Here is a 67253-nt window from a genome sequence, read left to right as displayed (position 1 = left end):
ACAGAACTGTCAGGGTTGGAAGGGAGCTCAAGGCTCAGCCAGTTCCAACCCCCCCTCCCCCCAGCATCCCTGTGCACCTCCAGGTCCCTCATCCCAAGCACCATCCCTGCATGGCTCTGGGACCCCCATCCTGAACATCTCTGTGCAGCTCTGAGCTCTCCCTTCTCCCCAGCATCCCTGCACAGCTCCCAGCCTCCCACCCTCAGCATCCCTGCAGGCTGCTGGGATCCCCCATCCTCAGCCTCCCCACATGGCTTTGGGATCCCTCATCCCCAGCATCCCTGCACAGTTCCAGGCATGAGCTCATCCTGAGCATCCCTGAGTGGTGCTGGGATCCTCCATCCTGAGCATCCCCACACAGAGGGTCAGAACTGGCAGGGCTGGAAGGGAGCTCCAGGCTCAGCCAGCTCCAAGCCCCTGCCATGGGCAGGGACACCTCACACCACAGCAGGTTGCTCACAGCCACCTCCAGCCTGGCTGCAAACACCTCCAGGCAGGAGGCTTCCACCACCTCCCTGGGCAGCCTGTGCCAGGCTCTCACCACCCTCCTGGCCAACAACTTCTTCCTCACAGCCAATCTCCAGCTCCCCACTTCTAGCTCTGCTCCATCCCCCCCAGTCCTATCCCTCCCTGACCCCCTCCAAAGTCCCTCCTCAGCTTTCCTGCAGCCCCCTGCAGCTCCTGGGAGGCCACAATGAGGTCTCCTGGGAGCCTTCTCCTCTGCAGCCTGCACAACCCCAACTCTCTCAGGCTGTCTGCAGAGCAGAGCAGCTCCAGCCCTCTGCTCCTCCTCCTGGCCCTGCTCTGGACACCTTCCAGCCCCTCCAGAGCCTTCCTGGCACAGAGGCTCCAGAGCTGGCCCCAGAGCTGCAGCTGTGGGCTCAGCAGAGTGGAGCAGAGGGGCAGAATCCCCTCCCTGGCCCTGCTGGCTCCAAGTTGAGGCAGGATCCAGCACCTCTGGTCCCATCCCCTGGGCTTCCCTCAGTTCCAGCTCCTCCTAGGCTCCACCTGGGCTTCATCCCAGCTCCACCTCCTCCTAGGCTCCATTTGTCTGCTCCCTTAGGAGCTGCCCTGCTGTGGCCCTTCTCTGCACACATTTCCTCCCTGTTCTTGCAGCATGCAGAAGAGGAGGGTGGTGATGATGATGAGGAGGAGGAGGATGAGGATGAGGATGATTCACAGATTCAGGGATTCACAGAATGAGTTTGGGTTGGAAGGGACCTTAAAGCTCATCCAGTTCCAACCCCCTGCCACGGGCAGGGTCACCTCCTGCCAGCCCAGCTTGCTCAAGGCCACATCCAGCCTGGCAGGGGGGGCACCCACAGCCTCCTTGGGCACCCCTGGAGGTGTTTAAGAGAGGCAGGGACGTGGTGCTGAGGGCCAAGGTTCAGCCCCAGCCTCGGCAGGGTCAGGGAATGGTTGGACCTGGACAGCCTGAAAGCTCTTTCCCGACCAAAATCCTCTGGGGGGTTCTGAAGGGACCTGAGCTCTGTGCCTGTGGCAGCAGCAGCTGGGAGCAGCTGGAGCCTTGGGGTGGAAGGCATCAAGCTCCCAAACCCCTCCTGGCTCCCAGGGCCTCCCTTCACTCCCAATTTCCTGCAGGGGCTGCTGATAAGAGGCTGAGCCTCAGCCCTGGATGCTCGATGCCCTCAGGTCAGGGAAGGAAGGTCCTGGGGGAGAGGGGAAAGGCAGCTGAGACTGAGCAGAGCCTGCTGCTGCCTCTGCCTGCCCCAGGAGCAATCCCACTGCAGCCTGGCTCAGGTCCCAGTGGCACCCACTGGCACTGGGCCTGCACTGCACCCTCCAGCTGCTCCAGGGGCATTAACTCAGCCCCAGTGATGCCAGTCAGGCACTGGGTGCTCCAGGGGCATTAACTCACCCCTACTGGTGCCAGTCAGGCACTGGGTGCTGCAGGGGCACTAACTCACCCCCAGTGATGCCAGTCAGGCACTGGGTGCTCCAGGGGCATTAACTCAGCCCCACTGGTGCCAGTCAGGCACTGGGTGCTGCAGGGGCATTAACTCACCCCCAGTGATGCCAGTCAGGCGCTGGGTGCTCCAGGGGCACTAACTCACCCCCAGTGATGCCAGTCAGGCACTGGGTGCTCCAGGGGCACCAACTCACCCCCAGTGATGCCAGTCAGGCACTGGGTGCTCCAGGGGCATTAACTCAGCCCCACTGGTGCCAGTCAGGCACTGGGTGCTCCAGGGGCATTAACTCACCCCCAGTGATGCCAGTCAGGCGCTGGGTGCTCCAGGGGCATTAACTCACCCCCAGAGATGCCAGTCAGGCACTGGGTGCTCCAGGGGCACTAACTCACCCCCAGTGATGCCAGTCAGGCACTGGGTGCTCCAGGGGCACTAACTCACCCCCAGTGATGCCAGTCAGGCGCTGGGTGCTCCAGGGGCACTAACTCACCCCCAGTGATGCCAGTCAGGCACTGGGTGCTCCAGGGGCACCAACTCACCCCCAGTGATGCCAGTCAGGCACTGGGTGCTCCAGGGGCATTAACTCAGCCCCACTGGTGCCAGTCAGGCACTGGGTGCTCCAGGGGCATTAACTCACCCCCAGCGATGCCAGTCAGGCGCTGGGTGCTCCAGGGGCATTAACTCACCCCCAGTGATGCCAGTCAGGCACTGGGTGCTCCAGGGGCACTAACTCACCCCCAGCGATGCCAGTCAGGCACTGGGTGCTCCAGGGGCACTAACTTACCCCCAGTGATGCCAGTCAGGCACTGGGTGCTCCAGGGGCACTAACTCACCCCCAGTGATGCCAGTCAGGCACTGGGTGCTCCAGGGGCACTAACTCACCCCCAGTGATGCCAGTCAGGCACTGGGTGCTCCAGGGGCATTAACTCAGCCCCAGTGATGCCAGTCAGGCACTGGGTGCTCCAGGGGCACCAACTCACCCCCAGTGATGCCAGTCAGGCACTGGGTGCTCCAGGGGCACTAACTCAGCCCCAGCGATGCCAGTCAGGCACTGGGTGCTCCAGGGGCACTAACTCAGCCCCAGCGATGCCAGTCAGGCACTGGGTGCTCCAGGGGCACCAACTCACCCCCAGCGATGCCCCTGGGATCCAGCCTGGGATCCCTTTGGCCCCGCGCTGGGCTGGGCCGGCTCCGGGCATCGCTGCCGGGGCTGCCGGGAGGGACGGGAGCGGCTTGCGGGGGGGCTCTGCCGAGGCTCCCCGAGCCTCACGGAGATGCTCCAGTGCCATCTAGTGACAAGGGGACACGGCGACACCGGCCACGGACGAGCCCTGCGGGTCCCCTCCGCTCCGTGCTCCTCGGGGCGGGGGTTTGGGGGGCAGCTTCCGCGGGGTCTGGAGCGGGGTTTGAACCTCCTGCCTCCCTCCCCCCGGAGCAGGGTTCTCCGTCGTGGCTGTTGTCTGCCCTGTGCCAGCCTCGGGGGGCAGCTGCCGGGCTCAGCCTGGCATCGGCGGAGGGGGAATGGCTGCTCCCAGCCCCCAGCCCCGGAACGCGGGGCCGGGGCGCTGCACGTCTCGGGGGCACCAGGGTGGCATAGGTGGGCTTAGGGCAGCAGGCAAAGCCACTCTGCAGGGGAGGGCACCCCCAGGTGAAGGGGTTTGGGGCCCTTTGGGGGGGCCTGGGGACACCTTCCCCCTCAGAGGTCATCCTGTAAATCACTGCTGCCCTCTAAGCCAATGGGCAGCTGGCTCTTTGCATACGTAATGAAGGGCTACTTAACAGCTGGGACCCTAAGCCCTCAAATGGGGGCCAAAAAGGGCTGGGCTGGGGGGCACAGGGACTTCTTCTTCTTGATCTTTGTGTCCTGGTAGGGCTGAGCCCCAGCCCTGCTGAGCTGCAGCTCCCAAAGGCCACCCAGAGCCTGGCAGGGGCCTGGCAGTGCCTTGGCCCCAGCAGCATGGTGCTGGTCCAGCCAGAGAGATTCCATGCTGGGAAGGGCCTGGGGGAGCCCAAAACCCATAGGAGCAGAGGAGAGGTCCTCCTCTGGTGCAGCCTTGCCCTGCCTGCTCCTGCCAGCTGGCACCAGGGTGGCATAGGTGGGCTTAGGGCAGCAGGCAAAGCCACTCTGCAGGGGTGGGGAGCCCCCAGAAGAAGGGGTTTGGAGGTGGAGGAAGGCAGGAGGGCAGCGATGGGAAGGAGGAGAGAGGTGCTGGGAGGTGCAGAAGGAGCTGCTGGGGGGAGATGGGAGAGGGGGATGTGGATAATTATAGCCTGGAGCAGAGCTTGGCAGCCCCAGGTGCAAGTCCCCAGCCCCAGCTCTTGAACAGAGGCTTCCCCAAGGAGCTGCTCCAGGGCTGGGCCTCATCCTGCCCCAGGTGCACATCCCCAGCCCCAGCTCTTGAACAGAGGCTTCCCCAAGGAGCTGCTCCAGGGCTGGGCCTCATCCTGCCCCAGGTGCACATCCCCAGCCCCAGCTCTAAGGATCTCCCCAAGGAGCTGCTCTAGGGCTGGGCCTCATCCTGCCCCAGGTGCACATCCCCAGCCCCAGCTCTAAGGATCTCCCCCAGGAGCTGCTCCAGGGCTGGGCCTCATCCTGCCCCAGGTGCACATCCCCAGCCCCAGCTCTAAGGATCTCCCCCAGGAGCTGCTCCAGGGCTGGGCCTCATCCTGCCCCAGGTGCACATCCCCAGCCCCAGCTCTAAGGATCTCCCCCAGGAGCTGCTCCAGGGCTGGGTCTCAGCTGCCTGCCTGTGGGAAGCATCTGTGGTTGTTCCCAGAGGCTTTTCCCTCTCCTGCTCCAGCCTGGCTCTGCTGGAGCTGCCTGCCAGGGGTCCCTGGTGCCAGTGGGTGCTGGTGAGGGAGCCCTGGCAGGTCCCATCCTTGGCACAGAAGCTGCTTTGCCCAGCTCAGCTCAGCCAGGCTCAGCTCAGCCAGGCCCAGCTCCTTCTTTTCCCCACGCTGCAGCAGGGCTGCTCCGGGGCTGGGTCTCATCCTGCCCCATCCCTGAGTGTCTTCTCCTGGTGCTGGGGCCCAGCTCTCCCCTCCCTGGCAGCTCTTGCAGCCAAGCTGAGCTGAAATGAGCCCAGGCAATCCAAAGCACTGGCAGCAGATGGTCTCTGCAGTCTGTCCCCCTGCCTCCTCCACCTCCTCCTCCTCGCTCTTCCCTTTCCTCATCCTCTCTCCTGACTCCTCTCCTCCTTCTTGCTGCCAACTCAGCCCTCATCCAGGACTTCCCAACCCTTCCCCTGCACTCCCAGCCCCTCTTTCCCACCCCAAGTGCAGGTGCAAAGCCAAAGCCTCATCTGCTGAGCTCTGGTGTCGAGGTGAGGACAGGAGTGTGGGGAGCCTGAGGCACAGTGGGGGCTGGGACCTGCTGGTGGTGAATGGTGCCACAGCCAGCTGGCAGCCAGGCACCAGTGGTGCTCCCCCAGGGAGCAGTGCTGGGCCCCAGCCTGATCAATACCTTCATTGATGATCTGGAGGAGGGGATGGAGTCCAGCAGCAGGGAATGTGCAGAGGACACCAAGCTGGGGGCAGGAGCTGAGCTGTCAGAGGCCAGGAGAGCTCTGCAGAGGGACCTGGACAGGCTGGGCAGAGGGGCAGAGGCCAAGGGCAGGAGATTGAACACAGCCAAGTGCCAGGGGCTGCACTTTGGCCACAGCAACCCCAGGCAGGGCCACAGGCTGGGGGCAGAGTGGCTGAGAGCAGCCAGGCAGAGAGGGACCTGGGGGGAGTGGGGGAGAGCAGCTGAACAGGAGGCAGCAGTGTGCCCAGGGGGCCAAGAAGGCCAAGGGCAGCCTGGCCTGCAGCAGGCAGTGTGGCCAGCAGCAGCAGGGAGCTCATCCTGCCCTGTGCTCAGCACTGCTGAGGCCACAGCTGGAGTCCTGTGGCCAGCTCTGGGCTCCTCAGCTCAGGAAAGAGGTTGAGCTGCTGGAAGGTGTCCAGAGAAGGGCAACAAAGCTGGGGAGGGGTCTGGGGCACAGCCCTGGGAGGAGAGGCTGAGGGAGCTGGGGTTGCTTAGCCTGCAGGAGAGGAGGCTCAGGGGAGACCTTCTTGCTCTCTGCAACTGCCTGCAGGGAGGTTGGAGCCAGGTGGGGGTTGGGCTCTTCTCCCAGGCACCCAGCACCAGAACAAGAGGACACAGTCTCAAGCTGTGCCAGGGGAGGTTCAGGCTGGAGGGGAGGAGAAAGTTCTTCCCAGAGAGAGTTGTTAGCCCTGGGGATGTGCTGCCCAGGGAGGTGGTGGAGTCCCCATCCCTGGAGGTGTTCAGGAGGGGCTTGGATGTGGCCCTTGGAGCCATGGTTTGGTTGTCAGGAGGTGCTGGGGGTCAGCTTGGACTTGCTGAGCTCTGAGGTCTTCTCCAACCTGCCTGAGTCTATGATCCCCAAAGCAGGACCCAGAGGTTCAGCTCCCAGCCGCCGCAGCCGAGACCGGAGCCTCCGGAGCTTGCCTCTGCCCTGCTCGGGGGGGTGGAGGTGGAGGGAGGGGAGGGAAAGCTCTGGCTTGGCAAAGCAGAAGCTCTGCAATCCCTGCTGCCAAACACGAACAGCCCCTCTGTGTGTGTGTGTGTGTGTGTGTGTGTGTGTCCCCCTTCCACCCCTGGGGACCCCTCGGTGGTCACATTCCTTGGCGGTCCCTCTCTCAGCGGCGGTGGAGCCGAGGTCGAGCCCTGCAGCGGGGAAGCGCTGGGCTGCAGCCCAGCCTCGAGCAGACACATTGTCTGTTTCAGCTTGGGGGGGTGGTGGTGGTGATTTCTCTGTCTGTTTGTCTCTCCACCCCCTCCAGGGTCTCTTTGGTGGTGCCACTTTTGTTTGGTGGCCAAAGCTCCTCGGGGGGGGTGGCAGCAGCGGTCGGAGCCTGACCCACACAATGGAGCTCGCTGCTGTCTTGGCTGCAGCTCTGGGTGCTGACAGCCAGGGTAAAGGGGGGGTGGGATGCTGGGAGAGGGGGGTGGATGGGATTGGGAACCCACAGGAGGTTGGTGTCTGGATGGTTTCCCACGGAGAAGCTGAGCTGGCTGGGGGGTGGGGGGCGGGGATGCCACTGGAAGGTGCCCCAGGAGCTCCCTGCACGGCTGGGTCCCAGGTGCTGGGGTGGGGATGTCCCCTGGGAGTGGGGTGGGGGAGGTCCCAGCTGGGATCCCACTGGGCTGTGGCTGAGCCCTGAGCACTGTTGGGTAGGGAAAGCTCTGTCTGGTGAGTAAAGCCTTCCCTGAGCCCAGCAGGTGGGGACTGAGCTCAGGCAGGTTGGAAGTTTAGGCTGGAGGTGAGGAGAAAGTTCCTCCCAGGGAGAGTTGTTGGCCCTTGGGATGTGCTGCCCAGGGAGGTGGTGGAGTCCCCATCCCTGGAGGTGTTCCAGAGGGGGATGGAGGTGGCACTTGGAGCCATGCTCTAGCCATGAGGTCTGTGGTGACAGCTTGGACTTGATGAGCTTTGAGGTCTCTTCCAACCTTGGTGGTTCTGTGACCTACCTGGCTCAGCCCAGGCAGAACTGCTTCCCAAAGCCTTCCCAAGCCCAGTTCCTCCTCCTGGCCCCAGTGCAGCTGAGCTCCCTCTGTGCTGATGGATGGGAGAAGAGAAGAGTCAGACCCAGAGGTTTAAGAGAGGCTTGAGATGCCTTCACTGGTGCCAGCTGCAGCAGGGCAGCCTGGCTCTTCCCAGGCCAAGGCTGAGCTGGATGTGTGTTTCCCCTGGCAGATGCCTGAGGGGGTCCCTGCAGGGCCACTTTTGAGGCCCCTTTGCTGGGGGGTAGGCCCTGCAGGCTGCCAGCTGGGATCCCACTGGGCTGTGGCTGAGCCCTGAGCACTGTTGGATAGGGAAAGCTCTGTCTGGTGAGTAAAGCCTTCCCTGAGCCCAGCAGGTGAGATCTGAGCTCAGGCAGGTTGGACCTACCTGGCTCAGCCCAGGCAGAGCTGCTTCCCAAAGCCTTCCCAAGCCCAGGTCCTCCTCCTGGCCCCAGTGCAGCTGAGCTCCCTCTGTGCTGCTGGATGGGAGAAGAGAAGAGTCAGACCCAGAGGTTTAAGAGGGGCTTGAGATGCCTTCACTGGTGCCAGCTGCAGCAGGGCAGCCTGGCTCTTCCCAGGCCAAGGCTGAGCTGGATGTGTGTTTCCCCTGGCAGATGCCTGAGGGGGTCCCTGCAGGGCCACTTTTGAGGCCCCTTTGCTGGGGGGTGGCCCCAGCAGGCTGCCAGCTGGGATCCCACTGGGCTGTGGCTGAGCTCTGAGCGCTGCTGAAGAGGGAAAGTGAGTCCTGTTTGCTGGGGAAAGCCTTCCCTGAGCCCAGCAAAGTGGGGCTGGATCTCAGCACCACCTCCAGCTTGGCTCCCAGTGCGCTCCAGCCTCGCTCCAGGTGGTGCTGGAGCCTCAGGGGAAGGGGTGGGGGCCATGGCTGGGGAACCCCCACCCCAGAGGCAGACACTTGGGAGGACTCAGCAGCTACAAAGCCAGACCCTGACCCGTGGCCAGCCCTGCTCCAGCTGGCACCACCCATGCCACTGCAGGGCTGGCACAGCCACCTCCTGCTGCCATCCCTGCCCAGGTAAGGAGAGGTGGGGAGGAAGCTCTTCCCCTCTCCCAGCAGCCTGCAGAGCTGCAGCAAACCCTGGCAGGGCTGAGAAGCCTTCTCCCAGCAGCCTGCAGCAAGCTCTGCCTCAGCTCAGGCTGCTCCAGGCCTGCTCCCTGATGGTGCTGGGGGCAGGAGGGGGGCAGCAGGGCCGTGCTGGACCCCCAGGGCTCAGCCCAGGAGGTGCTGCCCAGGCTGCAAGGCTCCTCAAAGCCTTCCCCAGCCCAGTTCCTCCTCCTGACTCCCTTGCAGCTTGGCTGGCTCAGTGCTGCTGGATGGGAGAGGAGAAGAATCAGCCCCAGGGATCTGAAGGGGGGGGTGGGGGTTGAGATGCCTTCGTTGGTGCCAGCTAGAACGGGGCAGCCTGGCTCTTCCTGATGGGAGAGGGCTGCCCAGCAGCCCCATGGGCTGGGTGGGTGGCAGCTCAGCAGGGAGGAGCAGGGCTGGCGTCCAGGCTCTCCTCTCCAGCAGCGTTTCCCATACCTTGGGGCTTGCTCTGTCCTTAAAGCACAGCGAAACTCCCTCTCGTGGCGAGCTTGGAGGGCTGGGGGGGTGGGGGTGGCGTGAGGGAGGGGAGGGGGGCTGCTCCCAGCCCTCTTGTCTTCATGGGGGTGATGGTTTCCAGCTGAACTTGCTGGGATGAGATATTTACTGGGCTTGGGGTTTTTTATCAGCTGCTTCAGTCCTTCGAAGTGCCCTCTCCCGGCACCAAGAGCCTCCTTGCATCATCCTCCCCCATCAGGGTGGCTCCAGCTGAGGCTGAGCCACAGCCAGAGGCATCCCACCGGCAGGGGAGGTGCAGGGGAGTCCAGGGCAAGGCCTGGCTTCACCTGAGCCTCACTTCAGCTCCCCTCAAGCTTCCTGGGCTGCCCCATGAGCGATGGAGAGCAGCAGAGGGCAAAGATCTGTGGCCTGGGCTTCTCCTCTGTGTCCTTCCTCAAAGCTCCTCAAGGCAGGCTGCCCATGGAGATGCACCTGGAGGCTGCTTCCTCACCCTGGGCACAGCTGAGCTGTTCTCCTTTGGCCACCCAGCCAGGCCTTTCCCTGGCTTGCTCAGGCCAGGGGGGCTCAGGAGACATTGAGGGGTGGGGGTTGTGCCATGCCTGGGGCACTGAGTATCCCAGCAGCATCTCCATGGGCAGCCTGGCCTGGGGAGCTTTGAGGAAGGACACCTGGGGCACTGAGCATCCCAGAAGCAGCTCCATGGGCAGCCTGGCCTGGGGAGCCTTGAGGAAGGACACCTGGGGCACTGATCTCCATGGGCAGCCTGCCTTGAGGAGCTTTGAGGAAGGACACCTGAGGCACTGAACATCCCAGCAGCATCTCCATGGGCAGCCTGGCCTGGGGAGCCTTGAGGAAGGACACAGAGGCACTGAGCATCCCAGCAGCAGCTCCATGGGCAGCCTGGCCTGGGGAGCCTTGAGGAAGGTCACCTGGGGCACTGATCTCCATGGGCAGCCTGGCCTGGGGAGCTTTGAGGAAGGTCACCTGGGGCACTGAGTATCCCAGCAGCAGCTCCATGGGCAGCCTGGCCTGGGGAGCTTTGAGGAAGGACACCTGGGGCACTGAGCATCCCAGCAGCATCTCCATGGGCAGCCTGGCCTGGGGAGCCTTGAGGAAGGACACCTGGGGCACTGAGCATCCCAGCAGCATCTCCATGGGCAGCCTGGCCTGGGGAGCCTTGAGGAAGGACACCTGGGGCACTGAGCATCCCAGCAGCATCTCCATGGGCAGCCTGGCCTGGGGAGCCTTGAGGAAGGACACAGAGGCACAGGCTGCAGAGAGAGCCCCCTGGGAGGGGGAGAAGCCCAGGCCACAGATCTTTGCCCTCTGCTGCTCTCCATTGCTCATGGGGCAGCCCAGGAAGCTTGAGGGGAGCTGAAGTGAGGCTCAGGTGAAGCTCTGTGGGACAGAATGCATAGGGGGGTGAAGAGCTCAGGATGTGGTTGTGCTGCAGACCCTTCCCCAGCTGCTGGAGCACTCACAGTGGGCAAGCTGCCCTGGCCATGCCCATGTCCTGCTCCCCAGGCATGGCCCCATCCTGCCCCTGGGGGTGCTCAAGCTTGGGAGGTGAGGGATTGGGAGCTCCTGGTCCAGGGCAGGATGCAGCAATTCATTTGGGGCTGGGATTAATCCAGGAGAGCAGATGGGATGGAGGGGATGGGATGGAGGGGATGGGATGGGGTCTGGCTCCCAGTCTGATCCAGACCCCTTCAGCCTTGGTGGGGTCTGGCTCCCAGTTTGATCCAGACCCAGATGGGGTCTCCCAGTTTGATCCAGAGCCACTGAGCCTTGATGGGGTCTGGCTCCCAGTTTGATCCAGACCCAGATGGGGTCTCCCACTTTGATCCAGAGCCACTCAGCCTTGATGGGGTCTGGCTCCCAGTTTGATCCAGACCCGGATGGGGTCTTCCAGTTTGATCCAGAGCCACTGAGCCTTGATGGGGTCTGCTTCCCAGTTTGATCCAGACCCACTGAGCCCTGATGGGGTCTGGCAGGGGTCTGGGGCATGGGAAGGACTTTTCACCTGCACCCAGCTCTCAGAGGAGGGAAGGAGCAGGCTGTCCCCAGCCCCCCTGTGTGAATCCAGCTCCCGATGCTGCCCCACAGCCGCCCTCTGGATGGAGCACTGCTGCCCCCGGGCTGGCTGCTGGCTGAAGGTCACCTCACAGCCTGGGGCTGGGAGGTGGGGGGGGGGGGGGCGGGGGCTTCCCACCTTTTCCTTGCTCCTCCAAAGGAGATGATTCAACATCAGCTCCCTCTCTCCCAGCTCCCTTCATCTCCTGGGGGCTGCCCCAGCTTGGGAAGAGATTGGGGGGGGGGGGGGGGGGGAGGTGAGACCAGAAGGAGCTGCGGGGTTGGGGAGGGGGGGAGGGGGGAAGCTGAAGGGACAATTTGGGGACCGTTTCGCCTGCAGACGTAGAGCAAGCAGCAGCATCCTGGGGAGGAAGGCGTGACGTCAAAGGCGGCTTAAAAATACACCCAGGGCAGGCTGGGCTGGCAGCTGGTGGAACGGCAGCCGCCGGGCTGCGGGCACCGAGTCCCGCGGGAGCTCCGAGGATCCGCCGGGAAGCATCCTCCCTCTCCCCACCTCCATCCCCCACTCCCCAACCCCTCCCCCAGCTGCAACCCAGCGGCTTTGCTTTCTTCCCCCCTTTCTTCCACCCCTTCCTGGCCCTCGCCGTGACCCTGGGGCTGCCTCGCCGGGCTGGGGCCAGCCGGGAGGGTTTGGGGCTGGTGGCCGCAGGTGGTCGGCTGGCTCCCATCTGCTCCTCGCTCAGCCTGGCTGCCTGCCTGCCTGCCTGGCCCCGGAGGGGGTGGTGGTGGTGGTTTCTGGGTGCCTTCTGTTGAAAGCAGCTACTGGTGGGGACAGGCTGGATGCCTGGTTGGATGCTTCTCATTAAGCTGGGGAGAGAAGGGAGCCCGGTGCCAAGTCGCCCCCGGGGCGAGGGGATGCTGAGCGGCTTGGAGGGGTTGGCTCGAGAGCCCAGGACATGCCTTTGGGTTTTTTTTCCCTCCCCGGGGAATGCTGCTTGGGGTTAAAAATCCTCCGTGTTCGGCGCTTGGAGCCACTGCTGAGTCTGCCGAGGTCGGGCCGAGCGTTGGCCGCCGGCCTGCGATGGTTCGGGCGGCAGCAGGCAGAGCCGGAGCGAGGTCCCTCCCCGCTGGGCTGCGTCCTCCCTCGGGAAGATGCTGGCCCAAAGGCAGGCTGAGATCTCCCTTTACTCGTCCAGGAGCAAACGGTGCGGCCGGCAGCTGTGTGAGGAGCCCAGAGCCTGAGCAGCCCTTCCGAGGGGTTTTGCTTCCATTCCCAAGGACAAGAAGTCCAAGGACCCTGCAAGCAGCCCGGAGCAGGTCCAGGAGCTGAGGCTGCCTCAGATCCCTGACTCAGGGCTCTGTGCTGGGCAGGGAGGGCTGGGATCCAGCTGTGAGAGTGGGATTTGGGGGGTCTGTCCCAAAGGGAGAGGGAGTCTGCTCGGTTTGGGGGTGAACCATCCCAAAGGGATGTGGAGGTGGCTCAGTTTTGGGGGGGTCTATCCCAAAGGGAGATGGAGGTGGCTCAGTTTGGGGGTGAACCATCCCAAAGGGAGATGGAGTCTGATCAGTTTTGGGGTGAACCATCCCAAAGGGAGATGGAGGTGGCTCAGTTTTGGGGGTCTATCCCAAAGGGAGATGGAGTCTGCTCAGTTTTGGGGGTTTATCCCAAAGGGAGATGGAGGTGGCTCAGTTTGGGGGTGAACCATCCCAAAGGGAGATGGAGTCTGATCAGTTTTGGGGTGAACCATCCCAAAGGGAGATGGAGGTGGCTCAGTTTGGGGGGGTCTTTCCCAAAGGGAGATGGAGTCTGATCAGTTTTGGGGTGAACCATCCCAAAGGGAGATGGAGGTGGCTCAGTTTTGGGGGTCTATCCCAAAGGGAGATGGAGTCTGCTCAGTTTTGGGGTGAACCATCCCAAAGGGAGATGGAGGTGGCTCAGTTTTGGGGGTCTATCCCAAAGGGAGATGGAGTCTGATCAGTTTTGGGGTGAACCATCCCAAAGGGAGATGGAGGTGGCTCAGTTTTGGGGGTCTATCCCAAAGGGAGATGGAGTCTGCTCAGTTTTGGGGTGAACCATCCCAAAGGGAGATGGAGGTGGCTCAGTTTGGGGGGTCTATCCCAAAGGGAGATGGAGTCTGCTCAGTTTTAGGGTGAACTACCCCAAAGGGAGATGGAGGTGGCTCAGTTTGGGGGTGAACCACCTCAAAGGGAGATGGAGATGGCTCAGTTTGGGGGTTTAACCCAAAGCGAGATAGAGGTGGCTCAGTTTTGGGGGGTTTATCCCAGAGGGAGATGGAGATGGCTCAGTTTTGGGGGGTTTATCCCAGAGGGAGATGGAGGTGGCTCAGTTTGGGGGGTTTATCCCAGAGGGAGATGGAGATGGCTCAGTTTTGGGGGGTTTATCCCAGAGGGAGATGGAGGTGGCTCAGTTTTGGGGGGTTTATCCCAGAGAGAGATGGAGATGGCTCAGTTTTGGGGGGTTTATCCCAGAGGGAGATGGAGATGGCTCAGTTTTGGGGGGTTTATCCCAGAGGGAGATGGAGGTGGCTCAGTTTTGGGGGGTTTATCCCAGAGGGAGATGGAGATGGCTCAGTTTTGGGGGGTTTATCCCAGAGGGAGATGGAGGTGGCTCAGTTTTGGGGGTCTATCCCAAAGGGAGATGGAGTCTGCTCAGTTTTGGGGTGAACCACCTCAAAGGGAGATGGAGATGGCTCAGTTTGGGGGTTTAACCCAAAGGGAGATAGAGGTGGCTCAGTTTTGGGGTGAACCACCCCAAAGGGAGATGGAGGTGGCTCAGTATGGGGGGTTTATCCCAGAGGGAGATGGAGATGGCTCAGTTTTGGGGGGTTTATCCCAGAGGGAGATGGAGATGGCTCAGTTTTGGGGGGTTTATCCCAGAGGGAGATGGAGATGGCTCAGTTTTGGGGGGTTTATCCCAGAGGGAGATGGAGATGGCTCAGTTTTGGGGTCATCCATCCCAAGGGGACACGGAGGTGCCTCAGGCAGGCAGCGCAGGCAGCGAGGGACAGGACTGGAGCTCTGGGGAGGAGGTAAATCAACATCAACCAAAGTGCAGACATAAAGCCCACCCCAACCTCTCTGAAACCATTCAAAGCCTCTCTTAAAAGACTCTGCCAGGCCACCCAACCCACCTGGAAAGGGAGCCTGCTCCAGCCTGGCAGCCCAGAGGCAGCCTGCTGCTCTCTGGAATTCTCTGGGTTGCACAACGCTGAGGCTGGGCTCAGCTCCCTGGCAGCTCAGCTTGTGAAGCAAATGAAGAGCAGAGCTCAGGAGCAAGCAAGCTCTTTAAAGCCCCTCTTGGCCTGCTGCTGGGAGCCCTTGCCTGGAGGGGGCTGTGATGGGACATGGTTCTCATTCCTCTGCCTGGGCTGGGGTTTATTATTTCTCCTTCCATTGTGCAGAGTCCTCTTTATTCCCTGCATGCCTGTGGCCCCCCTGGGGGGTGCTGAGCAGAGCAGGGTGGGTTTTTTTTTCTCCTTGAGCTCAGGCACAGCTTCTTGCCTCTTCCCAAGCACCCTTTTTCTTGGGGGGAGGGGGGGAAGGTTTCTTGACATGATCTCCAGGCCCAAAATAGATGATCCCTGCTCCTTGAAGGCCTGGGGAGGAAAAGCAGCCAACAGGTGAGTGCACACAGGGGCACCAGCCTGGCCTCACAAAGGTCACTAATAAAGGGTAGATGTTGCCTCCCAAGGGTCAGTTCTGCCTCTTGGCTCTGCCCTGCTGAGAACCCCCAGCTCCAATCCTGCCTCCAGTGCTGCTGTCCCCATCATGAGAAGGACAAAGAGATGTTGGAGTGAGGCCAGAGGAGGCCACAAAGGTGATCCCAGGGCTGGAGCAGCTCTGCTGTGAGCACAGGGCTGAAGGAGCTGGGGCTGTGCAGCCTGCAGAGGAGAAGGCTCCAGGGGGACCTCAGAGCTGCCTGCCAGGACCTGAAGGGATCCTGCAGGAAGGCTGCAGAGAGACTTTTGCTGAGGGGGTCTGGACCCAGGCCAAGGGGGAAGGGTTTGAAGCTGAGGCAGAGCAGGGTTAGAGTGGAGCTGAGGAAGAAGTTCAATATCCAGGGTGGGGAGATCCTGGCACAGGTTGCCCAGGGAGGCTGTGGCTGCCTCCTGCCTGGAGGTGGTCGAGGCCAGGCTGGATGAGGCTTTGAGCAACCTGGGCCAGCTGAGAGGTGTCCCTGCCCATGGCAAGGGCTTGGAGTAGATGATCTGTGAAGATGATCCAGTACAGAGCAGCTCAGATTATATGTCCCTGCTCTGGCAGGGGGGGGGGTGTTGGACTCCATGAACATGAGCCAACAGTGTGCCCAGGTGGCCAAGAAGGCCAAGGGCAGCCTGGCCTGCAGCAGGCAGAGTGTGGCCAGCAGCAGCAGGGAGCTCATCCTGCCCTGTGCTCAGCACTGCTGAGGCCACAGCTGGAGTCCTGTGGCCAGCTCTGGGCTCCTCAGGTCAGGAAAGAGGTTGAGCTGCTGGAAGGTGTCCAGAGAAGGGCAACAAAGCTGGGGAGGGGTCTGGGGCACAGCCCTGGGAGGAGAGGCTGAGGGAGCTGGGGTTGCTTAGCCTGCAGGAGAGGAGGCTCAGGGGAGACCTTCTTGCTCTCTGCAACTCCCCGAAGGGAGGTTGTAGCCAGGTGGGGGTTGGGCTCTTCTGCCAGGCAAGCAGCAGCAGAACAAGAGGACAGAGTCTCAAGCTGTGCCAGGGGAGGTTCAGGCTCAGGGGAGGAGAAAGTTCTTCCCAGCCAGAGAGATTTGCCCTTGGGATGTGCTGCCCAGGGAGGTGGTGGAGTCCCCATCCCTGGAGGTGTTCAGGAGGGGCTTGGATGTGCCCCTTGGAGCCATGGTTTAGTTGTCAGGAGGTGCTGGGGGACAGCTTGGACTTGCTGATCCCTGAGGTCTTTTCCAACCTGCTTGTTTCTATGACTCTATGATTCCATGGTTCTATGACTCTGTGACTCTGTCACTCTATGATTCTATGATCCTCTGATCCTCTGATGCTATGATCCTCTGATCCTCTGATCTTTGGAGGTCCCTTCCAGCCTCTGCCACCCCGCGGCTCGGAGCCTGTGCAACCCAAGGGCTCTGTACTTTTCCAGCGCCAGGCTGAGCAGCAGGAAGAGCCTGGGCTTAACGCAGAGCATGAGTAATGTCTCTCCTGGAAGAACAGTGCCCCGGAGAGCTGGGGAAGGGCTGATTCCAGGCTGGGAGACAGCCGCATTTCCATACGGGCAGGAGGGAGCGGCGGCAGCCTATAAATAGCCGGCTGAATTTACCGCTGCTCTCATGTGACCCTGATCCCCGCATCTTCGCCGCTGCCATCTGTCACCATGGCAATGGCATCGCAGGGCCATCAGCCCCTTCATTCATAGAGCCGGGCCAGGGGAAGGCGGGGGGGGGTGGGGAGCCCGGCACCGAGGGGGGAAGCATCGCTCAGGTTGTGGTTGGTTTGGGTTTGGGTTTGAGGTGGTTTTTTTTTTCCCCCCTCCCCAGGATGAAAGCTGCGATTTCAAGGAGGAAATAAAATATACAGCAGGGGGAGGGAGTTAGAGAGGGAGTTGGAGGGGGAAGGAGTTAGAGGGAGAGGGAGTTAGAGGGGGAGAGAGAGAGAGAGAGTTGGAGGGAGAAGGAGTTGGAGGGAGAAGGAGTTGGAGGGAGAAGGAGTTGGAGGGAGAAGGAGTTAGAGGGAGAGGGAGTTAGAGGGGGAGAGAGAGAGAGAGGGAGAAGGAGTTGGGGGGGAAGGAGTTAGAGGGAGAGGGAGTTGGAGGGGGAAGGAGTTGGAGGGAGAGGGAGTTGGAGGGAGAAGGAGTTGGAGAAGGAGTTGGAGGGAGAGGGAGTTGGAGGGAGAAGGAGTTGGAGGGGGAAGGAGTTGGAGAGGGAGTTGGAGGGAGAAGGAGTTAGAGGGGGAAGGAGTTGGAGGGAGAAGGAGAGAGAGAAGGAGTTGGAGGGAGAAGGAGAGGGAGAAGGAGTTGGAGGGAGAGGGAGTTGGAGGGAGAAGGAGTTAGAGGGAGAGAGAGAGTTAGAGGGAGAGGGAGTTGGAGGGGGAAGGAGTTGGAGGGGGAAAGTGTTGGAGGGGGAAGGAGTTGGAGGGGGAAGGAGAGGGAGAAGGAGTTGGAGGGAGAAGGAGTTGGAGGGAAGAGGGTGAGGAGACCTTCAAGACCAAACTGGATGTGGCCCTGGGGGAGCCTGATCCGGTCGGAAGTGTCCCTGCTGCCTGCGGGGGGGTGGGGGTGGGTTGGACGAAGATGACCTCCGAGGGTCCCTCCCGGCCCGGTGCGATCCGTGGAATGGTTTCTTCCCAGGCAGGGATGCGGCAGAGGCTGAGCTGCCGAACCTGCTGCCGCCGGGCTGAGCTGCGGGAGGGGAAGGGCAAACAGACGATCCCGAGCGGCTAGACGGCAAGGATGGACGGATGGACAGCAGCAGGGAGCCCAGAGGTGAAGGAATCTCCTCCCTGCTCCGGCCCCAGCGCTGTGGAGCATCGGCAGGGCGCTAGGTGACTTCCCCCTCCCCATCCCCTCCGGCTCCAGGGATCACCCTGGTGCCACCTTAATCCTTCAGCTCCTCTGCAGGTGAAACGCTGCCTAAATGCTGCTTCCCTCCCTCCCCTCCCCAAGCAGGGTGTGAAGAGGGAGGGATTAGCAGGGCAGCGAGCAGGGGGCTGCCGGGGAGCTCTGGAGACGATTTTCCACCTAAGCTGTCAAGCCGACCTACATTCCGGGGGACAATAATTGAAGGGGATAATGCCCTCTGCTTTCTAAACATGCATTTGCCCTCGAAGCCAGGGGGGCTGTCGTGGCTCAGCCAGAGCCTGGGCACTGCTAGCACGGAGGGGAAGGAGCAGAGCCTAGGGCAGGAGAGCCCTGGGAAGGAGAAGACCCCGGCCCTGAGCGAGCGCAGCTGGGTCGAGGCAACCCCAGGCACAAATCCAGGCTGGGCTTGGCTGGAAAGCAGCCCTGAGGAGAGAGGCTTGAGGGTGCTGGGGGGAGGAGAAGCTCACCAGGAGCTCTCAGTGTGCACTTGCAGCCCAGAGAGCCAAGCAGAGCCTGGACTGCAGCAAGAGAAGTGTGGCCAGCAGGGCAAGGGAGGGGATTCTCCCCCTCTGCTCAGCTCTGCTGAGACCCCACCTGGAGTACTGCCTCCAGTTGTGGAGCCCCGATTGCAAGAGGGATCTGGAGGTGCTGGAAGGTGTCCAGAGAAGGGCCAGGAGGATGATAGAATAGAATTGGAATGGAATGGAATAGGATAGGATAGGATAGGATAGGATAGGATAGGATAGGATAGGATAGGATAGGATAGGATAGGATAGGATAGGATAGGATAGGATAGGATGGAATGGAATGGAACGGAACGGAATGGAATGGAATAGACCAGCTTGGAAGAGACCTTGGAGATCATCAAGTCCAACCTATCACCCAGCAGCACCTAATCAACACAACCATGGCACCAAGCACCCCATCCAGCCTCCTCCTAAACACCTCCAGGGATGGGGACTCCACCATCTCCCTGGGCAGCACATCCCCAGGGCCAATCTCTCTCTCTCTGTAGAATTTCTTCCTCCCCTCCAGCCTAAACCTCCCCTGGCACAGCTTGAGACTGTGTCCTCTTGTTCTGGTGCTGGGTGCCTGGGAGAAGAGCCCAACCCCCACCTGGCTACAGCCTCTACAGGCTTTGACCCACTTCTCTTCCAGGCTGGTTTGCATCAGCCACAAAGTCAACTCATCCCTGCCTGAGGGGCATCAGCCCCCATGAGAGGATAGAATCCCAGAGGGCTTTGGGTGGGAAAGGACCTTCAGAGCTCCTCCACTCCAACCCCTCTGCAGTCCCCAGGGCCATCCCCAGCCCCAGCAGGCTGCTCCCAGCCCCAACCAACCTGCCCTGCGCTGGTGCCAGGCCTGGGGTAGCTCCCAGCAGAGGTTCTGAGCCCTGAAGCCCAGAGGCTGAGTGGCTGACAGCAGAGGGTTAAGCCTGGAGCAGAGGCAGCCTCAGGTCCAGAGATCCCCTTTGGGGTTTGGGGAGGTTAATTGCCCTGGAGAAGGTTCTAAGGGGAGCTGGGTTGGCTCTGAGCTGCTGTCCCAACCACAGCAGGCTGCTCCCAGCCCCAACCAACCTGCCTTGCACTGGTGCCAGCCCTGGGGCAGCTCCCAGCTCTCTGGGCAGCCTGGCACAGGCTCTCCCCACCCTCAGGGTCAAACATTTCTCCCTTCTCTGCCTCTTTCAGCTCCAAACCATCTCCCCTTGTCTTGTCCTGCTCAAAACTCTGTTCCCAGCTTTCTCCCAGGCTCCTTGAAGCGCTGCAAGGCCACCAGGAGCTCTCCCTGGAGCCTTCTCCTCTCCAGGCTGCACAACCCCAACCCTCTCAGCCTGGGCTCCCAGCAGAGCCCTTCCAGCACTGCTGTGGCCTCCTCTGACCCTGCTCCACCAGGTCCCTGTCTGTGCTGAGGGCTCCAGAGCTGCCCCAGCACTGCAGGGGGAGGTCTGAGCAGAGCAGAGCTGTGGTGGAACCACCTGAACCAGCTGAGCAGACACCATGAGGCTTTTGCAGGGCAGTCACTGTTGAGGCTCTGCCCCTGCTAGTACCATGTGGAGCTGCCTGAGCCCTGCCTGGGATGGGGAAGAGCTGGAGGTTTAATGGAGTGTGGCCTCACTCCTCCCCAGGGGACAGGAGGCAGAGTTATGACTGTGGCTGCTGGGCTCTGGATCTCGGTGCAGGCTCTGGCTCAGCTCCCAAGGACCTGGGAGAGTTGATCATTTTGTGCCTAATAGGCTGGAAAGGGAACTGCTCCAAAGGCCAGGAATGTGCACAAACATTGGGATCCAGGAGGTAAGAGGAGGAGGAGGGTGGTTTGGAGCTGCAGGGTCAGAATCCTTTGGGCATTTCTCTCTTCCAAATGTGCTTTTGCCTCCTCTCAGGGTTTGTCACAGGCCCAGGAGCTGGATACTGCTGCCAGCAGCCCCAGCCCCAGGAACACACTGGTTAGAGAAACTCAGCCAGGCTCCACTGCTGGGCTTTGGATGGCCTGAATTTGGGTTTTCAGGACCCAGAGGCCTTAATCATTTCCAGCAGGTGCTGAAACCAGCAACCAACTCCTTTGAAAGCTCCTTGTCCCCACCAGTAAGCCAACCCAACAGCCCCTGGCTTGGCCAATTAGATGTCTGCTGAGGGCAGTAGTGGATGAAAGGAGTGGATGAAACTCTGCACCTGAAGGATGGCCAAGGGCTCAGGCCCAGCCAGCATGGATTTAGGAAGGGCAGCTCCTGGCTCTCCAACCTGATCTCCTTCCATGCCCAGGGGACTGCCTGGTGGCTGTGGGGCAGGCTGTGGATGTGGACTGCCTGGACTGCAGCAAGGCCTTGGCCACCATCCCCCACAGCCAACTCCTGGCCAAGCTGTCAGCCCCTGGCTGGGGCAGCAGCTCTCTGAGCTGGGTGAGGAACTGGCTGGAGGCTGAGCCCAGATAGTGGTGGTGAATGGTGCCACAGCCAGCTGGCAGCCAGGCACCAGTGGGGTGCCCCAGGGAGCAGTGCTGGGCCCCAGCCTGATCAATATCTTCACTGATGATCTGGAGGAGGGGATGGAGTCAGTCAGCAGCAAATGTGCAGATGACAGCAAGCTGGGAGCAGAGGTTGGTCAGTCAGAGGGCAGAAGGGCTCTGCAGAGGGACCTTGACTGACTGGGCAGATGGGCAGAGGCCAACAGGATGGCATTCAAGAAGTGCCAGGGGCTGCACTTTGGCCACAGCAACCCCAGGCAGTGCCACAGGCTGGGGGCAGAGTGGCTGAGAGCAGCCAGGCAGAGAGGGACCTGGGGGGAGTGGGGGACAGCAGCTGAACAGGAGGCAGCAGTGTGCCCAGGGGGCCAAGAAGGCCAAGGGCAGCCTGGCCTGCAGCAGGCAGAGTGTGGCCAGCAGCAGCAGGGAGCTCATCCTGCCCTGTGCTCAGCACTGCTGAGGCCACAGCTGGAGTCCTGTGGCCAGCTCTGGGCTCCTGAGGTCAGGAAAGAGGTTGAGCTGCTGGAAGGTGTCCAGAGAAGGGCAACAAAGCTGGGGAGGGGTCTGGGGCACAGCCCTGGGAGGAGAGGCTGAGGGAGCTGGGGTTGCTTAGCCTGCAGGAGAGGAGGCTCAGGGGAGACCTTCTTGCTCTCTGCAACTGCCTGCAGGGAGGTTGTAGCCAGGTGGGGGTTGGGTTCTTCTGCCAGGCCCCCAGCACCAGAACAAGAGGACACAGTCTCCAGCTGTGCCAGGGGAGGTTCAGGCTGGAGGTGAGGAGAAAGTTCTTCCCAGAGAGAGTTGTTAGCCATTGGGATGTGATGCCCAGGGAGGTGGTGGAGTTCCCATCCCTGGAGATGTTCCAGAGGGGATTGGATGTGGCACTTGGAGCCCAACCCCTCTGCAGTCCCCAGGGGTAATCTGCAGCTGGAGCAGGTTGCTCCCAGCCCAGAACAACCTGACCTGGGATGGTGCCAGCCATGGGGCAGCTCCCAGCAGAGGTTCTGAGCCCTGAAGCCCAGAGGCTGAGTGGCTGACAGCAGAGGGTTAAGCCTGGAGCAGAGGCAGCCTCAGGTCCAGAGATCCCCTTTGGGTTCTGGGGAGGTTAATTCCCCTGGAGAAGGTTCTAAGGGGAGCTGGGTTGGCTCTGAGCTGCTGTCCCAACCAGAGCAGGCTGCTCCCAGCCCCAACCAACCTGCCCTGCGCTGGTGCCAGGCATGGGGCAGCTCCCAGCTCTCTGGGCAGCCTGGGCCAAGCTCTCCCCACCCTCAGTGTCAAACATTTCTCCCTTCTCTTCACTCCCAATCTACCTCTTTTAATTCCAAACCATCCCCCTTTATCCTGTCCTACCAGCCCCTGCTCAAAACGCTGCCCCCAGCCTTCTTCTGGCCCCTTGGAGCACTGCAAGGCCACCAGGAGATCTCCTTGGGAGCCTTCTCCTCTCCAGGCTGCACAGCCCCGACTCTCCCAGCCCGGCCTCGCAGCAGCGTTTTGGGGGGCGAGGGGTTGGCTCCCGGGGCGGTTCTGCCTTTCCCCTCCCCTGCCGTCCCCGATCTAACGTCGTGAGCCCAAAGATGCCCTGAAGAGCCGCTGGTGATGTCGGGGTGGGGGGTGGGGGTGGCGTGCGGAGCACGGCACCCCGGCTTTGACGTGCAGCTCTCGGTGACTCAAGCCTGCGTCAGGGGCTGCGTGGCCCTGATGCTTTATTCATTTTGTTAGTATTTTTATTGCTTTTGGGGGGTTTGGTTCCCCCCCCCCCCCCGTTTTGGGGACTGAAGTTACCTCTCCCCACCTCCCTCGACCCCAGGCGAAAAGCGAGCGGCGCCGCACCGAGCCCCAGCGCGCAGCCACCGACCGGAGCCGGGAAACGGGGCGGGAGTGTCGTGATGGAGGAGGGGGTAGGAGCGGGGAGTGGGGCGGGGGGGTGGGGGGGGGAAGAAACGGATGGGAAGCGGCCGCCCCCCCCCTCCTCCCCGTCCCTCCCCTCCCCCCCCCCCCCTCCCCGGCTCATCAAACCACCGGCACCGGCGCAGCTGCTCCTCCGCCCGGAGCCCCGGAGCCTCTACCCCCCGCTGCCACACCGGGAACCTCGCAACCGGTAACCGCGGAGCAGCGGCGGCTGCCGGGGAAGGGGGAAGAACCTGGGGCGATCGCCAGCCGGGGATTCGCACTTTGCCTTCGGGATCGGGTCAGTCGCTGGCGGGAGCGGGGCGGTTTCCTTTTGGCTGGGGTCGAGCTCTCCCGAGATCTCCTCGATCCTTCCCACGATCGGTTCTCCCCGCTCCCCCCACCCCCGCCGGGATCTTCTCGGGCTGGGTTTTGCCTAGGCTCGCCTCAACTGCTCAATAGGATGCGGTGAGATTCATCCCGGGATTGGGTAGGTTGCCGCCAGGATCTGGTCTGTTCCTCCTGGCATCCTCTCGGCGTTTCCCAGGATCCGGTCGGTTCCTGCCGAGATCTGATCGCTGTTGTTGTTGTTTTTTCACCCCGGGACCGACTCGGTTCCATCCTCCCCGGAGCCGCCGCAGCGCCGGGCTCAGGGGCAGCTCCCTTCGCTTCCCCCCCTCCCCGGCAGCCCTAGCGGGGTCTCCCCGGCTGCTGTCTGCGGTGTTCCTCCCTCCCCAGCGCTGCTGTCGGGGCCTTTTTTTCTGTCGGGGGAGGGGGACACAAGATGCTGAGAGATAGAGACCCGGGTCTGGAAGCATCAGGCGCGGCCCTAAGGGCGGTGGCACCGAGGGGCTGGAAGGGGACATCCAGCGACGGCTTCAGCCGCCCTGAAGCGGCTGGGGGATGGCTACCGAGAGAAGGTGGCACTGGCCAGCGGGCTGAGGTCGGTGCGGGTAGGGGGGGTGGCAGGGGGGGGCTCATCCCCTCGGAGCTGCCCGCCTGAGGCTGGGCAGAAATGCAGCTTCCAGGTTGACCTTGACGATAACATTGGGAGAGGAGAAGGCGTTGGGCTCTGAGGGATGTTCTGCTCCTGGCCCCTCAGGTCTTGGGGGGGTTATTTACCCTCCTTCTCCTGCTGCTCCCTTAGGGGGGGAGGCAGGGGGTCAGTGACTGATTTGGGGCAGAAAAATGGGGCTGGGGGTGTGTGTGTGTGTGTCCTGGTTTTGTGTATGTCTCAGGATTGGGTGTGGAAGGTCCTCATCATCTCCCGTGTGCTTATTGCACCCCTGGATGTGCCCAAAGGTGCCCCTTTGGGGCTGGCACCTTGGCCGAGGGGCAGCTTTGCCTCACTTTGTGGGGGGCTGGGAGCAGCTCATGAGGTCTCTGTGAAGGAGCCAGCAGGTGAAATCCTCCCTGCTGCCTGGGATTCTGCCTGGGCTGAGGCACCTGAGGGCTGAATCCTCCAGGAGCTGATGCAACTATTCCTGGGCTTGGTAGGCAAAAAATAAACCCCAACCCCCCAAAATGCCACCACGGCAGAGGAAGCTATTCTGGGCAGGGCAGAGAGAGAGCCCAAGAGCTCTCTGGAGGTGTCAGGACTAGGTCAAGGAAGATGGCTTGGTGGTGGTGGTTTGCTTCAAGGAAGAGGGAGGAAAATGTGGGTCTGATCCTCTGGGGATCAGGAAGGGGGAGGTGGCTGCCTGGAGGTCGAGAGAGGCATCAAAAGGCTTCGGTTTGAAACGTGGGAGTCACACGGAGCCAGAGCAGAGCTGAGGTGGAGTCACGAGGAGCAGACGCTGACCTCCACGCATCCCATCGCAGCAGCTAAGGCTTTTGCCCCCATCCTGGCTCTCCCCTGGGCTGCTCTGTTGACAAACCCAGCAGCGGCTCCACCGAGGGCAGCAGGGAGCCAGCAGAGCTTGCAGCGGGACGCTGCCCCTTGGCTGCCTTCTTTAGGTGTGGGGGGAGCGGGGTGGAACCTGGCTTGGCCTGAGGTTCTACCACTTAACCTTCAGGCTGGCTCAAGGGGGGGGGGGGGGGGGGGCGGATCACCACCGGAGAAAGGCGAGCAGGGGGTGAAGCCAACCGAGCCCGGGAGGGATCAGCTGAGGGCTGCCTTTGATCCGGTGTCACACCGCTGCAGCTGATGCGTGTCTGCACGGCGCTAAATGAGGGATGAAAGGAGCCCCCAGAGCTGATGAATCAACTCCGCTCCTACACTCCGTGACGAGCCCCGGTGCCAAGGCTTCCCCTCCTCCCCGGGGGCTGTTGTGTCTGGCTCGTGCCCCCTCCCCCCCCAAAAAAATGCCCTTTCTGAAGGCTTCTTGGCACCTAGTGAAGGGGGAAAAAAAAACCAACCCCAACCCCACCACCCCCAAACCCCACTAAAACCTCGCTGAGAGGTTCCGGCTTGCCACAGGGAGTGGAAAAAAACCCCCAAGCCTGAGCCGGGGTAGGGGTGGGGGGTGGGAAACGTTCCCCACCTCTGGGGTGGAGCAGAGGAGGGGCCTTGAGAGGAGCTGGGGGCTATTTTTACCAGCTGGGCTCCGGTGCAAGCCGCTCGGGGAGGTGCTAAAGGCGGCAGTGGGGGCAGCTCTGATTCATCGGCAGCAGGAGCCGCTCCTGTGTCACGATGCTGAAGCGGGGCTGAGCGGCTGCACGGCAAGGACGCGGCGCAGGGTGGCTCCAGCACCTCCGGCGGGGACCTGCTGGGCTGCCCCGAGCCTACAGAGGGGCTTGGGAGCTCGGTTCCCGGTCGAGCTGCTCCTTATAGGATCGTGGGCTGGGTTGGCTTGGAAGAGACCTTGAAGGTCAGCTCATTCCAACCCCCTCAGCAAGGGGCGAGGACCTTCCACCAGATCCAGGTTGCTCAAGGCCCCATCCAGCCCAGCCTGGGGCTGGAACCTCCACAGCTTCTCTGTTCCAGTGCCTCACGACCCTCAGGGGGGAGGAATTCTTCCTAATGTCCACTCTAAATCCATCCTCCTCCAGCCTGAAGCCATTATCCCTCCTCCTGCCCCTCCATGCCTTTGCAACAAGTCCTTCCCCAGCTCTCCTGTGGCTCCCTTCAGGTACTGGAAGGCTGCTCTAAGGTCTGCCCTGGAGCCTTCTCTTCTCCAGGCTGAGCAACCCCAAGTCTCTCAAGCTGTCTTCAGTGCAGAGGTGCTCCAGCACCTTCTTGATGGTCCTTGGGCATCCCTGTGCTCTCCCACCCTGGAGGGGTTTAACAGTCCTGCAAATGTGGTGCTTGGGACTAGGGTGGACTTGGCAGAGTAGGGTCCATGGTTGGACTTCGATGACCTTGAAGGTCTTCTCCAACCCCAATGGCTCTGGGACTCCATCTGCTCTGTGCTGACCCTCTCCACACCTGGCTGCAAAGGGTGGGAGGACGCTGGGATGGCAGCTCAGCTGCTGTGGCTGAGCCAAGCCTTTGCCACCGCCACAGGGTGCTGAGAACCTGCTGCTAATTAACTGGGATCAATAAAAGGGAGAGAGGGAGCAGCCCTAATGAGCCCAGAGGGCAGAAACCTTCCCCATGGAGCCAGGCAGGAGCAGGAGCAGGGAGGAGCAGGAGCAGGGGGAGCTAGCCCCAGCTAGCCCCAGCCTGCTTGAATAGATTTTAGATGGAGGCTTCTTGGCCTGGCCTTGGGTGGTGGAAGGGAGGTTTGGGTGGCAGAGACTGCAGGCAAATCCTCAGAGCAGGGCTGGGGGAGGGAGCAGAGCTGTGATGCTTCTGTGTCAGGCAGAAATCTCTCCCCAGGGCTTTGAGGTGAGGCTTGGGTGCTCCTGGCAGGGTCCTGCCCTTGGTTCCCTGTGGCTTTCAAGGATGGGGTGGGGTGTCCCCCAAAGGATCCACTCTGTGTGGGTGATCCCTCTGCCATCCCAGGGCAGCTCCTGGCCCTGAGGTGCAGCACACAGGGGCCTGGAGGTGTTTTGCTCTGGGAGCTGGGATGTGCCTCCCAGGCTGCCTCCCTTTGCAGCACCAAGGGATGCTAGGAGCAGTCCTCGCTCCTGTCCTCTGCCTCTCCTTCCCAGGCTCTCCAGCTTCCTGGGTGACCTTAGATCCCTTCCTTTCCCCTCCCTGCTTCCATCTCCACCATCAGCCTGGCCCTGGGTGCAAGGTTTCCCTCTTTGGGAGGATGAGGAGATGCAATTTGATGCTCTGACCCTGATCCCAAAGCAGAGAGTGGTCTTCCCCCTCCTAAAATCCCCTTAGTGCCTCTGGTGCCTTTGCTCTTCCCTCCCTTCTGGGCTCTGTGACCTTGATGGAGGGAGCTGGAACTTCCCTGGTGGGGCTGGAGGGAGCTGGAGCTTCCCTGGTGGGGCTGGAGGGAGGGAGGGAGCTGCACCTTCCCTGGTGGGGCTGGAGGGAGCTGCACCTTCCCTGGTGGGGCTGGAGGGAGGGAGGGAGCTGCACCTTCCCTGGTGGGGCTGGAGGGAGGGAGGAGGGAGCTGCACCTTCCCTGGTGGAGCTGGCTGCTTCACCAGGAGCATCTTTCCCCTTCCCCTTAGTTGCTGCCAGGGATTTGCTGGGGAGCTGAGCACAGCTGAAGGTGGTGGGGTGGGAAGGGAGTCCCCATGGCTTGAATGTTCATTTTATTCACCCAGTCTCAGCCTGTGTTTTTTTCCCCCTGCCTCAGTTCCTCTTTCCAGGCCCCAGTAAGTGTAGGGGTTGGACATGGGAGAGGAGAAATCCTGCCTCCCTCCCCCACCCCCCTCCCCCTTGCCTGTCCTTCAGACCTGGAGCATGGCTGCTGCTGGTTGCTGCTCTCCCCAGAGGCTGCTGCAGATCCCCTTCTCCTCCCCAGGCTCAGCTGAAAGCTTTGCTGACACATTTCCAACCTCTTTTAGCACTCCCCCAGCCACCTTCTGAAGGAAACAAGGCTGGGCCAAGGCAGCACACAGGGGCTTGGAGCATCCCCCCCTCCTCCCCTGCCCCCTTGGTGGTGCTGCTGGCAGGGCTGGGCAGGAGGAGGTTGGAGCCTTTGGGTCCCAGGGGTAGAATTGGTTGTGTTGGAAAAGAGCTTTCAGGTCCTGGAGGCCAAGCCTGCAGCCAGCCCTGCCCCAGGGCACCACCACCCCAGGGCCCTCAGCACCACAGCTCCAGGGCTCTGCAAGCCCTCCAGGGCTGGGGACTGCACCACTGCCCCTGGGCAGCCTGGGCCAGGCCTCAAGGGTCAGAAATTGTTCCTCATGGCCCAACCTGAACCTCCCCTGGGGCAGCTTGGGGCTGAGACTTGAGCAGCTTTTCCCAAGCTGGTGCTCCCATTTCCAGCTGGGTTTGATGGGAGCCTCAGGGCAGGGGTTAAACCCCCTGGGTGCAGCAAAGGAGGAGCTTGCCCACCTCTGCCCCTTCCCTGGCTGGGGTGAGCCCAGCTTGTACCACAGCAAACCATTGCCAGGTGGCTTTGAGTGGCTTCTGAGTCAGTGTGGAGGACACAGTGGCCAAGGCCACTGAGGGGTGACCTCATTGTTGGTGCTGGAGCTGTGCAGGGTGGTGCCCAGAGGCTGGAGCCAGGCTCTGCTGGGGGATGCCCAATGCCAGCCCAAGAGGGCCAAAAGGGCATCCTGGGGTGGATTAGGAGTGGGGAAGAGCTCCAGAGAGGTTCTTCTTCCCCTCTGCTCTGCCCTGCTGAGGCCACAGCTGGAAGCTTGTGGCCAGCTCTGGGCTCCTCAGGTCAAGAAGGACCTCAGGGAGGGAACTTGAGAGGATCCAGAGCAGAGCCACGAGGATGATGAAGGCAGTGGAAGCTGGAGCCAGGCTCTGCTGGGGGATGCCCAATGCCAGCCCAAGGGGGCCAAAAGGGCATCCTGGGGTGGATTAGGAGTGGGGAAGAGCTCCAGAGAGGTTCCCCTCCCCCTGCTTGAGAGGGTCCAGAGCAGAGCCACAAAGGTGATGAAGGCAGAGGAAGGTCTTCCTCATGAGGAGAGCCTGAGGGAGCTGAGGGTGAGCTGAGCTCCTCCAGCTTGGAGAGGAGCAGCCTGAGGGTGAGCTCCTTGCTGGTGCTGGAGCTGTGCAGGGTGATGCCCAGAGGCTGGAGCCAGGCTCTGCTGGGGGATGCCCAATGCCAGCCCAGGTGGAAGCTGAGGCAGAGGAAGCTCCATGGGAACAGGAGGAAGAATTTTGTCCCTGTAAAGGTGACAGAGGCCTGGAGCAGGCTGCCCAGGGGGGCTGTGGGGTCTCCCTCTCTGGAGATATTCCAAACCCCCCCTGGATGTGTTCCTGTGTGAGCTGCCCTGGGTGATGCTGCTCTGGCAGGGGGGCTTGGACTGGGTGGTGTCCAAGAGCTCCACTTGGTGCTCCTGAGGATGGAGGCTGGCAGGGGGCAGCAGGGATTGCCTAGCACTAGGGAGATCCCAGGATCAGAGGTTGGAAGGGACCTCTGGAGATCATCCAGTCCAACCTCCCTGCCAGAGCAGGACCACAGCATCCAGCTCAGGTCCCACAGGAACACATCCAGACAGGGCTGGGAAGGCTCCAGAGCAGGAGACTCCACAACCCCCCTGGGCAGCCTGCTCCAGGGCTCTGGGAGCCTCACAGTGCAGAAGTTCCTCCTCATGGTGAGCTGGAGCCTCCTGTGCTGCAGTTTCCATCCACTGCCCCTTGGCCTCTCCCAGGGTGCAGTTGAGCAGAGCCTGGCCCTGTCCCCCCTGGTGTGTGGCTTGGTGGCTTCGTGCTGGCTCTGGCTGGGCTCAGCTCATGGTGTCAGGAGGGCCATGGCTGGCTGTGCTCCTGGCATCACTGAGTGGACAACTTCCCCTTCAGGCCTGGATCTCCTCTGGGCATCACCAGGCTGGGGCTGAGCTGTCTTGGAGGGAGGGAGGGTGGCAGGACCTCCCCCTGCAAGCCATGGGGACACAGTGACAGAGCCACACCGAGATGTGGACCTGTGCCATGCTTTGCCCCTGCTGTGGTTTCATCTGGGGGCATCTCCCAGGGGAAGGGAGGTTTGTACCTCTGCTCCTTCCCCCTCACCTCAGGTCAGGAAAGAGGTTGAGCTGCTGGAAGGTGTCCAGAGAAGGGCAACAAAGCTGGGGAGGGGTCTGGGGCACAGCCCTGGGAGGAGAGGCTGAGGGAGCTGGGGTTGCTTAGCCTGCAGGAGAGGAGGCTCAGGGGAGACCTTGCTCTCTGCAACTCCCTGAAGGGAGGTTGGAGCCAGGTGGGGGTTGGGCTCTTCTCCCAGGCACCCAGCAGCAGAACAAGAGGCCACAGTCTCAAGCTGTGCCAGGGGAGGGTTAGGCTGGAGGGGAGGAGAAAGTTCTTCCCAGAAAGAGTTGTTGGCCCTGGGGATGTGCTGCCCAGGGAGGTGGTGGAGTCCCCATCCCTGGAGGCGTTCAAGAGGAGCTTGGATGTGGCCCTTGGAGCCAGGGTTTGGTTGTCAGGAGGTGCTGGGGGACAGCTTGGACTTGCTGAGCTCTGAGGTCTTCTCCAACCTGCTTGTTTCTATGATTCTATGATTTCCTTGGCTGCTGGGGGAGGCCTTTCCACCACCCTCCAGGTTCCTGCTGGCTGAGGACGCTCCAGGCCCCGGGGTGGCTGCGTGGCGCCGATTGCAGCGCCGGAGCCGTCCCCCAGTGAGCCCTCCTTAGGCAGTTAAATACTGCCTGGGCCAGCCTTGGAAGGAGCATTGGAGCAGCTCCTCCTGAGGAGCTGGATCCAGGAGAGATGTGGAGCCCACAGGGTTGCCTGGCAACGGATGCAGCCAGCAGCCAGAAATAGCTTCTGAACTAGGAACTGAGCCTGGCAGAGGCAGAGAGAGAACTTTCTTCAGGGGTGAAAGGAAGCAGCAGGCAGAGTGTGGCCAGCAGCAGCAGGGAGCTCATCCTGCCCTGTGCTCAGCACTGCTGAGGCCACAGCTGGAGTCCTGTGGCCAGCTCTGGGCTCCTCAGGTCAGGAAAAGAGGTTGAGCTGCTGGAAGGTGTCCAGAGAAGGGCAACAAAGCTGGGGAGGGGTCTGGAGCACAGCCCTGGGAGGAGAGGCTGAGGTTGCTCTGAGCCCTCTCCAGCCTCATCTCGACTATTTCCATGGATGGAGCCCCAACTACTTCCCTGCCCCAGCCTGTCCAAGCCTTCCACCACCCTCAGCAGGGACATCCTCCCCTAGATCAGGCTGCACAAAGCCTCACCTTGACTATCTCCAAGGATGGAGACCCAACCACCCCCCTGCTCCAACCTGCCCCAGCCTTCCACCACCCTCAGCAGGAACATCCCCCCCTAGATCAGGCTGCACAGAGCCTCAGCTTGAATATCTCCATGGATGGAGCCCCAACCACCCCCCTGCTCCAACCTGCCCCAGCCTTCCACCATCCTCATGGTCCCTCTGCAGTCAGCAGGGACATCCTGCCCTAGACCAGGCTGCTCTGAGCCCTGTCCAGCCTCACCTTGACTATCTCCATGGATGAAGCTCCAACCACCTCCCTGCCCCAACCTGTCCCAGCCTTCTACCACCCTCAGCAGGGACATCCTCCCCTAGACCAGGCTGCACAGAGCCTCCCCTCGACTATCTCCATGGATGGAGCCCCAACCACCCCCCTGCCCCAACCTGCTCCAGCCTTCCACCATCCTCATGGTCCCTCTGCAGTCAGCAGGGACATCCTGCTCTACACCAGGCTGCTCTGGGCCCTGTCCAGCCTCACCTCGACTATCTCCATGGATGGAGCCCCAGCCACCCCCCTGCCCCAACCTGTCCCAGCCTTCTACCACCCTCAGCAGGGACATCCTCCCCTAGACCAGGCTGCCCAGAGCCTCACCTCGACTATCTCCATGGATGAAGCTCCAACCACCTCCCTGCCCCAACCTGTCCCAGCCTTCTACCACCCTCAGCAGGGACATCCCCCCCTAGATCAGGCTGCTCTGAGCCCTGTCCAGCCTCACCTCGACTATCTCCATGGATGAAGCCCCAGCCACCTCCTTGACCCAACCACCCCCAGCCTTCCTCCCCCAGCCCTCTCCCCCCCCCCCAACCTGCAGACCCCGTCCCTCACCTCCCCTCTCCCCCTTCTCTTCCCCACCCAGCTCCCGCCGATGAAGAGGAGGTGAGGCTGGAGCTGTAAGCTCGCCCAGGCGCTGCTCCCCGGCGGACCCATCCTTCTTCTCCCCGAACCCCCCCAGATCCCACCCCCCGGGCGCCGGGGCGCGGCGGTGCCGGGGGGGGGCCGCCGGCCGGAGCCGTCCCGATGCCGAAGAACAGCAAAGTGACGCAGCGGGAGCACAGCAGCGAGCACGTCACCGAGTCGGTGGCCGACCTGCTGGCCCACGAGGAGCCGGTGGACTACAAGCGCAGCGTCCTCAACGTCGCCGGCGAGCCCTGGGACAAGCAGAAGGATGGAGACGAGGAGCTGGAGGCGGAGAACCGCCCGGCCTGGAACAGCAAGCTGCAGTACATCCTGGCGCAGATCGGCTACTCCGTGGGGCTGGGCAACGTCTGGCGCTTCCCCTACCTCTGCCAGAAGAACGGAGGAGGTGAGAGAAGGGGGCGAGGGGCGAGGGGAAGGGGGTGGTAGCCCCTGGAGAAGGGGACGCAGCCCGCTCCTGCCCCGCCGAGCCTTGCGGGGAGTGGATGCTCGGAGCGGGGAGGGGGGCGTGGGGGTGCTCTGGGCTCTGAAGCGGAGGGCTGGGGACTCTGCAGTGGGGGTTTCGGCTCTAAAGGGGCATTTTGGGGACTCTAAAGTGGGGGTTGGGGCTGGAAAGTGAGGGTTGGGGGACGCTAAAGGGAGGTTGGGACTCTAAAGTGGGGGGTTGGACTCTGAAGTGGGGTTTGGGGGGCTCTGAAGCGGGGTTTGAGCAGTAAAGCGGGGGCTTGGGGACTCTGCAGTGGGGGTTTCGGCTCTAAAGGGGCATTTTGGGGGCTCTAAAGTGGGGAGTTGGACTCTGAAGTGGGGTTTGGGGGGCTCTGAAGTGGGGTTTGAGCAGTAAAGCGGGGGCTTGGGGACTCTGAAGTGGGGGTTTCGGCTCTAAAGGGGCATTTTGGTGGCTCTAAAGTGGGGAGTTGGACTCTGAAGTGGGGTTTGGGGGGCTCTGAAGTGGGGTTTGAGCAGTAAAGTGGGGGCTTGGGGACTCTGAAGTGGGGGTTGGGGCTGGAAAGTGAGGGTTGGGGACTCTAAAGGGAGGTTGGGACTCTCAAGTGGGGTTTGGGGGACTCTGAAGTGGGGGTTTCGACTCTAAAGTGGCATTTTGGAGACTCTAAAGTGGGGGTTGGGGCTGTAAAGTGAGGGGTTGGGGACTCTAAAGGGAGGTTGGGACTCTAAAGTGGGGTTTGGGGGACTCTGAAGTGGGGGTTTTGACTCTAAAGGGGCATTTTGAGGACTCTCAAGTGGGGAGTTGGACTCTGGAGTGGGGTTTAGGGGGCTCTAAAGTGGGGTTTGAACTGTAAAGTGGGGGGTTGGGGACTCTGAAGTGGGGGGTTGGACTCTGATGTGGGGTTTGGGGGCTCTAAAGTGGGGTTTGAACTGTAAAGTGGGGGGTTGGACTCTAAAGTGGGGGCTTGGGGGACTCTCAAGTGGGGTTTGGGGACTCTGAAGTGGGGGTTTCAACTCTAAAGGGGCATTTTGGGGGCTCTAAAGTGGGGGTTGGGGCTGGAAAGTGAGGGGTTGGGGACTCTAAAGGGAGGTTGGGACTCTCAAGTGGGGCTTGGGGGACTCTCAAGTGGGGCTTGGGGAGTCTCAAGTGGGGAGTTGGACTCTGAAGTGGGGCTTGGGGGGCTCTAAAGTGGGGTTTGAGCAGTAAAGTGGGGGCTTGGGGACTCTGAAGTGGGGGTTTCGGCTCTAAAGGGGCATTTTGGGGACTCTAAAGTGGGGGTTGGGGCTGGAAAGTGAGGGTTGGGGGACGCTAAAGGGAGGTTGGGACTCTAAAGTGGGGGGTTGGACTCTCAAGTGGGGCTTGGGGGACTCTGAAGTGGGGGTTTTGACTCTGAAGTGGGGGTTTCAACTCTAAAGGGGCATTTTGGGGGCTCTAAAGTGGGGGTTGGGGCTGGAAAGTGAGGGGTTGGGGAACTCTAAAGGGAGGTTGGGACTCTCAAGTGGGGCTTGGGGGACTCTGAAGTGGGGAGCTGGACTCTGAAGTGGGGTTTGGGGGGCTCTAAAGTGGGGTTTGAGCAGTACAGTGGGGGCTTGGGGACTCTGAAGTGGGGGTTTCGGCTCTAAAGGGGCATTTTGGGGGCTCTAAAGTGGGGAGTTGGACTCTGAAGTGGGGGTTTGGGGACTCTGAAGTGGGGGTTTCGGCTCTAAAGGGGCATTTTGGGGGCTCTAAAGTGGGGAGTTGGACTCTGAAGTGGGGTTTGGGGGGCTCTGAAGTGGGGTTTGAGCAGTAAAGTGGGGGTTTGGGGACTCTGCAGTGGGGGTTTCGGCTCTAAAGGGGCATTTTGGTGGCTCTAAAGTGGGGAGTTGGACTCTGAAGTGGGGTTTGGGGGGCTCTGAAGTGGGGTTTGAGCAGTAAAGTGGGGGCTTGGGGACTCTGAAGTGGGGGTTTCGGCTCTAAAGGGGCATTTTGGGGGCTCTAAAGTGGGGAGTTGGACTCTGAAGTGGGGTTTGGGGGGCTCTGAAGTGGGGTTTGAGCAGTAAAGTGGGGGCTTGGGGACTCTGAAGTGGGGGTTGGGGCTGGAAAGTGAGGGTTGGGGACGCTAAAGGGAGGTTGGGACTCTCAAGTGGGGTTTGGGGGACTCTCAAGTGGGGGTTTCGACTCTAAAGTGGCATTTTGGAGACTCTAAAGTGGGGGTTGGGGCTGTAAAGTGAGGGGTTGGGGACTCTAAAGGGAGGTTGGGACTCTAAAGTGGGGTTTGGGGGACTCTGAAGTGGGGCTTGGGGACTCTGAAGTGGGGGTTTTGACTCTAAAGGGGCATTTTGAGGACTCTCAAGTGGGGAGTTGGACTCTGGAGTGGGGTTTAGGGGGCTCTAAAGTGGGGTTTGAACTGTAAAGTGGGGGGTTGGGGACTCTGAAGTGGGGGGTTGGACTCTGATGTGGGGTTTGGGGGCTCTAAAGTGGGGTTTGAACTGTAAAGTGGGGGGTTGGACTCTAAAGTGGGGGCTTGGGGGACTCTCAAGTGGGGTTTGGGGACTCTGAAGTGGGGGTTTCAACTCTAAAGGGGCATTTTGGGGGCTCTAAAGTGGGGGTTGGGGCTGGAAAGTGAGGGGTTGGGGACTCTAAAGGGAGGTTGGGACTCTCAAGTGGGGTTTGGGGACTCTCAAGTGGGGAGCTGGACTCTGAAGTGGGGTTTGGGGGGCTCTAAAGTGGGGTTTGAGCAGTACAGTGGGGGCTTGGGGACTCTGAAGTGGGGGTTTCGGCTCTAAAGGGGCATTTTGGGGGCTCTAAAGTGGGGAGTTGGACTCTGAAGTGGGGGTTTGGGGACTCTGAAGTGGGGGTTTCGGCTCTAAAGGGGCATTTTGGGGGCTCTAAAGTGGGGAGTTGGACTCTGAAGTGGGGTTTGGGGGGCTCTGAAGTGGGGTTTGAGCAGTAAAGTGGGGGTTTGGGGACTCTGCAGTGGGGGTTTCGGCTCTAAAGGGGCATTTTGGGGGCTCTAAAGTGGGGAGTTGGACTCTGAAGTGGGGTTTGGGGGGCTCTGAAGTGGGGTTTGAGCAGTAAAGTGGGGGTTTGGGGACTCTGAAGTGGGGGTTTCGGCTCTAAAGGGGCATTTTGGGGGCTCTAAAGTGGGGAGTTGGACTCTGAAGTGGGGTTTGGGGGGCTCTGAAGTGGGGTTTGAGCAGTAAAGTGGGGGCTTGGGGACTCTGAAGTGGGGGTTTCGGCTCTAAAGGGGCATTTTGGGGGCTCTAAAGTGGGGAGTTGGACTCTGAAGTGGGGTTTGGGGGGCTCTGAAGTGGGGTTTGAGCAGTAAAGTGGGGGCTTGGGGACTCTGAAGTGGGGGTTGGGGCTGGAAAGTGAGGGTTGGGGACGCTAAAGGGAGGTTGGGACTCTCAAGTGGGGTTTGGGGGACTCTCAAGTGGGGGTTTCGACTCTAAAGTGGCATTTTGGAGACTCTAAAGTGGGGGTTGGGGCTGTAAAGTGAGGGGTTGGGGACTCTAAAGGGAGGTTGGGACTCTAAAGTGGGGTTTGGGGGACTCTGAAGTGGGGCTTGGGGACTCTGAAGTGGGGGTTTTGACTCTAAAGGGGCATTTTGAGGACTCTCAAGTGGGGAGTTGGACTCTGGAGTGGGGTTTAGGGGGCTCTAAAGTGGGGTTTGAACTGTAAAGTGGGGGGTTGGGGACTCTGAAGTGGGGGGTTGGACTCTGATGTGGGGTTTGGGGGCTCTAAAGTGGGGTTTGAACTGTAAAGTGGGGGGTTGGACTCTAAAGTGGGGGCTTGGGGGACTCTCAAGTGGGGTTTGGGGACTCTGAAGTGGGGGTTTCAACTCTAAAGGGGCATTTTGGGGGCTCTAAAGTGGGGGTTGGGGCTGGAAAGTGAGGGGTTGGGGACTCTAAAGGGAGGTTGGGACTCTCAAGTGGGGCTTGGGGGACTCTCAAGTGGGGCTTGGGGAGTCTCAAGTGGGGAGTTGGACTCTGAAGTGGGGTTTGGGGGGCTCTAAAGTGGGCTTTGAACTGTAAAGTGGGGGGTTGGACTCTCAAGTGGGGCTTGGGGGACTCTCAAGTGGGGAGTTGGACTCTGAAGTGGGGTTTGGGGGCTCTAAAGTGGGGTTTGAACTGTAAAGTGGGGGGTTGGACTCTAAAGTGGGGGCTTGGGGGACTCTCAAGTTGGGTGTTGGGGACTGAAGTGGGGAGTTGGACTCTGAAGTGGGGTTTGGGGCCTCTAAAGTGGGGTTTGAGCAGTAAAGTGGGGGTTTGGGGACTCTAAAGTGGGGGTTGGGGCTGTAAAGTGAGGGGTTGGGGACTCTAAGGGGAGGTTTGGACTCTGAAGTGGGGGTTTAGGGCTCTGAAGTGGGGGTTTAGGGCTCTGAAGTAGGGGTTTTGGGCTCTGAAGTAGGTTTCCTTGACTCTAAAGTGGGGTTTAGGGTTCTGAAGTAGGTTTCTTTGACTCTAAAGTGGGGAATTAGAGCTTTGAAGGGGTTTTTTTGGGGCTCTGAAGTAGGTTTCTTTGACTCTAAAGTGAGGTTTAGGGCTCTGAAGTGTAGTTTTTGGACACTAAAGTAGGTTTCTTTAAGTCTAAAGTGGGGTTTAGGGCTCTGAAGTGGGGTTTTGGACTCTGAAGTAGGTTTCTTTAACTCTAAAGTGGGGAGTTAGGCTCTGAAGTGGGGGTTTTGGGGCTCTGAAGTAGGTTCCTTTGACTCTAAAGTGGGGGTTTGGGGCTCAGAAGTGGGGGATTTGGACCCTGAAGTGGGGTTTTTGGGCTCTGAAATAGGTTTCCTTGACTCTAAAGTGGGGTTTAGGGCTCTGAAGTGGGGTTTTGAGGCTCTGAAGTAGGTTCCTTTGACTCTAAAGTGGGTTTTAGGGCTCTGAAGGAGGTTCCTTTGACTCTGAAGTGGGGTTTAGGGCTCTGAAGGAGGAAAGGGGCAGGCAGGAGCTGTGTGCTCATCTATTCAGAGGTGCAGGAAGCTCCAGGACAGCCTCTTCCTAAGGGGTTCCCAGCTGCCCCCTCCAAAGTCAAGGTGAATCCCAGGCTGCTCTCTTGCTGCAGCCCCAAATTCCTGCTGGGGCAGTTTGGAAACCTGAGGGTGGAGAAAAGCAGAGGAGGTTCCTCCACTCCCCTCTGTCCCAAGAGCTGCACTGAGCAGGCTCCAGCCCCTTCCCAACCTCCCCTTCCCAACCTCCCCTTCCCCACCTCCCCTTCCCCACCTCCCCTTCCCCACCTCCCCTTCCCCACCTCCCCTTCCCCAGCCTGCCCACCCCATGTGTCCCCCTTGGGCTTCCAGGAGCATCCTGAGGGGCAAAGTCTCCCCCAGCCATGCTGAGCCCTTCATGGCAGTGATGGGAGGGAGGCTGCTCCTCAGCAATCCAGACCCAGCTCCCCAGCCCTCTCCTGTGCAGCCATGGGAGGTGGACCCTGGCCAGCAGCACTGAACAGAGCCCCCAGGGTCAGGCAGTCCCAGAGTGGTTTGGGTGGGAAGAGACCTTTCAAGCCCACCCAGCCCAACCCCTCTGCACTCAGCAGAGTCTTCTACACCTAGAGCAGGCTGCTCACAGCCCCAACCAACCTCGCCTGCAGTGGTGGCAGGGATGGGGCAGCTCTCTGAGCAATCTGGGCCAGGGCTCTCCCCACCCTCAGCATCAAAATACCTTCCTTAACTCTCCCTCACATCCCCAGCCCAGCTCAGCTCTTCCCCCTTGTTGCCAGCACTGCAGCACTGGAGGTGCCCCCAGCCCCCAGAGCTGCCAAACCTGCAGTGCCCTCAATAATGAAGCCCTGTCTGCTGTCATCCCCACGATGAGTCACTGCCTCAGATGAAGACCTCAGCAGTCAGCACTTCCCCCCTGGGGCTGCTGCACCCTCACCCCTGCTGGGCTGGAGCATGCTGCAGCCAGCTCCTGCATCCTTCCCAGCTGCAGGGCACACTTAGCTCCTGCTGGCCTGCCTGCTTTGGGGCCAGCCTGGCTGCACCCCAGGTTTGGGTCCAGCACAGAGTGCTGGCTGCATTGCAGAGCTGAGGGCAGGGGACCTGGATGTGGTTTTGGGGCCATCCATGGGCATGGAGGGGTCTCAGATGGCTGCTTTGTGTGCTTGTGGTGGAGGCAGAGGGGAGGGTTGCACCCAGAGGAGGTCACAGGCAGAGCCTGGAGCTCATTCAAGGCTGGGATAGAAGCACAGAGCCCTGCTGGCTTTGTCTCCTGTCTCTCACCCTGAGCTCCTGGTGTCCTACTTTGGGTCCAAGCTGGTTGCACCTCAAGCTTTGGTCCAGCACAGTGTGCTGGCTGCATTGCAGAGCTCATGACAGAGGTTCTGGATGAGGTTTTGGGGCCATCCATGGGCATGTGGGGGTCTTGAGTGGCTGCTTTGTGTGCTTGTGGTGGAGGCAGAGGGGAGGGTTGCACCCAGAGGAGGTCACAGGCAGAGCCTGGAGCTCATTCAGGGCTGGGATGGATCCACAGAGCCCTGCTGGTTTTGTCTCCTGTCTCTCACCCTTAGCTCCTGGTGTCCTACTTTGGGTCCAGGCTGGCTGCACCTCAAGCTCTGGTCCAGCACAGTGTGCTGGCTGCATTGCAGAGCTGAGGGCAGAGGTTCTGGACATGGTTTTGGGGCCATCCATGGGCATGTGGGGGTCTCAGATGGCTGCTTTGTGTGCTTGTGGTGGAGGCAGAGGGGAGGGCTGTACCTAGAAGAGGTGAGAGGCAGAGCCTGGAGCTCATTCAAGGCTGGGATAGAAGCACAGAGCCCTGCTGGCTTTGTCTCCTGTCTCTCACCCTGAGCTCCTGGTGTCCTACTTTGGGTCCAAGCTGGTTGCACCTCAAGCTTTGGTCCAGCACAGTGTGCTGGCTGCATTGCAGAGCTCATGACAGAGGTTCTGGATGAGGTTTTGGGGCCATCCATGGGCATGTGGGGGTCTCAGATGACTGCTTTGTGTGCTTGTGGTGGAGGCAGAGGGGAGGGTTGCACCCAGAGGAGGTCACAGGCAGAGCCTGGAGCTCATTCAAGGCTGGGATAGATCCACAGAGCCCTTCTGGCTTTGTTCCACTTCCTGTCTCTCACCCTGAGCTCCTGGTGTCCTACTTTGGGTCCAGGCTGGCTGCACCTCAAGCTCTGCATTGCAAAGGTGATGGCAGAGGACCTGGATGAGGTTCTGGGCTGCAGGCAGCACCCATGGGCATGGAGGGGTCTCAGGTGGCTGCCTTGGATGCAGAGGGGAGGGCTGTACCCAGGCAGAGCCTGGAGCTCATTCAGGCCTGGGATGGATGCACAGAGCCATGGCAGGGGGGGGTTGAATCTAGGTCTGTGAGGTCCCTTCCAAGCCCAACCCTTCCAGGGTTCTCTGAGCTTCCTCCTGCAGACCTTCCCCCCCAGGAAGAAGCCTTTAGAGGCTGCCCCAACCACAGCCCTGTTTGAGAGCTGGGGGAAGCTGAGGCACAGAGCTGGGGGCAGCAGGCTGCTGAGTGGTCCTGCCAAGGGGCATCACCTCCCCCTGCCATGGAGCAGAGGCTGCTTTCCAGCCCTTTCTCCCCACCACACTGAACCTCCTGGGCCTTTGCTTGGGCTTCCCACGGGGCTGGGGGGCTGGTGCCAGACAGACAGATGCAGGAGGTGGGGAGTGATGGACAGACCACCCCCCCAGGATGTGCTGCAGGATGTGCAGGGGAGGGGGGTGGGGGGATGGGGGTGCTGCTGCTTTCTCTCCAGCTCCCCAAGCAGGTGTCTGTGGGTAGCAGAATGAGCTGGAGCCAGAACTGCCAGGACTCAGAGTGCTGGGAGCTGGCACAGCCTGGCACTGTGCTTCCCCAGCAGGAGCTGGTGCCCATCCTTCCAGAGACCAACAGGAAGGAAAGCTCCAAGAGCTCCAGGGCAGGAGCAGGGAGCTCATCCTGCCCTGTGCTCAGCACTGCTGAGGAGTCCTGGGTCCAGCTCTGGGCTCCTCAGGTCAGGAAAGAGGTTGAGCTGCTGGAAGGTGTCCAGAGAAGGGCAACAAAGCTGGGGAGGGGTCTGGGGCACAGCCCTGGGAGGAGAGGCTGAGGGAGCTGGGGTTGCTTAGCCTGCAGGAGAGGAGGCTCAGGGGAGACCTTCTTGCTCTCTGCAACTGCCTGCAGGGAGGTTGGAGCCAGGTGGGGGTTGGGCTCTTCTGCCAGGCACCCAGCAGCAGAACAAGAGGACACAGTCTCCAGCTGTGCCAGGGGAGGTTTAGGCTTGATCTTAAAAGTTCTTCCCAGCCAGAGAGATTGGCCCTTGGGATGTGCTGCCCAGGGAGGTGGTGGAGTCCCCATCCCTGGAGGGGTTCCAGAGGGGCTTGGATGTGGCCCCTGGAGCCATGGTTTGGTTGTCAGGAGGTGCTGGGGGACAGCTTGGACTTGCTGAGCTCTGAGGTCTTTTCCAACCTGATTGATTCTATGATTCTAAGACTGGGAGGGAGGGAGGGAGAGGGAGTGAGAGGGAGAGGGGGAGGGAGGAAGAGGGAGAGGGGGAGGGAGGAAGAGGGAGAGGGGGAGGGAGGAAGAGGGAGAGGGGGAGGGAGGAAGAGGGAGAGGGGGAGGGAGGGAGGCCTCCCTCAGCCTCCTCTGCTCCAGGCTCCCCTGTCTCAGGCAGGGCTGGGGGCAGACAAAGAGGAGCTGGTGCAGGGTGCTGGGGGAAGGCAGCAAGAGGGCTGTGGGGCAAGCCCAGAGCCAAGCCAGGGAGAAGGACAGGGGGAGCAGAACATCACAGCCTGAAGGAATTGCCAGGGTTGGAGCTGCAGAGAGCAAGGAGGTCTCCCTCAGCCTCCTCTGCTCCAGGCTCAGCATCCCCCCAGCTCCCTCAGCTGCTCCTCCCCAGCCCTCTTCCCCAGACCCTTCCCCCACTTCGTTTCCCTTCCCTGGCCTCACTCCAGCCCCTCACTGCCTCTCTTGGAGCCAGGCTCCCACTCTCCCCGAGGTGGAACTTCCAGCTGGGACTGTGCCCAGCGCAGCCAGGCTCCGGAGTGTGCCTTCGGACGGCTGCCCCTGGTCCTGAGCCTGCTGCTCAGCCCCTTGGCAGGGGGCTGGAGCCATCCATCAGCTGGCTGCTGCGGCTCGACTCACCGCGGTCCTTTGGTCGCGCTTCAGGAGCTGCTGATTCCCCTCTGGCCTCCTCAGTTAGGCAGAGATTAAGCGAGGGGCTCCGAGGGGCTGTTCCCACCCCCTCCCTACACCCTGGAAGGGTTTAAGAGGAGCCTGGGTGAGGCGCTGGGTGCCGCGGTTGGAGGAGGTGCTGGGGGGGGTGGGTGGGAGAGGGTTGGGCTCGATGACCCCCGAGGACTTTCCCGACCTGGTTAATTCGGTTCTGTTCTTTGCAGCTTGAGCCTGCCCCAGCTCTCTCCCCCCCCAGCTCCCTCCTGTCCCCCCCAGCTCTCTCCTCCCCCCATTTCCCTTCTGCCCCCCCAGCTCTCTCCTGCTCCCCTACCTCCATCCTGCCCCCCCCCCCAGCTCTCTCCTGATCCCCCCATTTCCCTCCTACCCCCCCAGCTCTCTTCTGCTCCCCCCAGCTCCATCCTGTCCCCCCCGGCTCCATCCTGACCCCCCAGATCTCTCTGTCTCAGCTCTCTCCTGCCCCCCCAGCTCTCTCCTGCTCCCCCCAGCTCTGCCTGTCCTAGCTCCCTCCTGCCCCCCCCAGCTCCATCCTGCCCCCCCAGCTCCCTCCTGCCCCCCAGCTCTGCCTGCCCCAGCTCCCTCCTGCCCCCCAGCTCTGCCCATCCAGCTCCCTCCTGCCCATCCAGCTCCCTCCTGCCCCCCAGCTCTGCCTGTCCCAGCTCCCTCTCTCCTGCCCCCCCAGCTCCCTCCCGCCTGCCCTCCCCGCCCGTCCCCCCCCGTGCCGCGCCGGGGCCGGGGCCGGGGCAGGGGGAGGGCTGCCTGACTCTGCCTCTGCCCTGCCAGGAGCCTACCTGGTGCCCTACCTGGTGCTGCTGATCCTCATCGGGCTGCCGCTCTTCTTCCTGGAGCTGGCCGTGGGGCAGCGCATCCGGCGCGGCAGCATCGGCGTCTGGAACTACGTCTGCCCCCGCCTGGGCGGCATCGGCTACGCCAGCTGCCTGGTGAGTGCCCCCCGGGGCCTGCTCAGTGCCCCCCAGCTGCCAGCTGAGTGCCGCCCAGCTGCCAGCTGAGTGCCCCCCAGCTGCCAGCTCAGTGCCCCCCAGCTGCCAGCTCAGTGCCCCCCAGCTGCCTGCTCAGTGCCCCCCAGCTGCCAGCTGAGTGCCCCCAAGGTGCCTGCTCAGTGCCCCCCAGCTGCCTGCTCAGTGCCCCCCAGCTGCCAGCTGAGTGCCCCCCAGGTGCCTGCTCAGTGCCCCCCAGCTGCCAGCTGAGTGCCCCCAAGGTGCCTGCTCAGTGCCCCCCAGCTGCCAGCTGAGTGCCCCCCAGGTGCCTGCTCAGTGCCCCCCAGCTGCCAGCTGAGTGCCCCCAAGGTGCCTGCTCAGTGCCCCCCAGCTGCCAGCTGAGTGCCCCCCAGGTGCCTGCTCAGTGCCCCCCAGGTGCCTGCTCAGTGCCCCCCAGCTGCCAGCTGAGTGCCCCCCAGCTGCCTGCTCAGTGCCCCCCAGGAGCCAGCTGAGTGCCCCCAGGAGCCAGCTGCCTGCCCCCAGCTTCCTAGTGAGTACCCCCAAGGTGCCAGCTGACTGGCCCCCAGCTGCCTGGTGAGTGCCCCCCAGGTGCCAGGTGCCAGCTGAGTGCCCTCAGGGCCCCTGCTGGATGCCCACCCTGGGCTGGCTGTGCAGGCTGTGGGGTGGGGAGAGTGACCTGGAGGAGAACCTGGAGGAGCTCTCTGTGGAGCTCCAGGAGAGGCTTTCCAGCTCCCTTCACAGGCTCAGGGAATCCTGGAAGTGTTTGGGTTGGGAAAGGCCTCCAGGATCCCCCAGGCCAACCCCAACCCCCCCATGGCCACCAAGCCCTGGCCCCAGGAGCCATGGCCACAGCTTGCTGCACCCCCTCCAGCCATGGGGACTCCACCACCTCCCTGGGCAGCCTCTGCCAGGCCCTGACCACTCCTCCAGCAAAGACATTTTGCCTCCTCTCCAACCTCAGCCTCCCCTGGCACAATCCCAGGCCAGTTCCTCTCCTTCTGTGCCCTGAGCCTGGGGAGCAGAGCCCAACCCCCCCTGGCTGCAGCCTCCTCTCAGGGAGCTGCAGAGAGCAATGAGGTCTCCCTCAGCCTCCTCTGCTCCAGGCTCAACCCCCCCAGCTCCCTCAGCTGCTCCTCCCCAGCCCTCTTCCCCAGACCCTTCCCCAGCTGGGTTGCCCTTCTCTGCCCCCTGTGTCTCAGCCCCCTGGGGGGTGTGGGGGGGCTCTGCCACTGCCCTCTGCTGTCACTCTGAGCCCTCCTGCCTGCCCCCCAGGTGTGTTTCTTCGTGGGGCTCTATTACAATGTCATCATTGGCTGGAGCATCTTCTACTTCTTCAAGTCCTTCCAGTACCCTCTGCCCTGGAGCGAGTGCCCCGTGGTGAAGAACGGCTCCCTGGCTGGTGAGGGCTGGCCTCTGGCCTGGCAGGAGGCTCAGCTGGGGGGGAGAGATGCCCAGGGACAGGGGGAGGGAGCCCTGCCCAGGGAGAGGAGAGGGAGAAGTGCCCAGGGAGAGGGGGAGAGAAAGCCCTGCCCAGGGAGAGGGGGAGAGAAAGCCCTGCCCAGGGAGAGGGGGAGAGAAAGCCCTGCCCTGGGAGAGGGGAGGGAGCCCTGCCCAGGGAGAGGGGGAGAGAAAGCCCTGCCCAGGGAGAGGGGAGGGAGCCCTGCCCAGGGAGAGGGGGAGAGAAAGCCCTGCCCAGGGAGAGGGGGAGAGAAAGCCCTGCCCAGGGAGAGGGGAGGGAGCCCTGCCCAGGGAGAGGGGGAGAGAAAGCCCTGCCCTGGGAGAGGGGAGGGAGCCCTGCCCTGGGAGAGGGGGAGAGAAAGCCCTGCCCAGGGAGAGGGGGAGAGAAAGCCCTGCCCAGGGAGCCCTGCCCAGGGAGAGGGGGAGAGAAAGCCCTGCCCAGGGAGAGGAGAGGGAGCCCTGCCCAGGGAGAGGGGGAGGGAGCCCTGCCCTGGGAGAGGGGGAGGGAGCCCTGCCCCGGGAGAGGGAGCAGTTCCCAGGGAGAGGGGAGGGAGCCCTGCCCAGGGAGAGGGGGAGAGAAAGCCCTGCCCAGGGAGAGGGGGAGGGAGCCCTGCCCAGGGAAGGGCACTGGGGCCCCCCCAACACCTCCAGCTCCTGCAGCTGGGGGAAACTGGAGGTCGAGGAGGCTCCTGCAGCACTGAGTCCTCCCCAGCCCAGCTGCCTTGGCCAGGTCACAAGGTCATGGAATGGGTTTGGGATGGAAGGGACCTTGAGGACCATCCAGCTCCAACCCCCCTGCCGTGGGCAGGGACACCTCCCACCAGCCCAGGCTGCTCAGGGCCTCATCCAGCCTGGCCTTGAGCACCTCCAGGGTTTCCCTTGGCTTGGACAAGTGTCTCCCATGGTATCCCCTCAGGGTCCATCCTCACTGATGGGATCTGATACCATTATGGGGATCCAGAGCTTGAGTCTTGATGCTTGGGGCCAGGATCTGCCCCAAAGGGCCATGCAAAGGAGGCAGAAGGAGGCAGGCAGGGCTCCAGCAGTGCCCAGCTGGGATGGGGCCAGGATCTGACCCAAAGGGCCATGGAAAGGAGGCAGAAGGAGGCAGGCAGGGCTCCAGCAGTGCCCAGCTGAGATGGGGCCAGGATCTGCCCCCAGGGCCATGGAAAGGAGGCAGAAGGAGGCAGGCAGGGCTCCAGCAGTGCCCAGCTGGGATGGGGCCAGGATCTGCCCCCAGGGCCATGGAAAGGAGGCAGAAGGAGGCAGGCAGGGTTCCAGCAGTGCCCAGCTGGGATGGGGCCAGGATCTGACCCAGGGCCATGGAAAGGAGGCAGAAGGAGGCAGGCAGGGTTCCTGCCCAGCTGGGATGGGGCCAGGATCTGCCCCCAGGGCCATGGAAAGAAGGCAGAAGGAGGCAGGCAGGGCTCCAGCAGTGCCCAGCTGAGCTGCTGGGGGTGCTGCTGGCGTTTCAGAGCTTCTGAGCATCCCCTTGGGCCCCCCTGGGAGCTCTTGCAGGGAGTGGAGATGTCTCTCCTGCCCTTCAGCACCCAGTTTCCCCCTGCCAGTGCCCCTCCTGCCCTGGCTCTTCTCTTTGCTGCTGAGAGATGACTCCCAGCCCCCTCTGCCCCTCAGCTGCCACAGGTCCCTGCCTCCCATGGGCAGCTCTGGCAGGTCCCTGGCATGAGTTCCTCCTCTTCCTCAGCTCCCCTCCCCTCACCTTCTCCTGCCTCTGCTTGCTTGCAGTTGTGGAGGCTGAGTGTGAGAGGAGCTCTGCCACCACCTACTTCTGGTACAGGGAGACCCTGGACATCTCCAACTCCATCTCAGAGAGTGGAGGCCTCAACTGGAAGATGACCTTGTGCCTGCTGGTGGCCTGGAGCCTCGTTGGCTTGGCCATGATCAAAGGCATCCAGTCCTCAGGCAAGGTGAGGCTTGGGAGGCCCCCTGGGCTCTGTCCTCCTGCAGGGACCACCCTCTCCTGCCCTGCTCTGGGCTGGCTCTGTGTGTGCCCCCTCTGGGGTGCCCACAGCCTCTGCAGAGTTGGGGCCAGCTCTGGAGGGAGCCAGAAGAAGAGCAGAGGAGGTTGCAGGGAGGGGGTTGGGGCCAAGGGATGCCTGCAGGCATGGCCCAGGCCCTGCACCTGGGGGCTGGCAGCTGTCTGCCCCCTTGCTGGGCACCAGCTCGATGGCTGTGTGGGGAGATGGAGGATGTGTGGCTGGCAGCTGAGCCCTGCCTGCTGTGGGGGGGAGCTGGGGCTCTGTGCAGGAGGAGTTGGGCAGGGAGGAGCAGCAGGGCTGGGGAGAGGGAGGCTGTCAGAGGGGCTGGGCAGGGAGGAACAGCAGGGCTGGGGAGAGGGAGGCTGTCAGAGGAGCTGGGCAGGGAGGAACAGCAGGGCTGGGGAGAGGGATCCTCTGATGGGGACCTGGCTGAGATGAGAGGATGGAGTCCAGCAGCAGGGAATGTGCAGAGGACACCAAGCTGGGGGCAGGAGCTGAGCTGTCAGAGGCCAGGAGAGCTCTGCAGAGGGACCTGGCCAGGCTGGGCAGAGGGGCAGAGGCCAAGGGCAGGAGATTGAACACAGCCAAGTGCCAGGGGCTGCACTTTGGCCACAGCAACCCCAGGCAGTGCCACAGGCTGGGGGCAGAGTGGCTGAGAGCAGCCAGGCAGAGAGGGACCTGGGGGGAGTGGGGGACAGCAGCTGAACAGGAGGCAGCAGTGTGCCCAGGGGGCCAAGAAGGCCAAGGGCAGCCTGGCCTGCAGCAGGCAGAGTGTGGCCAGCAGCAGCAGGGAGCTCATCCTGCCCTGTGCTCAGCACTGCTGAGGCCACAGCTGGAGTCCTGTGGCCAGCTCTGGGCTCCTCAGGTCAGGAAAGAGGTTGAGCTGCTGGAAGGTGTCCAGAGAAGGGCAACAAAGCTGGGGAGGGGTCTGGGGCACAGCCCTGGGAGGAGAGGCTGAGGGAGCTGGGGTTGCTTAGCCTGCAGGAGAGGAGGCTCAGGGGAGACCTTCTTGCTCTCTGCAACTGCCTGCAGGGAGGTTGGAGCCAGGTGGGGGTTGGGCTCTTCTCCCAGGCACCCAGCAGCAGAACAAGAGGACACAGTCTCCAGCTGTGCCAGGGGAGGGTTAGGCTGGAGGGGAGGAGAAAGTTCTTCCCAGAGAGAGTTGTTAGCCCTTGGGATGTGCTGCCCAGGGAGGTGGTGGAGTCCCCACCCCTGGAGGTGCTCAGGAGGGGCTTGGCTGTGGCCCTTGGAGCCAGGGTTTAGCCATGGGGGCTGTGATGCCAGCTTGGCCTTGCTGAGCTTTGAGGTCTCTTCCAGCCTTGGGGATGCTGTGGAGTCCAAGTCACCTTCCCTCCTGCTGCTGTGCTGGGCTGTCCTGGGGGGTGCTGAGGAGGTGGCTGGGGTGGGGAGGGAGGCAGGCAGTGCAGGTCATGCTGGTGCTGTGTCCCTCCTGCCCCAGGTGATGTACTTCAGCTCTCTCTTCCCCTACGTGGTGCTGGTTTGCTTCCTGGTGAGAGGGCTGCTGCTGCGCGGGGCGGTGGATGGCATCCTGCACATGTTCACCCCCAAGGTGAGAGCCTGCAGCCCAGGCCCTGCTCCTGGCTGCTCACACACTGCCCTCTCTGCTCCTCAGCCCCTCAACCCCCTCCCCCCCCCCAAAAAAAACCCTCAACAACCCCACAGCTCCAACCCCACAGCTCCAACCCCACAGCTCCAACCCCAAACCCCACAGCACCAACACTAAACTGCAGGGCACCGACCCCAGACCCCACAGCACCGACCCCAGACCCCACAGCACCAACACTAAACTGCAGGGCACCGACCCCAGACCCCACAGCACCAACACTAAACTGCAGGGCACCGACCCCAGACCCCACAGCACCAACCCCAAACCCCACAGCACCAACACTAAACTGCAGGACACCACCCCCAGACCCCACAGCACCGACCCCAGACCCCACAGCACCAACACTAAACTGCAGGGCACCGACCCCAGACCCCACAGCACTGACCCCAGACCCCACAGCACCAACACTAAACTGCAGGACACCACCCCCAGACCCCACAGCACCACCCCCAGACCCCACAGCACCACCCCCAGACCCCACAGCACCGACCCCAGACCCCACAGCACCAACACTAAACTGCAGGACACCACCCCCAGACCCCACAGCACCACCCCCAGACCCCACAGCACCACCCCCAGACCCCACAGCACCAACACTAAACTGCAGGACACCACCCCCAAGCCCCAGAGCTCCATCCCCAGACCCCAGAGCTTCAACCCCAGACCCCAGGGCACCAACACCCAAACCCCAGGGCACCAACCCCCAGACCCCACAGCACCAACACTAAACTCCAGGGCACCAACCCCCAACCCCCAGACCCCACAGCACCAACACTAAACTGCAGGACACCACCCCCAAGCCCCAGAGCTCCATCCCCAGACCCCAGAGCTTCAACCCCAGACCCCAGGGCACCAACACCCAAACCCCAGGGCACCAACCCCCAGACCCCACAGCACCAACACTAAACTCCAGGGCACCAACCCCCAACCCCCAGACCCCACAGCACCAACACTAAACTGCAGGGCACCACCCCCAGACCCCACAGCACCGACCCCAGACCCCACAGCACCAACACTAAACTGCAGGACACCACCCCCAAGCCCCAGAGCTCCAACCCCAGACCCCAGAGCTTCAACCCCAGACCCCAGGGCACCAACACCCAAACCCCAGGGCACCAACCCCCAGACCCCACAGCACCAACACTAAACTCCAGGGCACCAACCCCCAACCCCCAGACCCCACAGCACCAAGCCCCAAGCCCAGGGCACCAACCCCAGACCCCAGAGCACCAATCCCAGACCCCAGAGCTCCATGTCCCAACCCCACAGCACCACCCCCAGACCCCAGGGCACCAACCCCAGACCCCAGGGCACCAACCCCCAGCCCCACAGCACCAACACTAAACGCCAGGACACCACCCCCAGACCCCAGAGCTCCATCCCCAGACCCCAGAGCACTAACCCCAAGCCCCACAGCACCAACACTAAACCCCAGGACACCACCCCCAAGCCCCACAGCACCAACCCCGGACCCCAGGCACCACCCCCAAGCCCCCCTGCACCAACCCCCAGACTCCAGGGCACCAACCCTAAGCCCCACAGCACCAACCCCCAAGCCCCAGGACACCAACCCCACCCCACAGCCCCACCCCCAGACCCCAGAGCTCCACCCCCAGACTCCAGGGCACCAACCCTCAACCCCAGAACTCCATCCCCAGACCCCACAGCACCAACCCCAGACTACCTCAGAGCCCCTGCTGCGTCCTCAGGATGGATGGCAGCAGCCCAGGGCATGGCCCAGAGCCACCAGCCTGCAGCTGCCCTGAGCCCTGGGTACCTTTAGGGGCCCAGACCACCAGGCTGGGAGGTGGTGGGGGGTGGGTGGGGGTGTGTGTGTGTGTGGTGTGTGCCCCAGGCCATGCATTTGAAGCAGGAAGGTGCTGGCTGGCAGCAAAAAGAAAAGCTCTGCTGGTGGGATGCCTCCATTAATTAAGCAGCTAATTAATTCATTAAGCAGAGATGAAGATGAATCAGCTCAGCCAGGCAGGCTGCTGGGAGGAATTAATTATCCTCTGGTGATGGATGCTGCCTGGAGGCCTCCAGGCTGGCAGCAGAGGGGAGGAGGATGTGGTTGTGGGGATGAGAGGTTCAACAAACCCAGCAGGCCAGGGGTTGGCTTTCAGGTGCTGCTCTGCATCGCTCCAGAGGCTGGAGGAGGCTGGAGAGCTGTGCCCTTGGGTGGGTGGGAAAGGACAGAGCTCCCCAGGGCAGCTGGGAGGCTGCAGGGGCTTGGGAGCAGGGCACTGGGCACCCAGCCTGGGCTGCCAGGCAGATGCTGAGGTCCAACCTGCCCCCTGCCTCGCTTTCCCCTCTGTGGCAAAGAGGCAAAAGGAGCTGGAGCATGCTGCTGGCAGCTCAGGGCATGCCCATGGCTTGCCCCCACAGCAGCCCAGGCTGCAGCCCCAGGCAGCCCTAAGCCCTGGCTCCCAGGGCAGGGAGGCTGGGGAGGGGTCTGGGGCACAGCCCTGGGAGGAGAGGCTGAGGGAGCTGGGGTTGCTTAGCCTGCAGGAGAGGAGGCTCAGGGGAGACCTTCTTGCTCTCTGCAACTGCCTGCAGGGAGGTTGGAGCCAGCTGGGGGTTGGGCTCTTCTCCCAGGCACCCAGCAGCAGAACAAGAGGACACAGTCTCAAGCTGTGCCAGGGGAGGTTTGGGCTGGAGGGGAGGAGAAAGTTCTTCCCAGAGAGAGTTGTTAGCCCTTGGGATGTGCTGCCCAGGGAGGTGGTGGAGTCCCCATCCCTGGAGGTGTTCAAGAGGGGCTTGGATGTGGCCCTTGGAGCCAGGGTTTAGCTGTCAGGAGGTGCTGGGTGAGAGGTTGGACTTGATGACCTCTGAGGTCTTTCCCAACCTGGTTGATTCTGTGGTTCTCTGAGCCCATGAAAAAGAGGTGGAGAAGGACCAGGTGTGAGGTTCAAGAGCAGAACAAGAGGACACAGTCTCAAGCTGTGCCAGGGGAGGTTGAGGCTGGAGGTGAGGAGAAAGTTCTTCCCAGAGAGAGTTGTTGGCCGTTGGGATGTGCTGCCCAGGGAGGTGGTGGAGTCCCCACCCCTGGAGGTGTTCCAGAGGGGCTTGGATGTGGCACTTGGAGCCAGGGTTTGGTTGTCAGGAGGTGCTGGGGGACAGCTTGGACTTGCTGAGCTCTGAGGTCTTCTCCAACCTGGTTGATTCTATGATCCTATGAGGTGGTGGAATCCCCACCCCTGGAGGTGTTCAGGAGGGGCTTGGATGTGGCACTGGGTGCCATGGTTTAGCCATGGGGTCTGTGGTGCCAGCTTGGCCTTGCTGATCTTTGAGGTCTCCTCCAGCCTTGGTGATGCTGTGGAGTCCAAGTCACCTTCCCTTCCCCTGCTGTGCTGAGCTGTCCTTGGGGGGTCTGAGGGGGTCTGTGGTGCCAGGCTGGGCTCAATGAGCTTTGAGGTCTCCTCCAGCCTTGGTGATGCTGTGGAGTCCAAGTCACCTTCCCTTCCCCTGCTGTGCTGAGCTGTCCTTGGGGGGGCTGAGGGGGTCTGTGGTGCCAGGCTGGGCTCAATGAGCTTTGAGGTCTCTTCCAGCCTTGGGGATGCTGTGGAGTCCAAGTCACCTTCCCTTCCTCCTGCTGTGCTGAGCTGTCCTTGGGGGGGCTGAGGGGGTCTGTGGTGCCAGGCTGGGCTCAATGAGCTTTGAGGTCTCCTCCAGCCTTGGTGACTCTGTGATCCTCCGAGGGCCACCAAAGCCCTTTTGCCTTCTCCTTGTGTCTCCCTCCCCAGCTGGACAAGATGCTGGACCCCCAGGTGTGGAGGGAGGCAGCCACCCAGGTGTTCTTTGCCCTGGGGCTGGGCTTTGGAGGGGTCATTGCCTTCTCCAGCTACAACAAGCAGGACAACAACTGCCACTTCGACGCCACTCTCGTCTCCTTCATCAACTTCTTCACCTCTGTCTTGGCCACCCTGGTGGTGTTTGCTGTGCTGGGCTTCAAGGCCAACATCATGAATGAGAAATGTGTGGTGGAGTAAGAGGATTGGGGGCTTTGTTTTCCTCTGCTTGAGGGTGGGGAAGGGTTTAGCTCCCTGGCTGGTCGTGGTGGGGCTGGGGGGCGAGGGAAGGGAAGCGTCCTTGGAGCTGGGGGGTTGGGGGAGCCAGGTTCCTGCTGGTCAAGAGTTGGATCTCCAGGGATCATGGAATGGTTGGGGTTGGAAGGGAGCTGCAAAGGGCAGCTGGTCCAAAGGCAAGCCTAGACTGGGGGAGGAAGCCCTTCCCAGGGGACAGGGGGAGGAAGCCCTTCCCAGGGGACAGGGGGAGGAAGCCCTTGGGATGTGCTGCCCAGGGAGGTGGTGGAGTCCCCATCCCTGGAGGTGTTCCAGAGGGGCTTGGATGGGGCACTGGGAGCCAGGGTTTGGTTGTCAGGAGGTGCTGGGGGGCAGCTTGGACTTGCTGAGCTCTGAGGTCTTCTCCAACCTGCCTGATTCTATGATCCTATGAGGTGGTGGAGTCCCCACCCCTGGAGGTGTCCAAGAGGGGCTTGGATGTGGCACTGGGAGCCAGGATTTGGCTGTCAGGAGGTGCTGGGGGACAGCTTGGCCTCGCTGAGCTCTGAGGTCTTTTCCAACCTGCCTGATTCTATGATGTGTCCCCAGGGGGGAGGTTCACCTTACCTGGGGGGGGGCGAAGGGGCTTCCATCTGCCAGCCTGGGGGGGTTGGGGAAGGAGTCCTCTCGGGGTGCCCAGGCTGTGCCCTCCCTTAGGAACGCTGAGAAGATCTTGGGCTACCTGAACAGCAACGTCCTGAGCCACGACCTCATCCCTCCCCACGTCAACTTCTCCCACCTGACAGCCAAGGACTACCAGGAGATGTACAGGGTGATCATGACAGTGAAGGAGGCACACTTCAAGGAGCTGGGCTTGGATGCCTGCCTCTTGGAGGATGAACTCAACAAGGTACCAGGAGGTCACCTCCCTGCCCCCCCTTCCCTGCCCCCCCGGGCAGGAGCTGCTCTGCTTCGGGCACTGCTGGCACCTGGAGCTGGGAAAGCTCTTCCCAGAGACCCCCTCCAGGGCTGGAGATTCTCTGCCCCTCTGGTCTTGCCCAGCACCTTCCTGGGGTTGGGGGTAAAGTCTTCCCCAGCTCCTTGTGGTCCTCCCTGGGGTGGGGGCAAGGTCTTCCCCAACACCTTCCTGGAGTGGGGGTAAGGTCTTCCCCAGCACCTTCATGGGATTGGGGTAAGGTCTTCCCCAGCACCTTGTGGTCCCTCCTGGGGTGGGGGCAAGGTCTTGCCCAGCACCTCCTTGGGGTGGGGGCAAGGTCTTGCCCAGCACCTCCCTGGGGTGGGGGCAAGGTCTTGCCCAGCACCTTGTGGCCATTCCTGGGTGGTTGTAAGGTCTTCCCCAGCACCTTCCTGGGATTGGGGGAAGGTCTTCCCCAGCACCCTGTGGTCCTCCCTGGGCTGGGGGAGAGATCTCACCCCAGCAAGCCTAAGCTGGGTCACCACCCCTCCCAGGCTGGGGCTTTCCCTCCCCTTGCAGAGCTGATTCAGTGCCTCAGGAGGGACCTGAGGGCTTGCAGGCTGTGTCCTTGCTGTGTTTCTCACCTTGTGTTCCTCTCTCCCTGCCCTGAGCAGTCGGTGCAGGGCACTGGCCTGGCCTTCATCGCCTTCACTGAGGCCATGACCCACTTCCCAGCCTCCCCCTTCTGGTCTGTCATGTTCTTCCTGATGCTGATCAACCTGGGGCTGGGCAGCATGATTGGGACCATGTCAGGCATCACCACTCCCATCATTGACACCTTCAAGGTGCGGAAGGAAGTCTTCACAGGTGAGGTCCTTTGCTCCTCCATCCTCCCTGGGGGCAGAGAGGGGGGAGGGAGAGAGGGTCCCCACTGCCCTGAGGAGGCCCTCCAGGAGAGGGGGGGGATGTGTGGCTCCTGCTAATGCAGGGAGAGGACCTGCTGGGGAAGGCTTTGGTGGCTCTTGGGGTGCTCTGCTGACCATACCTCCCCACGAGGCATTTGAGGGGCTGGAGTGGGTCCAGGGAAGGGCAGCAGGGCTGGGGAAGGGGCTGGAGAGCAGGGCTGGGGAGGAGCAGCTGAGGGAGCTGGGGTGGGGGGTGTTGAGCCTGGAGAAAGGGAGGCTGAAGGGAGACCTCATTGCTCTCTGCAGCTCCCTGAGGTTGGAGCCAGGTGGGGGTTGGGCTCTGTCCCCAAGGAATAAGCGACAGGAGGAGAGGGAATGGCCTCAAGCTGCCCCAGGGGAGGTTCAGCTTGGCCATGAGGAGCAATTTCTGCCCCTTGAGGCTTGTCCAGGCCTGGCTCAGGCTGCCCAGCGGCAGTGGTGGAGTCCCCAGCCCTGGAGGGGTTTCAGAGCCCTGGGGATGTGGTGCTGAGGGCCCTGGGGTGGTGGTGCCCTGGGGCAGGGCTGGGGTAAGGGCTGGGCTTAACCATCTCAAGGATCTCTTCCAACCTCAACAGTTGGTCCTTAACTTTTCCTTAGCCTGCAGAAGAGGAGGCTCAGGGGAGACCTTCTTGCTCTCTCCAGCTCCCTGAAAGGAGGTTGTAGTCAGGTGGGGGTTGGGCTCTTCTCTCAGGCAAGCAGCAGCAGAACAAGAGGACACAGTCTCAAGCTGTGCCAGGGGAGGTTTAGGCTGGAGAGGAGGAAGAAATTCTTCCCAGAGAGAGAGATTGGCCCTGGGGATGTGCTGCCCAGGGAGGTGGTGGAGTCCCCATCCCTGGAGGTGTTTAGGCAGAGCCCGGCTGAGGCCCTTGGAGCCATGGTTGAGTTGATCAGATGGTGCTGGGGGAGAAGTTGGACTTGGTGAGCTCTGAGGTCTTTTCCAACCTGGTTCATTCTCTTCTCTTTCTCTCCTTCTCTTTCTCTCCTTCTCTATCTCTCCTTCTCTATCTCTCCTTCTCTATCTCTCCTTCTCTATCTCTCCTTCTCTATCTCTCCTTCTCTATCTCTCCTTCTCTATCTCTCCTTCTCTTTCTCCCCTTCTCTTTCTCCCCTTCTCTTTCTCCCCTTCTCTTTCTCCCCTTCTCTTTCTCCCCTTCTCTTTCTCCCCTTCTCTTTCTCCCCTTCTCTTTCTCCCCTTCTCTTTCTCCCCTTCTCTTTCTCCCCTTCTCTTTCTCCCCTTCTCTTTCTCCCCTTCTCTATCTCCCCTTCTCTTTCTCCCCTTCTCTATCTCCCCTTCTCTATCTCCCCTTCTCTATCTCCCCTTCTCTTTCTCCCCTTCTCTTTCTCCCCTTCTCTTTCTCCCCTTCTCTTTCTCCCCTTCTCTTTCTCCCCTTCTCTTTCTCCCCTTCTCTTTCTCCCCTTCTCTTTCTCCCCTTCTCTTTCTCCCCTTCTCTTTCTCCCCTTCTCTTTCTCCCCTTCTCTTTCTCCCCTTCTCTTTCTCCCCTTCTCTTTCTCCCCTTCTCTTTCTCCCCTTCTCTTTCTCCCCTTCTCTTTCTCCCCTTCTCTTTCTCCCCTTCTCTTTCTCCCCTTCTCTTTCTCCCCTTCTCTTTCTCCCCTTCTCTTTCTCCCCTTCTCTTTCTCCCCTTCTCTTTCTCCCCTTCTCTATCTCCCCTTCTCTATCTCCCCTTCTCTATCTCCCCTTCTCTATCTCTCCTTCTCTATCTCTCCTTCTCTTTCTCTCCTTCTCTTTCTCTCCTTCTCTTTCTCTCCTTCTCTTTCTCTCCCCCCTCTCTCCCCTTTCCCTTCCCCCCTTCCCTTCCCCCTCCTCTCCCCACAGTGGGCTGCTGCCTCTTTGCCTTCCTGGTGGGGCTGATCTTCGTGCAGCGCTCGGGGAACTACTTTGTGACGATGTTTGACGACTACTCGGCCACGCTGCCGCTCACCGTCGTCGTCATCCTGGAGAACATCGCCGTGGCCTGGATCTATGGCACCAAGAAGTAAGCCCTGTGGGACCACAAAAGGACAAACCCTCCCTCCCCTCCCCCCTCCCAGCCTCTGGCCCCCAGGCTTTCTTCCCCCACCCCCCAGAAGCTCCTCTGATGGAGCTGGCAGGGGCAGGAGCCTGGGGAAGGGATGCAGGGAGTGGGGTGGGTTGGAAGGGACCTTGAAGGTCATCCAGTTCCAACCCCCCTGCTGTGGGCCAGGGGCAGCTCCCTCTAGATCAGGCTGCTCAGGGCCTCATCCTTGCCCTACCCCAGGGGCAAGACCTTAGAATGATAGAATCAGCCAGGTTGGAAAAGACCTCAGAGGTCAGCAAGGCCAAGCTGTCCCCCAGCACCTCCTGACAGCCAAACCCTGGCTCCAAGGGCCACATCCAAGCCCCTCCTGAACACCTCCAGGGATGGGGACTCCACCACCTCCCTGGGCAGCACATCCCAAGGGCAAACAACTCTCTCTGGGAAGAACTTTCTCCTCCCCTCCAGCCTAAACCTCCCCTGGCACAGCTTGAGACTGTGGCCTCTTGTTCTGCTGCTGGGTGCCTGGCAGAAGAGCCCAACCCCCACCTGGCTTCAACCTCCCTGCAGGGAGTTGCAGAGAGCAAGAAGGTCTCCCCTGAGCCTCCTCCAGGCTCAACAATCACAGCCAGGGCAGTTTCCCATGGGGAGCAGAAGACTTTCAGGCTCCAGCTGGGGCAGAGCTACACCAGGGACCAGATTTCCATGGAGAGAGGGCTGGAGGGGTGCAGGGAATGTGTGGATGTGGCACTCTGGGGACACATTTCCTTGGCCCCAGGCTGGTGGTTGGAGTCGATGCTCCCCGAGGGCTTTCCAGCCTAAGCCATTCAATGGTTCTGGGACACAGGAGCCAAGCTCCTGGGGGCATCACTGCCACGAGGAGAAGGCACCAAGGCCTTGGTGGGGGTGGCATTCCCAACCTGGTGTCAGGCAGCTGCCAGCTCAGGAGGTGCTGAGAGAGAAGGAGTGGAGGGAAGAGATGGAGCCAGGCAGAGGCCAATGGAGTCAGGGCCCAAGGAGCTGCTCCAAAGAGCAAGGAGCTGAGGAATTCAACCCTGGGGATCCTTAGTCATGGCTGGGGGGGGAGTGGGGGTCACAGACACACACAGCTCGTGCCTGCTTGCCTTCCACTGCTGCCAGGTGGCATCTCAGTGGCTTCTCTGGAGCATCCCCTGGCCACAAGCCCACCTTGGGCTCTGAAAATGGAGCAGGAGAGGCCAAGCTGGGGAGGGGGGGGGCTGCCAAAGAAGCCCCACTTCAGGCACCCCAAAACACCATCAGTGAGCAGCCTGAGGAGATGCTGAGGCTGCCCAATAGTCCCAGAGCCTTCTCACAGAGTCCCAGAAACATCCAGGTTGGAAAAGAGCCTCGGGATCACCAAGTCCAACCCTGGAGCCTACTCTGCAAGGTTCATCCCCTAGACCACATCCCCCCCCCCCAAGCACCACATCCAAGCCACCTTCAAACACATCCAGGGCTGGTGACTCCACCACCTCCCTGGGCAGCCCATTCCAGTGCCTGACCTCTCTTCTTTTCCTAAAGGCTGTTCCAAAGCAGTGCTGTAGCTTTGAGGGCCACCCAGATGGCTCCAGCAGGCTCTTCTTCAGGCCCTGCCTTGATTGTTAACCCACAGCAGGGGCTCCTGGGGGGGAAGTTTCTGGCTGGGAGGTGGGGAGCAGCTTGGCTTCACCTCTTCTCCTTGGCAGGTTCATGCAGGAGCTGACAGAGATGTTGGGTTTCAGGCCCTACCAGTTCTACTACTACACCTGGAAGTATGTCTCCCCCATCTGCATGGCTGTGCTGATGACTGCCAGCATCATCCAGCTGGGAGTCAGCCCCCCAGGCTACAGTGCATGGATCAGAGAGGAGGTGAGCTCTTCCAGCCCCCCTCCACCCCAGCTCTGCACCTTCCCAGGCTGCAGCAGGTTGGGAGGGACCCTCCCAGGGCATCTTGTTCAACCCTCCCTCCCCCCCAACCCTGCACTCAGCAGGGGCAGCTCCAGCTGGAGCAGGCTGCCCAGGGCCACATCAAAGCTGACCTTCAATGTCTCCAGGGATGGAGCCTCAACCAACCTCCCCTGGGCAGCCTGTTCCAGGGTCTCCCCAGCCTCACTGTGCAAAGCTTCCTCCTGGTGTCCAACCTAACTCTGCCCTGCTCCAGTTTGAACCCACTGCCCCTCACCCTGTCCCTCCAAGCCCTTGGACACAGCCCCTGCCCAGCCTTCCTCTAGGTCCCCTTCAGATTTTGACCTCAGGTCATGAGGTCTCCCTGGAGCCTTCTCTTCTCCAGGCTGCACAGCCCCAACTCTCCCAGCCTGGCCCCACAGGGGAGGCTCTCCAGCCCTCTGATCATCCTGGTGGCCTCCTCTGGACCCTCTCCAGCAGGTCCATGCCTCCCTCGTGTTGGACACAGTGCTCCAGGTGAAGTCTCACCAGAGCAGAGAGTCAGAATCACCTCTCTTGCCCTGCTGCCCTGCTCTTCCCAGCTCAGCTCATTCCTCCTCCCCTCTCCTGCTGGGAGATGCTCTGCCTGTGGCTGCAGTCAGGTTTGTCCACCCTGCCCAGAAGCCTCCAGCCAGCTCTGAACCTGGGCTGGATTTTGGGCTTGGATTGCAGTCTGCTGCCACAGCTCCACACTTGTGTGCAAGACCCTGCCCTGTGCCTTGGGGTTGAACCTTCCACCTCCTGAGAGCTCCACTTGGTGCTCCTGAGGATGGAGCCTGGCAGGGGGCAGCAGGGATTGCCTAGCACTTGGGAGATCCCAGGATCAGAGGTTGGAAGGGACCTCTGGAGATCATCCAGTCCAACCTCCCTGCCAGAGCAGGACCACAGCATCCAGCTCAGGTCCCACAGGAACACATCCAGACAGGGCTGGGAAGGCTCCAGAGCAGGAGACCCCACAACCCCCCTGGGCAGCCTGCTCCAGGGCTCTGGGAGCCTCACAGTGCAGAAGCTCCTCCTCATGCTGAGCTGGAGCCTCCTGTGCTGCAGTTTCCATCCACTGCCCCTTGGCCTCTTCCAGGGTGCCCAGGGTGCAGCTGAGCAGAGTCTGGCCCCTCCTTCTCGACCCTCCAACCCTCCGTCCCCCCTCGACCCCCACCCCTCCGTCCCCCCTCGACCCCCCACCCCTCAGTCCCCCCTCGACCCCCCACCCCTCAGTCCCCCCTCGACCCCTCACCCCCCAGTCCCCTCTCAGTCTTCTCCAGACGAAGCAGCCCCCAGGGCTCTCAGCCTCTCCTCCCACCCCTGCTCCATCACCTCCTTGACCTCCCCTTCCTCTGCCTCTTCCCAGGCTGCAGAGAAGTTCCTTTTCTACCCAACCTGGGCCATGGCTATCCTCATCTCCCTCATCCTCCTGGCCTCCCTCCCCCTGCCCCTGGTCTTCGTCCTGCGGCAGTTCCACCTGGTGTCGGACGGCTCCAACGCCCTCTCCGTCACCTACAAGAAGGGGAGGATGATGAAGGACATCTCCAACCTGGAGGACAACGACGAGACCCGCTTCATCCTGAGCAAAGTGCCCAGCGAGACCCCCTCCCCCATGCCCACCCACCGCTCCTACCTGGGGCCCGGCAGCAACTCCCCGCTGGAGATGAGCGCCGCCCCCAACGGACGCTACGGCAGCGGCTACCTGCTGGCCAGCACCCCCGAGTCGGAACTGTGAGGAGGGTCGCCTGCCCACCCCCCAGGAGAGGAGGGCGCTGGGGAGTGGATCCTGGCTGTCCAGGCAGCAGGAAGGAAAATAAACAACCACCCAGAATCGGTGAGGAAGACGAAGAGGAAAGCGAATCCCCTCCTCCCCCTCCCGCCCAGCCCTGCCCCTTCGTCGAGCCGGAGCCCGAAGCAACCATCCCCGAGGTGGCGTCGGGAGGAAGGGACTGCAGGAGGGGCAGGACTCCTCCAACCACCCTTGACCGAAAGGCAGGACCCCCTCCCCTCCCCCCAACACACCACCACCCCTTCCCCCCTCCTCCCACCCTTTCCCTCCTCCCCCTGGGCTTTGGTCTTCAAGGGGGGGAAGGGAAGGAGGCACAAGAGACGCCGCAGATCTCTCCGGCGCGGCTCAAGAGCTGAATCTCTCTTCTGGAAGCAGCTGAGGGTTGGATGAAGGACCTGGAAAGCCAGGTGGGAAAGCCAAGCAGGCTTCCCCCTGCCACCCTCCCCTTGCCTGTTGGAGGAGTCAAGGCCTTATTCCAAGGAGCACAATCAAGCACCCACGCTCAGAGCACAAGAAGGTGCTGTCGGTGTCACCATCCTCGTTGCTGTTGTTGTTGCTGTTGCTGCTGTTGTTGCTGTTGTTATCTCCCGTAGGATTCTCCCTCCTAGCTGTGGGCACACCCAAACAACCCTCAGGGCTGGCAAGAGAGAGGGAGAGAGGTTGGCTGAGCCCGTTGCAAGGTGCTGGTGGAGAGCCTTGCCCTTGGTGGGGGCCAGCGGCTGCGCTCCCAGCCGTGGCCCCGGCAGGAGGCGGGCAGTGAGCTCCCTGGTGAGGCAGGTGTGGTGCTGAGTGGCAGAAGGACCTCTGAAGTGAGGGTGGCTTGGAAGGGTGAGGGTGGAAAGGGGGTCTGGGGACCGTGATGGGGGTCAGGAGAGCTCCCCTGGCGTCGCTGCTGGCACCTGGGATGCTCTGCTGCAGGAGGGGCCCTGGCGCGGCGAGCGGCTCCTCTCGGCGCTCGCTTTAGGTGGCCCAGGGGGACAAAGAGGGAGGCTGTGGAGCCTCCAGCCCTCCCACAGTCCTGCTTTAGCTCTCAGGAAACCACCCCCTGCCCAGCCTCCCTTGCAGGCAGCAGCTGAGGGGAGCTGGGCCGCGGTCATCTCTGGCCGGGGGTCCTCACTTGCCACAGCTCCATCGCCTCCCACGGCACCTCCGGGGGACCCCGCCAGCCTTGGGATGGGGATGCCCAGCTCCTGGGGCCAGCAAGGGTCTGCTGAGCAGCAGTTATTAGCAGTCAGTGCCAGGTCCCAGTATCTCCACTAGCCCTTGGCCCAGGCTGGGGAGCCCTTGTTAAAGCCCAGGGGCCTCTATCATGGCCACCCATGTGGGGTGGGGACCAGGCTGATGGACCTTGTGTCGTTTCTCCCTAGGGTGTCTGGGAAAGGTTGGGATCTCCATGGCTTTCCCACTGAAGGTCATTTGCCCACCTGTAGCCAAGCTTTTCACCCAGGGCCCCAGTATGAAGTGGCAACTTCATCCTTTCCCCCCAGGGACGTGGCAGCAGCAGCCTCCCTGCACCATCTCTCCCTCTCAGCAGGCTGCTGTGGCCTCCAGGGAGGCCACAGGGAGCTCCTCACCCTTGCTTCTGCTGGGCTGAGGTCATGCATGATGGTGCTTCAAGCCAGTCTGAAGGGCAGTGTTGTGGCTGCTTGTCCACAGGTCCTCCCCTCCTTCACTTTGCTGTTGCTCAGAGAGCTGGGAGCTGCCCCATGCCTGGCACCAGTGCAGGGCAGGTTGTTTGGGGCCATGAGCAACCTGCTCTGGTTGGGGATGTCCCTGCTGAGCGCAGGAGGCTTGGACCAGAAGAGTCCTGAAGGTCCCTTCCCACCCAATCCAGTCTGGGAATCCTCCCTATGGGTTTCCTTCCACCTCAATTCTCCTTTTGGCTGGGAGGTGAAGGAAGAAGCTCCTGGTCCAGGCACCATGTCCTTGCCTTCTCTTACCACCCCTGGGGCCAGGAGATTCCACCCCCCCAGTGACATTCCTCTCATGGGCTCTGGTCCTCTGTTTCTAGTCCTTCTCCATGGGCTTGGCTGGTGACCTGGAGACTCTTCCTGGACAATTAGCTCAGGCCCTTCCTTAATTGTTTTCCCAGGAGAGAAATGAAGGCATGGACTGAACCAAAGCAGCTCAGTCTTTGCTGAGCCTGAGAAGCTCCAACCTTGTGTGGTCAGCATCAGTCTCTCCTCCAGGGGTTCCCTGTCACCATCCCTTCCACTGTCCTTCATCCTTCCTGTGGCAGAGGGTTGCAGAAATGTCCTCCTCTAAATGGGAGAAGCACAAACCTGGTGATGCTGCTCCCTGGCTGGGGCAGGATGCTCCTTCCCCCATCACTGGGCAGGCTATTGCCTCCTCCCTGGAGGTGTCCAAAGCCAGGCTGGATGAGGCCTTGGGCTAGTGGGAGGTGTCCCTGGCCATGGCAGGGGGTCCTTAAGATCCCTTCCAGTTCCAAGCAGTCTGATTCTATGCTCCCTGGGCAGGATGTTCCCTCCCATCCCCTGCTTCTTCCTCCACCCAACCAACAAACCAGAGGAGGAACCAAATCGTTGCCCAACATCCCCTCCCCCATCCCCTTGAGCCTGGAGGCCAGATTCCCACCACCACAGCTCCAATGGAGCTAAGGGAGCAGGACACCTCCCACAGCCACCAGTGTTTGACCTCATCCACTCCAGGCACTGCCAGAGGCGGCCCAGGGAGGTGGTGGAGTCCTCACCCCTGGAGGTGTGCAAGAGATGTGTGGCTGTGGCACCTGGGGCCATGGTGGGGGTGGGCTGCTGGTTGGCCTGGGTGATCTCAGAGGGCTTTGCCAACCCAAACAGTTCTCTGTGGTGCTCCTCAGACCGTGGGGGAAGGATCCAACCCTGCAGCTGCCCCATCCCCATTCTCCAAACCAGCCAGGGCAGGTGGGCACTTTCCTCCCCTCTTGGTGCAGAGGCCAGGTGGAGGAGGAGGTAACAGAGAAGCTCTGTGAGATATCTCTCTCTGTGTAGAGCAGATCCTGGGAGCAGCAGCCCAGAGGGGCTCCATTGCTTCTGTAAATGTCACTGTAAATGCTGGTAAATGACAAACCCTCCCCCAGGGTGGCCCCAGACCTCTCATCTCGCTCCCAGTGCCGTACAGCCCAACCCTCACTGGAGAGCTGGGCCAGATTTGGGCCCTTTTATTTCTTGTGGGTGGCTGTCTCACCCCCAGCCCCAACCACGGAGGGTCTGGCTGCCCTGGGGATGCAGGGAGGAGGAGAGGAGGAGGAGGGGAAGGAGGAGAAGAGAAGGAGAAGGAGGAGAAGAGAAGAGAAGGAGGAGAAGAGGAGAAGGAGGAGGAGAGGAGAAGGAGGAGGGGAGGAGAGGAGAAGGAGGAGAGGAGAAGGAGGAGAGGAGAAGGAGGAGAGGAGAAGGAGGAGAGGAGAAGGAGGAGAGGAGAAGGAGAAGGATGAGGAGGGGGAGAAGGAGGAGAAGAGAAGAAGGATGGGGAGGATGAGAAGAGAAGGAGGAAGAGAATGAATGGGAGAAAGGGAAGGGGATGGAGGGGATGGGAAGGAGGAGAAGGAGGGAGGAGGAGGAGGAAGAGGAAGGGAGGAGAAGGAGGGAGGGAGGAGGAGGAGGAAGAGGAAGGGAGGAGAAGGAGGGAGGGAGGAGGAGGAGGAAGAGGAAGGGAGGAGGAGGGGAAGGAGGGAGGGAGGAGGAGGAGGAGGAGGAAGAGGAAGGGAGGAGGAGGGGAAGGAGGGAGGGAGGAGGAGGAGGAGGAGGAAGGAGGGAGGAGGAGGAGGAAGGGAGGAGGAGGAGGAAGGGAGGAGGAGGAGGAAGGGAGGAGGAGGAGGAGGAGGAGGAAGGGAGGAGGAGGGGAAGGAGGAGAAGGAGGAGGGGAGGAGGAGAAGGAGGAGGAGGGGAGAGGAGGAAATGGAGGAGAAGGAGAAGGAGAGAAGAGGAAGAGAAGGAGGAGAGGAGGAGGAGGAGAATGGGAGGAGAAAAAGGAAAGGAGGAGAGGATGTGGATGGGAAGGAGGAGAAAGAGGAGGAGGATAAGGACAAGAAGGGCAAGGAGGAGGAGGGCAGGTGGGAGAATGAGGAGAAGGAGGAGAAGGAGAAGGGAAGAAGAGAGGAGAGAAGGAGGAAGAGCAGGAGAAGGGGGCTGGGGGGGAGGGGCCTGCCCCTGTATTTTACTCCGTGGCAATCCTGTGTTTCTGTGGCGTGCGCTCGGTGTAGCTGCGGGGTGGGGGTGGGGGATGGTTGTGGGGGTGGGGGATGGTTATTGGGGGGGGGGGAGGGGCTGTGTGTGTGTATGTGTGTGCTCAGTGCTCCAGGGGTGTGTTTTGGGGTGTGTGTGTGTGTGTTCAGTGCTCCGGGGGGGTGTTTTTGGGGGGGTGGGGTGGTGTGGGGGGTGCGGGTGGGCTGCGTGTGTTCGGTGCTCCGTGTCGTCGCCCTGCGTGGGCTGGGGGGGGGGGGCTTGGTGTTGGGGTCACCTCTTGCTCTGCTCGGCCTGCATTTTGGGAGGGGCTTCTCCCAGGCACCTTCCTGGGGATCCGGTTGATTCCCACTGGCTTTTAGCCCTCAAACCCCCACACCCCCCGCCACTAAAATCACTTCCCCCTCACCCCCTCCTCTTTTTCCTGCCCAGGGCATAGCTGCTAGCTGTGAGCACAGGCACTTTTCAGGTCTCCTGCAGGCAGTGGGATAAACTCGGGGAGGGGGCAGGGGGTGGGGGGAGACCGCCGCTGGTATTCCCGACCCTTCCCCACCACCTCCCTGCTCGGCTCTCGGCCTGGCTCCTGCTGCTCGGAGCAGGACGCTGGCCCCGGCTGGGGGCTGGGGAGAGCGGGAGGGGCTCCGAAGCTTCTCTCAGCGCTGGGGATGGAGCCCCGGGAGGGGCTAAGGGGTTCTGGAGAGGAGGTCGGCAGGAAGGTGCTCAGCCTGGATCCAAGGGTGGCCAACCCAAGCTGATGGGGCTCAGCCTGGGGCGAGGGTGTCCGCCCTGAGGCGAGGATGCCCACCTTGAGTTGAGGGTGCCCACCCTGAGTCAGTGGTGCCCACCTTGAGTCGAGGGTGCCCACCTTGAGTCGAGGATGCCCACCTTGAGTCAGTGGTGCCCATCTTGAGTTGAGGGTGCCCACCCTGAGTCAGTGGTGCCCACCCTGAGTCAAGGATACCCACCTTGAGTTGAGGGTGCCCACCCTGAGTCAGTGGTGCCCACCTTGAGTCAAGGATGCCCACCCTGAGTCAGTGGTACCCATCTTGAGTTGAGGGTGCCCACCCTGAGTCAAGGATACCCACCTTGAGTCGAGGGTGCCCACCCTGAGTCAGTGGTACCCATCTTGAGTTGAGGGTGCCCACCTTGAGTCAAGGATACCCACCCTGAGCCGAGGGCACCCACTCCAAGACAGGGATGCCCACCCTGGGTCCGAGGGTGCCCACCTCAGGTTGAGGTCATCCATTCTGAGTTGAGGGCACCCATTCCAAGTCCAGGATGCCCACCCAGGGTGCAAGCGTGCCCACCCTGAGCTCTGAGGGTGCTCATCCCATGCTGAGGGGCTCCACCCCAGGTCCGAAGGTGAGTTCAGTCCCCACAGGGCTGCAGCTGAGCATCCCCTGAGCAGCAGGCTCTGCTGCCAGCGCCAGGGCAGGGGCTGGATCTGCCCTCGGCCCTGGTGCCAAGCGGAGAGGGATCGCCGGAGCCAGGTCTCTGCCGATTTGCACCCTGCCCAGGTGCCCCTCGGCCCCTTTTCCCTCCGGACCAGCCCCTGCTTCACCTCCCGCCCCTCACCCAGACCCCGGCACCTCCCTGGAGCAGCTCCCACTGCCTTCCTCCTATCTCCCAGCCCTCCCAGAGCCTGGGAGGAGCGGGAAGCAGATCCGGAGGGGGGCCCTGGCGGCCGGAGGGGACACGGCACAAGCCCGGGCGGGACGCAGGATGTGACCACTTCCCCTGCGGGCAAGCACAACGCTGGCAACCCCCCCCTCCTGTACAGGTAAAAGCACAGATCTCGTAGTGACTCGTCCCATGTATCCTCGTAGCCCGTGTATTTACCACGCGTGCCGTGCCGTGCCGTGCCGTGCCGTGCCGGCCAGACTCCTCGGCAGGCAAGAGGAACCCTGTAACAGCTGTACCAGAGTCAATTAAAAGTCTCTTCTTACCAAACCTCTCCTCTCCAGGTCTCTTCTCTTCCTCTGCTTTCTGCTTTTGTGGGGTGGGATTTGGGGGCCCTGCGGTTTGGGGGCTCTGCAGCTTGGGGTCTCTGCAGTTTGCAGTCTGTGAGGTTTGGGGACTCTGCAGTTTGGAGTCTCTGATGTTTGTGGTCTCTGCAGTTTGAGGCTCTGCACTTTGGGGTCTCTCTGAGGTTTGGGGTCTCTGCAGCTTGGGGTCTCTTAGGTTTGGGGTCTCTGCAGTTTGGAGTTTGTGAGGTTTGGAGTCTCTGGGGTTTGGGGTCTCTGCAGCTTGGGGTCTCTCTGAGGTTTGGGGACTCTGCAGTTTGGAGTCTGTGAGGTTTGGGGCTCTTCAGTTTGGGGTCTCTCTGAGGTTTGGAGTCTCTGAGGTTTGGGGTCTCTGCAGCTTGGGGTCTCTTAGGTTTGGCGTCTCTGGAGTTTGGGGTCTCTCTGAGGTTTGGGGACTCTGCAGTTTGGAGTCTCTGAGGTTTGGAGTCCCTGCTACTTGGGGTCTCTCTGAGGTTTGGGGTCTCTACAGCTTGGAGTCTCTGGGGTTTGGGGTGTCTCTGAGCTTTGGGGTCTCTGTGCAGCTTGGAGTCTCTGCCCTTTGGGATCACTCTGCAGTATGAGGTCTCTCTGCAGTTTGGGGTCTCCCTGAGCTTTGGGGTCTCTGTGCAGCTTGGAGTCTACCCTTTGGGATCACTCTGTAGTTTGGGGTCTCTCTGAGCTTTGGGGGTTGCCAAGAGCTACAGCAGTGAGGCTGGGGCTGTTGGCACCCATGGACATCCACTTCTCTGTCCTTCCTTGTCCTGTCCTGTCATCTTGTCACCTCTCCTCATCCTCTGATTCTCTTCCCTCGCCCAGCATCAGCCTCCACAAGGGGCAGGCTCAGGGTCTGGCTGCCAACAAGCTGCTTTAGGAGGATCGTGGAGGAGATCTTCCCTCCTGGACCAGTTCAGCCAGCCCACACCGGCTTTAGGAGGCACATGGACTGGTAAGGAGCAGCCTCTGCTCCTCTGTGCAGTGCCCTGACCATGGTACTGACATGGTGGTACTAGTGTGCAGAGCTCCGGGCTGTACTGGGAGTCTGGAGAGCCTCCCTGGAGAAGGCCCAGAGGCTTCCAGCAGCCCCAGATGACTTCAGCTGCTTCACAACAGGCGTGGTGGGGAGTGGGGCTGCCCCTTCCCCTTCCCCTTCCCCTTCCCCTTCCCCTTCCCCTTCCCCTTCCCCTTCCCCTTCCCCTTCCCCTTCCCCTTCCCCTTCCCCTGGTTTGGTTGGGTTTGATTTGGTTGGGTTTGGTTGGGTTTGGTTTGGTTGGGTTGGGTTTGGTTTGGTTTGGTTGGGTTGGGTTGGGCTTGGTTTGGTTGGGTTGGGTTGGGCTTGGTTTGGTTTAGTTTGGTTGGGTTGGGTTTGGTTTAGTTTGATTGGGTTGGGTTTGGTTTAGTTTGATTGGGTTGGGTTTGGTTTAGTTTGATTGGGTTGGGTTGGGCTTGGTTTGGTTTAGCTTGATTTGGTTTGGTTTAGCTTGATTTGGTTTGGTTAGGTTTGATTTGATTTGGTTTAGTTTGGTTTAGTTTGATTGGGTTGGGTTTAGTTTAGTTTGATTGGGTTTGATTTGGTTTGGTTTAGTTTGGTTTGGTTTGGTTGGGTTGGGCTTGGTTTGGTTTAGTTTGAATTGGTTTGGTTGGGTTTGGTTTGATTTGAATTGGTTTGATTTGGTTTGGTTTTATTTGAATTGGTTTAGTTTGAGTTGGGTTTGGGTTTAGTTTGATTTGATTTGGTTAAGTTTGGTTTAGTTTGATTGGGTTGGGTTTGGTTTAGTTTGATTTGGTTGGGTTGGGCTTGATTTGGTTTAGTTTGGTTGGGTTTGGTTTGGTTTGATTTGGGTTGGTTGGGTTGGGTTTGGTTTGATTTGATTTGGTTGGGTTTGGTTTGGTTGGGTTTGGTTTGGTTTAGTTTGGTTTAGTTTGATTGGGTTGGGTTGGGGTTAGTTAAGTTTGATTGGGTTTGATTTGGTTTGATTTAGTTTGATTTGGTTTGATTGGGTTGGGCTTGGTTTGGTTTAATTTGAATTGGTTTGGTTTGGTTTGGTTTGGTTTGGTTTGATTTGGTTTGGTTTGATTTGAATTGGTTTGATTTGGTTTGATTTGATTTGTTTTAGTTTGATTGAGTTGGATTTGGGTTTAGTTTGATTGGGTTGGGTTTGGTTTGGTTCCTGCTTCCTCTCCACCTGCAGAACCAACCCAGAACCCCTGGAAACCCCTCCCAAGCTCAGGCTCTGCTGCAGCCTTGGGGCTGCAGCTGCCACAGGGCTCTGGGTGAGCTGCTGTGGAGAAGCCCTGAGGCAGGGTTGGGTTTCACCCCCAAAGGCATGAGTGGGATGGAGAAGCTTGATCCTGGTTCCTGTGGGGCTGGAAAAAGGACCCAGAGGGATGTGCTGGAGAGGG

The 67253-nt window shown here is 61.3% G+C and overlaps 1 protein-coding gene across 1 annotated transcript; it reads left to right on the top strand.

The window, feature by feature from the left end:
- Positions 1 to 31566: 31566 nt before the first annotated feature.
- On the top strand, positions 31567 to 58701 carry SLC6A17 (solute carrier family 6 member 17). The gene is made up of 11 exons (XM_054176574.1): positions 31567 to 31876; positions 41824 to 41981; positions 43272 to 43398; positions 45204 to 45385; positions 46917 to 47027; positions 50828 to 51069; positions 51803 to 51995; positions 52676 to 52868; positions 54780 to 54939; positions 56664 to 56826; positions 58250 to 58701. The coding sequence occupies exons 1-11, from the start codon at positions 31591 to 31593 to the stop codon at positions 58616 to 58618; spliced, it is 2184 nt and encodes a 727-aa protein (XP_054032549.1). The 5' UTR covers positions 31567 to 31590; the 3' UTR covers positions 58619 to 58701.
- The last annotated feature ends 8552 nt before the right edge of the window (positions 58702 to 67253 follow it).

The sequence above is a fragment of the Dryobates pubescens genome, chromosome 35 (assembly GCF_014839835.1).
Source record: "Dryobates pubescens isolate bDryPub1 chromosome 35, bDryPub1.pri, whole genome shotgun sequence".
Classification (NCBI taxonomy): domain Eukaryota; kingdom Metazoa; phylum Chordata; class Aves; order Piciformes; family Picidae; genus Dryobates; species Dryobates pubescens.
This window is presented reverse-complemented; position numbering and strand designations above follow the sequence as displayed.

Coding starts and splice junctions, on each gene's coding strand:
- SLC6A17 (XM_054176574.1), top strand. CDS start 31,591: ATGCCGAAGAACAGCAAAGTGACGCAGCGGGAGCACAGCAGCGAGCAC. Junction 31,877..41,823: donor CTGCCAGAAGAACGGAGGAG/GTGAGAGAAGGG, acceptor CTGCCCTGCCAG/GAGCCTACCTGGTGCCCTAC. Junction 52,869..54,779: donor GCGGAAGGAAGTCTTCACAG/GTGAGGTCCTTT, acceptor CTCTCCCCACAG/TGGGCTGCTGCCTCTTTGCC.